This window comes from Natator depressus, chromosome 3 (assembly GCF_965152275.1).
Source record: "Natator depressus isolate rNatDep1 chromosome 3, rNatDep2.hap1, whole genome shotgun sequence".
Lineage (NCBI taxonomy): Eukaryota > Metazoa > Chordata > Testudines > Cheloniidae > Natator > Natator depressus.
In genome coordinates, this window is record NC_134236.1 from 39,782,981 (window position 1) to 39,855,069 (window position 72,089).

The 72,089-nt window shown below is 42.9% G+C and overlaps 1 protein-coding gene across 1 annotated transcript; it reads right to left on the reverse strand.

Annotated features, from left to right (window-relative positions):
- Positions 1-3,819: 3,819 nt before the first annotated feature.
- LOC141984298 (uncharacterized) lies at positions 3,820-34,888 on the reverse strand. Its single transcript, XM_074947231.1, has 4 exons — positions 34,483-34,888; positions 33,574-33,903; positions 7,182-7,219; positions 3,820-3,849 (listed from the first exon to the last, which is right to left on the reverse strand). Exons 1-4 carry the CDS (start codon positions 34,886-34,888, stop codon positions 3,820-3,822), a joined length of 804 nt encoding a protein of 267 aa, XP_074803332.1.
- Between the last annotated feature and the right edge of the window lie 37,201 nt (positions 34,889-72,089).

Below are 72,089 nucleotides of genomic sequence, written 5' to 3' on the forward strand. Positions count from 1 at the left end.
ATATTCCTTTCCCTCCTGATCAGGAATTTAGGCTACAGCCCACTTGTACTTCACTGTGATTATCCCAGCAGGTCTGACCTAGCTCAGCACCTATGGTTTCAGTCTCTCCAGGGATGACAGCAGTTTACCAGTGACTAGACAGCATTCACAGAGCACAGTACATTTATTACAGGAAAAAAGTGTTACAGAGAAAACACACAATAAAAGTTCTAAACACATATTTAAAATTTACCAGAAGTCCCTCATCTTTTCTATGGAGATCCAGGCAGGTTCCAGTCCTTTGAGCCTTCTGCGTACCGTTTTGCCCCCTGCATTAAAAGCTGCTCAGGTGAGTTTGTTGGTTCAAAATTAGAGTCCCTGAGTCCATTGAAACTCAGCCTTTCTTTATTTTCCAGGCCTCTTAAAACAGGTACCTCTTTCCCCAAAGGGTGAAGCTTCAAAGGCTGGGGATCTGCATAACCCTCACTGGGATTTTGCATTAATAGCCCCCCTAGTGATTCTAGATTTCACAAGAAACCCACCCAGCAAGCCAGGAACACACAAATACATACAACACTTAGTAATGCAAAGGACATGAGTATTCCATGGGCCCATATCATTGGGCACATCTCAGTATAATGGCCTTTGAAGTTTTCATGATTCTGAGCTATGGCTCTCAAAAATGCAGATAACATTTACAAAGTTGATACAACAGCCTCAAGATAGGCTTGTGCTAGTCATATCTGTCATGCTGTGCACATGTCTAGATGCTATTAGTGATTAGTATTGTTGGTTTTCTTTTACTTGTGTAACCCTTCTGCCAGGCCAAGTTGATAGCAGCAAGGGCCGGGTTCAGTACACAGGGGTTCCCTCTCATCAAAGCAAATACAAAACTGGCTCGAGCCCCCACCCAGTGACCTGGGAAAATCTTACACACCCCCTGGGCGCCTCGAAGAGGCAATACTTCCCCTCTCGCAAGCACGGAGTCTCGGTGTAGTAGAGAATCTTTAATAACATGAGGTAAACGACATCAGCATTAAATTGGGAAAACACCACAACTAGTGTTCATTAACCAAACCATGAGCAAAGACCCACCCCAGAAAATTGGGCCACATCCTTTCCCTCGGGTTCTTGAGTCCCAGAACCCAAATGTCTCTTGAGTCCAGCAATCCTCAAATCACCCAAAATCCAAAAAGTCCAGCCCCAGAGTTCAAAAGTTCATCTGCAGAGTGTTACTCCCCAGTCTGGCTAAAATGTGCCTGTGTGGGGGGGGAAAGAGGTAAGGGGTACCTTACGTGTCCTGAAGCTGACTGCCCCACAGGGCTCTGCTCTGCTACTCTGTCTCACGAACGGCTCCGCTCCACCACGACCGGCTCCACTCTGCACAGCTCGCCGTCTCACGAACAGCTCTGCTCAGCTTGCCGTCTCACGAACGGCTCCGCTCCACCACGACCGGCTCCGCTCGGCACAGCTCGCTGTCTCACGAACAGCTCGGCTCAGCTCGCCGTCTCACGAACACACCGCTGTCTCACGAACGGCTCCGCTCCACCACGACCGGCTCCCTCTGCACAGCTCGCCGTCTCACGAACAGCTCGGCTCAGCGCGCCGTCTCACGATCACACCGCTGTCTCACGAACGGCTCCACTCTGCACAGCTCGCCGTCCCACGAACAGCTCTGCTCAGCTCGGCGTCTCGCGAACACACCGCTGTCCCACAAACAGCTCTGCTCAGCTAGCCGTCTCGCGAACGGCTCCGCTCTGCACAGCTCGCCGTCTCACGAACAGCACCACTGCACTCTAGATCTTCCGGCTCCCCACTACTTGACACAGTGCTCAGTGATTTCAGCTCTTAGTGATTTCAGCTCTCAGTGATTTCAGCTCATAGTAGTGGGGGCCTTAGTGCTGGTGCACCATAAGGCCAAAGTGAATGCAGCACAGTACCTGTAGCAAGACTCTTAATAGACCCAACATTAGCTCTGACATTCCACAGTGGAGAGAGACAGAGGTGCAATTGGTGCTTCAGGCCCTCACAAAGGGGCCTACACCACCAGGTACTAATACCTGTCTCAAGTCTCTCTCCCTTCACAGAGTTTTGGAACCCATGTCCCTTGCCTAGCGAGTGCTACTCAGTTGATGGTGAGTCCCTCCATCATAACAAAAGGCCAAGTACAGTTCCAAGCACAGTTCCCATAATCAGGGTAATAACAATTTACTCTTCCCGCCCCAATAACAAAGGCACTGGGGATCCCACAACAGCCAAAGTGACCATTTGGGCAGTTATGGCCTCATTCTAGGCGGGGTGGGTGTGCCTATGCAAATTGAGATCAGCCCCTGAAGTTCTTTTCCACTACTTGCCACACCTCACCACCAGATGTCAGGGTGGAGCCCATCCTGACTCTGCTTACACTTGTATTGCACCAGTACCTAAAAGCCTCCATCAGAATTGAGACCCCCATAAGCTGGTCACAGTATGAATACATAGGGGACATAGGACCAGACACAAAGAGCTTTGTTATGTTTCACAGCATACAAACAAAGAAACAGATGAAAACTCTTACTGGAAGGTTGCAAAGTAACAATGCTTTATTTCTGAGAACACAGAACAATAACACAAGAGCTAAAAGCAGAGCAAAACAAAGCAGGCTGGTCCATGAAAACAGAGAGGCACAATTCCACACTCCTTACTGTAGTCTGTTTGCAAATGGGCTCTGCTGGTATGCATTGCTACAGAGCCCTCTAGCCTGCAAGTAAGACCCAGAACACCCACCTCCCCTACTCTTAAATGAATATCTCGCAATTCCAGCACAGTCCTCGCTGCACCACAAGCTAAAATGTAATGTCAGATAAGATGCCATAATAGTAGGTGGTTAGAGGGGAGAGAGAATGAGAGTAGCAGCTCTAAGAACACACATAGTCTAGCTCTGGGCCAGATGCTGCCCCACCCTGCTTTTCAATGGGGCTACTTGGAGTAAGGAGCTGCTCAGTGTGAATCAGAGTGGAAGAGTCTGGCCCCACGTGGACAACCTGTTTGCACATAAATAATAATGTTATATCAAGTACCCGTCATGGAGCTGGGAGGTAAAGATGAAGTTGCCTATAATATTCCCCTGTGAGTGAAGAACAGAGAGGTCTCAGCATGCTGTCGTTTACCTTCCCTCACTTTCCTTGTCCTCTCCCTCAGCCCATTGGTCAATCTTCTTTCCTGTGACCTCAGAAACATCTATTAACCTACTGTTCACCTCTCACAACTTACCTTCCTAGATGCTAATTAACATCAGGAGGGATCATCAAAAGCATTACTGCCTTCTGAGGAGATTGTAGAAAGGGCAGAGTTGTCCATGGGCCTTGTTGAAAGTTCATTGTAAAAGAGAATACTGATGCTGAGAGAGTATAGAGCTGGGTCATTACTTAACCAGTTTATGCATTCCTGACATGAGCTGGATTGGTTTCATAGTTTGGAGTGAAAGAAATGTCAATGATCTCACACTTCTGCTCCAGGGACCCTAAAAGCTGCTGTGTTTATAGTCTCTGCCACTAGTTTAATTCAGACTCAAACATGGCGGGCTCTGAGGCACACTAGGGATTATCACACTAAGGCCATCGCGATATGCAAAATGCTAAGAGGAGGAAAATCTATTTCAATTAGAGATAAGCCAGCTGGCAATTTAATGCTTGTTTACTGTAGGTATCCCCAGAACACCTGCCCTACTCATAGTTACTATGAACAGCTGTGTTTTCATGTTTATCAGCATTCTCCCTGCCTCTTGTACTTGGGAATCTCCAGCGCTTACCTGATTGTATTACAACTAGCCCATGTTAATGAAGTCCAACTTCAACTATGTTACACAAAGAATTCATATTTCACAGGTTTCTTAAGAACACAAAAAATTATACAAAAAACTTACATTATGGGAATATATTGTAAAAACTAAAATACTTGACAATGGCTAGGCTGCTGGTATGTTGAAATCACTGCTTGTCATGCTGATCACTATTGTGTCATTGCTCCTTGTACTCTCCAATCTGTCTGTATTCATTCTTTGTCTCGTCTTATATTTAGATTCTAAGATCTTTGGGAGAGAGACCATCTTTTTTGTTCTAAATTTGTACAGAGCCTAGCACAATGGGGTCCTGGTCCATGACTAGGTGTTGTGGTAATACAAATAATAATTGTATAATATTGGCCATAGTATTTATGAGATATTATACCAGCTTTTTAAAGTCTTCATTGTTAAGGTTAGTATGCAATATGAGGACATTAGTGACTAGGGTAATTAATATTTTCTTCCCTTGATTCATATCACAAATGTTTACTGTGGAGAGGCAGTAAGGCTGCAACTAGCTTCCTTTACAAAGCCCTCTTTTTGCCTCTTGATGATGGTGGCTTAGAAAATTGATAACCTGAAAATGTCTACATTTAGCTTGAAGGCAAAGGAAACTGTTTATGAAAAGTTTGAGGGAAATTTGTCAGACTGATTTTGATTTAAGAACAATTATTTTCTTTTGAAATGTATGTTTTTGCCTCCTTTTAGCTCAAAAACACATTGTTACCCCTTCAAATTTCCACATAGGATAGTTTCATTTTTCTTGAAATAATTCTGGCCCCAGATATAACTGAAGATGTAATTAAACAAAATATGTGTGTGTGTGTGTGTCTGTGAGAGAGAGAGAGACTGCGCACAAATTGCCCCATATTCACTTGTTGCAGGTTGGATAGAACATAACTAAGGGTACTTTCATAGTTGGAAGGTAACAGATCGCCATATGTAGCTCAGGTGAATATGTAGCTCATGAGAATGACCATATTGGTCAGACCAGTAGCCCATTATCCTGTCTTCTGACAGTGAGGTGTGACAGACGGTTCAGAGGAAGTGAACACAATAGGACAATTATTGAGTGATCCATTCCCTGTCATCCAGTCCCAGCTTCTGTCCAGAGGAAGTTTAGGGATATCTGGAGCATTGGGTGTTCCCCTGACCATCTGGCTAATAGCCACTGATGGACCTATCCTCCATTAACGTATATAAGTGATCAAGGAATAGAGGTCTCTGATTTTGAAGATATGGGACCACAATTATAGTGCTGGCTCTGCAAGTGCATGAAATTTATGATGTGATAAGACATTGCATAGTTAAGTTTGCAACCATGGTCCCATTAAAAGACTGACTGTGATTACTCTGTAACTCCAAATAAAGAGAGAGAAATCCTCCTGCTTTGACATGTTTGGGGATTCGGGGATAAGTGTCTAATATGTGTTCTGAAAATTTAGAGTACAACGACTAAGTATTTTTAAGATTACAAAAATTTACAGTGGCTCCTTTCTTATGTTTTTATAGTGTCTCATTTATTTCTGTTCCTCAACACTCCCAAAGAAATCACATGACACCACATAATCTGAAACAGACAGATTTTTATATTGAGTCCAGCAAGAAGCAGTTTTCCAGGATAAGTATAATAAAATATTTAAGAAATTGTTGTTTACGTGAAAAGTGGACCATATTTCTCTACTAGCGCAGCTGATGGAGAATACAATGTGGTGACAGAATATTTTAATTGTCAACATATGAACCAGCCAGGCCTGCGTTTCAGAATTGAAAGGACACTTTTGGGAGCCCCACCATTCTCCCATCTACAGCTTTGCCTCTAGCTCATCCCCTGAAGCTGGCAGCAGCTGCTGTTGTTCCTACAGCAGCCACAGACTAGATACCTCTCTTCCCCTGTTCAGCCTCCTGGAGTGCATCCCACAATGTGGTCCCACCACTCGCTTACTAATAGTTATGACAGTGCCAACAATGTGCTTAGTGTTATAAACAAAAAAATAAAGACCACGGCTGCACCAAAGAATTTGCAGTTGAAAAGAAACAAACAAAAGACAGGTTGCATTGGATAACCCAGAGTAAGGAATATGTTGGAGTGTTTGTTTCTTTTTAATGTTCCACACTTCACTGTAATACAGTGGTTCAATCACAACCACTGCACCTATTGGGAATCCAGGGATGGGCAGGCACAATCCTGTCCACAGCTAAAGGCCCCTCCCCTCAGCCAAAGGGGAGGAGCTACTGGACCCAGATCCCAAGTAATTTGCGGGGGACAACTAATGTAAAACAGGGACAGGAGTGAAGGTCACAGGGTTAAAAGCAGGAAGCCAGAGGGGGACTCTGAGCAGAGAACCCTAGAGAGCACCCACTGCTCCTTGAAAGATTCTAGAGAGCCAGTGGATACGGCCCAGAAGAACTCTGCCCGGATACATGAGTGAAGGGAGGAGTGGAAATAGGCCCCACAGTCACAGGGCACCTCCCCATCCAACATCTTCCTCTTGGTATGGTGGATGGCCAGTGCCTTGGCCAGTCCCAGGAGGAGGTTGACGAGGACGTCTTATGACTTCATGGGACACAGATGGAGAGTGTATATATCAGAAGATATGGGGAGAAGTGCAGCCAGAACCTAAGGAGAAGGGTCTGGAGGAGCTGGAAAAAGGGTTGCAAACTGGTGCGCTCAAAGTAAATGTATGCCAGGGTCTCCCTCACACTACAAAGGGGCAAGAGTTGGAGAGGGAGGTGAACCACAACAAATACATGCCCGTGCTTATGGCTCCATGAAGGAGCCACCAACTGATATCCTTGGTGGGCCGAGGAACCAGGGTGGACTAAAAACTAGCCCATGCGGGCTCCTCACCCTCCACAGATGGTAGGTGGTCCTGCCACTTAATGTCAGTGCGGGATATGAGGGTGAGGAAGTGAAAGGCATGGAGCATGAGTATGTACAGCTGTGTCCTAGGCATGGTTTGGAAATGAACCGGCTGCAGGTCATGCAGCTGGCTCGGATTTTGCAGGGGGGGTGGCTGGGGGTGGGGAAGGGGCTTGAGGGGTAAGGGTCCGATGACAAGATCTGGCAGGCCAGGAGTGAGGGACACCCTCCTGCAGGACCTGCTCAAGGAAAGCCTGAGCGGTGAGCGGCAAGGCTGCCTTCACCTCCTGGAGTATGAGCCGGGAGCATGTAAGGGGTGCAGAGCCATGTGTGTTGGCAGAGTTCCAGGGGATCTACCCAGTCCCCCGGTCATAGTCCAGGAGGTCTCTGATCCTGTTGGTACCTTCCAGGACCAACCTCCAGTGCACCGAGGGAGACTTCGCCACCTGCACGCCAAGTTGGGTGTTGTGTAGCATGGGGTCCGTGAGGAGATCTTCCCCATCAGCTGCCACTGACCTGATGGCCGACACCAGCTTCCAGGTCCGGAGGAGGTCCTAGAAGAACACCGGAAACTCAGAGAGATCTCACTGAAGACCCCTCAGAAGAAGAGGAAAGAGCTGCCAGTCGTATCGGAGCCTTTGGAGGTGGCAGAGGAAGACATGCGCCAGCATGCTCCTTGCCACTCTACCTGAACTGTAGAGGAGTCTCTTCAGAGCCTGGAGGCAGAAGACATGGACCTGAGTGCGGAGGCAGAGCAGGCCTTGTCCCCCCGCTTCTTCAAGGGAGACTCAAACCCCCCAAAGAGACCCAGTGCAGCCCCAGCCAAAAGAACTCCAGAGTTAGCCTCTGGAGGTGGGCCAGGATTCCCAGGCCTGGGCTCAGGGTTTTGGGACAGTGCCAGAGCACGGACAGGACCAGCTGCTTAAGCACCAGTGTCCTCCCCCACAGAGAAAGGCATTGGAGCAATCCCATTCATCTCCATAGCCACCCAACCAGCCTGCTCTCCAAGTCGTGCCAGTTCTCTAGCGGGGAGAGATGCGTGGTAGAAAGGTATATGGCCAGATGGAGCAGCAGACCCGTGCTCCACCTGCTGGTCTGGAGCATGAGTGGGGAAGGAGATCGCCTGCCACCTGTCCCTGACCACCCAAAACTCTGGCTCATGGAGCACCAACTCCATCAACCTCTTGCAGAGGAGAGGGAAGAAGGGCTTGATGACCAGAGTGTACAGTTGGCCTGACAGTGGGCAGCCTTGATGCACCCCTCAACCAAAGATGGTGGGTTCATTCAGGGTCCAGTTGAGCTTGACTAAACACTCCATAGAAGCGAACAGCACCTGGAGAAAGCCCACAAAGTGGGGCCGAAAGCCAAATGCCTGCAGAATGCCTAGGAGCTACCCATGGTCCACCCTGTTGAACACATTCTCCTGGTCCAGGGACAGGAGGACAAATGACAGACCATCCTTACACCGAAGCTGGAGGAGGTCCCAGACCAGATAAAGATGATCAAAGATGGTACAGCCCGGGATAGTGTAGGTCTGGTTGGGATGGACCATGTCCGCTTGCACGGACCCCAGTGGCAGCAAGATTGCCTTTGCTATGACTTTGTAGTCCATTACTAAGGAGCGACCACTTCAACGTGGACCAGTTCAAAGAAGCAGTTTTAATTGTACATGTAAAGAGAAATAAACTAAATTAAGGAGTATTAAGTAATGTCTACAGGATAATTTTCTGTTGTGTCAAGTCTCTTGCATTCATGCTTCAAACACTTATGCTAATGGTCACAGGGAAGTGTCTATGTGAACTACACTATATGAACTATATTTTTGGACTCCATTTGGTAAAATCAGATGAATGTGTTTAACTATATTAATTTGAAACAAGATATTTTATTTTTTTCTTGTTGAAAAAGAAAAAAGATAATTACTAATCACTGCCATAATTAAGAGCCACTGATGTCCTTTGTTACTTTTTTCCTAAACAGAAATTGCTCTTATAAAAATTGTTCATGAAACAAAGAACAACAAAATGACTGGCACTATACAACCAAAATATTAACATATTGCCTGGGAAACTCATATTGTAGGGTAGGTAAACTAAAATCTCAGGTTTTAGGACAGAATTTAATTAACCATTCCAGCAAGCACTTCAGTGATTAGAATCTGCCTGAAATGGGACTCAGTTAACATCTGTGTGTTTCAAATGTCAGCAGAATTAATTCCAAATGATATGTATTGGTGTTTTCATTCTCATGATCCATCTTGCCATTTTATTTCAGACAAGAAATAAGATACTGGGATTCAGTCTCCGTCATACTCTTGTACACTTTCTGCACTCATTTATGCTGGTGCAATATCCTGAGTTACACAGGAGTCACCGAGGGTAGCAGTGGGCTGTAATATAGAATAATCCTGGTATAGGGTAGAACTACAATTTAAAGCTTATCTGATCCTTCCCCATTCCCTGCTTCTCTGAAAGATATTTGCTGAAATACCTAGAAATACATGCTCATTTCACTTTGTCTGTCACTGCAGAACTGTTTTACATATTTTTAATAAACATTATTCATTCCACTTATAAAAAATTTTCCAAGCCAAGATCAAAAAGCACTTTGCTAATATTTAATTATGCATCTCACTGTCCCATAGTCTACAGAAAATATTATCATTCCCATTTTACAAACGGGAAACTGGAACCCAAAGAGGTTAAGGGTATGGAGTGCTTTTGAAGGCAATGGGCATTTTGTCACTGACTTCAAGAAAGCCAAGATTTGTCCCTAGATATCTTGCCTCCAGTCACCCAGAGTCTATAGCAGGGCCAAGAACAGGATGAATATCTTCTGATGCTTGTGTCCTATGTTTTATCCACTTGCCCATCATTTCCTCTACAGTCAGAGGAATCACTCTATGTATTGTACATGAAACTGCTGCATAATCAGAGCACAGAAGAATACATTCTGACGTGATTTACCTTGGTGTACATGAGATCAGAATTTGGCCCAGATTAAAGTTCTCTTAAAGTATACGGATATATTTCTGTCCCATTTTCACAGGCATGCAGTGTGTTCAACTTTTAAATGTACAGTAATTATATGTTAGAATGTTTGTGAACAAAAGCTAAATATTCTGTGAAAATTGGCACTCTTGTAAGCCTTTTTAAAGAGGCCTGAATATGGGTCTGTTGACTGAATCTTGTGGAATGCTGATAAAGAAACATCCTCCTCTGTTCACTGCCATGTTAACTTTTGCTGCTTATTGATTAAGAATTCATGATGTTACCTTAGAAACCCATTTTCTCTGTAACCTCCTGTCACTGAAACAGTCTTTATGTCTGCTAAGGATATGTCAGGAACCAAGGTCTTCGGTAGAGCTAATCCTCATCAGTACAGCTGGCCTGCTGCAGGCTGCCTGATTGGCCAGGCCACCTGATTGGCTTCAGGGACCAGTAGGCCCACTCTTAAGCCAGCATTAGTGTCTTGCTGCCTGTTCAGTGCTTACGTCCGTCACTGTGCCTACCCCTCTCCATCCCCATTCCTTGAACCCCTTCTGCCTACTACTCTGTTCGCTCCAGTTCCTGAGCTCAGGCTAGACCCGTGGCTTCCGACTACCAACTGCAGCTTGACCTTTGGTTCTAGCATCTAGTTCCTGGCCTCTGGTTTGAACCTTGGCTCTGACTTCTGATTGCCAACTCTGGCTCTGACCCTAGTCCCTGATTGCTGATGCCTGCTCCAACCACTAGACAAGACTGCCCTCATCCCAATCGGCTGACAGAGGATGAGTTTGTTACCAAACTTATTTAGCCAATTTTATATTTTTTAAGTGAACCATTTCCCCATCATCCTCTATACTGAAATACTTTAAAAACTGTTAGCTTTTGTGCTTGGCACACACAGGGAGGAAGTAGTATTTTGCTGAGGTTTGTGAAAATAAGCAACTGATATAATTGTTGCTAGAAACTAGGTATGAAAACAACCTTGGTAGGAAGTACAGACTGCATGGGAATGGAAATATTCAAGTAAGAATGATGCAAACTAATCTGGAGGATTTTGTGCCCATGGTAACAACCTAAAGTGTGTACATATACTCCTCAGCAGTGAGTTTTATTCCCAGAACAGTCCATGCTGTGGTCATATTCCCAGACTGATGAAGTGGGAAAGTATTTAACCATTATCTTTCTGTATTTGTGCTGACTGATCTTTGACTACTACTCATGGGTTAATAAACTTGGTTAATCAATAACATGTCAAATAATCACAGTTAAAAGGACCAAACCTTTAACCAAGTCTATATCCTAAATGTGAAATTCTAGGACAAGTGTTTCTAGTTAAAATGGGCTATTATGTTGCTTCATTCGTTCTTTAAAAAGTCAGTCAAGAGGAAGTTCTATTGGACTCTTCAGCTTAAAATAAGAACCAACCTCCCTGTCTGAGATTCAAAAAAGTGTGTGTGTGTGTGTGTGAGAGAGAGAGAGAGAGAGAGAGAGAGAGAGAGAGATGATTTTTAGAAAGACTGAATTAAAATATGGAAATATTTTTTGCCTCTGATTGGGGTATTTTCAACCCATCTGGAAGCTGATAGTAAAATTCTGTATCAAGTCAGTTCTTCTAAGATCACCAGCCTCATTTCTGGTCTAAACAGGTTCAGGTAAAGCTGGATAACCTTCAGTAAGCAAAGCATCTAAATACTGCATTTATGTTGAATCAAATCACAGAACTCTTTGAGATGTACCAATTAATATAATGAAGAAAAGTAATTAGCTATTCTATTTAATTGATTAACTCATATTTTAAAAATAAATTCTCAAACTTTATTTCTACTAGAAAAACATCACAATTTTTACTGATATCTTACAAAACAGAAAAATGGAGAAAATAGCTGATAATTGAAAATTAATTATTCTTTAGTCAGAGCACTTCTGCAGTCATTTTATTAATTAGTATCAGACCAATAAAACTGGTGGTTGATTGCAGTATGCTTAATTTGTCTAATTAAGACTCTGATTTGAATCCCATTTTGCATATTCAGAGAACAATGAGCTTAGCCAGTAAAATCTGGAGAAGGTGATTGGGACATTATTCTAAAGAAATTTATACAATAAAAATGGAGTTTTGTGATTACATGGCATGGATTCAAAGCATGATCATGCAATCCATGAGGTGTCAGATTTTCTAAGATATTTAAGTGCCTAAAGCTTTTAAAGACCCCACTAGGCACCTTTTGCATCTTTAGGTACCTAAATATATTTGACAATCTAGCCCATAACGCCTATTAGAGTTTACAAATGTGGCAAGTACTTAGGCAAAAATCCCACGAGTTTTGTGAGGCCCTTTATAAGCCATTTCCTCAACCCCTGAATTATTATCCTCACTACCAGCCCAATAGACAGTAAGGAATTATTCTAAGAAAATAATAGTCACCTCCAGTGGAAAATAAGAAGAACGTGGACAGATATGACAAGCAGCTGTAAAAAGCTGAGTTTTGTAACTTCTTCAAAATTTTTCAAACTAATTTTTTCTGCAGTAATCAAGTTTAAAAAAATCTTTCTTCTGGACCAAATTTTGTCCTCAATGTTGGCCAGGCTAGTTGCTCCATGGGTGTTGGGAGGGGGTTGAATTGAAAAGTAATTATTATCTGCATCTATAAAGCAAAATTGGAAGCTCTCTGGAGCCACTAATGCTGTCCCGCATGTGTCTGCACCCTTCCTGACATTCATGGTGAGAATAATGTATGTTGATATACATAACAGTAGCTCCCACTCTCCCATCCCCACTCATGCCTTAGGTTGGTCCCACCATTCCCCTGTTCAGTGCATGCAGAGAGAGCTTTCCTATACAATAGACACACTCTTCCCCCACCACACGCAGATGGTGGGATGAAACACCAGTAGGGAGGGTGAACAGAATTTATCCCTCTGTGATTAGCTCATTCTGAACCTTCATTTCTAGTACAGCAACTGTGTTGCAATCCTGTCTGAGTCCCCCTTGTGGGTGGTCATCAGTCTACTGTATTGGACTCTAGTCTATTGTATAAAGAAAAGGAGTACTAGTGGCACCTTAGAGACTAACCAATTTATTTGATCATAAGCTTTCGTGAGCTACAGCTCACTTCATGGATGCATTCAGTGGAAAATACAGTGAGGAGATTTATATACATACAGAACATGAAAAAATGGGTGTTATCATACACATTGTAAGGAGAGTGATCACTTAAAATGAGCTGCTACTCTGTAGTCTATTGTATATAGACCTAGTCAAGTTTACACTCAAAATAAAGGATGAAATACTACATGGTTTTCACAAAACCAGACTGGAGACACTGATATAACCCCCAAACTTGCACAACACAGTCCATTAAAGACAGATTTGCATGGGAAGTAGGTCCTTTTCAAAGCCATTCAATTTCTACTGACTGCAGAGAGCTCAGCGGATAGCATTAGAACAAGTATTAAACATTGCCCTATAATTGATGTTATTTCCCTTGCTACTGCACAAACTGCCAGCATTGCTTTATTCCACTAACTCCTTTGTTCCCCTTCTGCTTCCGAAATTGCAGTATGAATACAATGCAATGCATAATCTACTTAAAATGAACTGCTTTTCTTGACCTGGAACATGCATTTTTCATCTTCTTTCAGTGCCATCCTACATTATTAAATTTTGGACATATTTTTCTTATCAAGATAGCAAAATAGCTAGAATATCTTCAACTAGAATCACAACTGAGCAGATTTCTATAAAAGAACACAAACATTTTCCTTTCTTGGAAAATAGTTTTGTATCTGACAAAATAGAAAGAACAAATTCTGTGTTATGTGAAGTGGAAGAAAACAAATTACAAAACAAACTGAATCTATTTTACCACTGAGCAATCTGAAAATCCATAAGGTAAAACATTTCTCACTCTGAAACAATAATGAGAAGTATAATTGATAATAGAATTTTAATGGCAATTGACATTTCTCAGCCTCTCACTGGTGGCAGCAATTTGCTAAAACCCTGACATAATTTGTGACACTAGTACAGTGGGAGTTTCAGCTGAAGAGACTAAACCATGTTCCAACCCGCTGTAACCCTGATTTAACAATTGGAAAAAAATGTCCCTGTTTAATATTTAAACAAAATGTTTAATTTTTAAACACTGAAGGTATTTTTGTGATCATTAAACCAGCATTGGATCAGAATGGAGACTCTTCTGTATACTGTACAACTTTCATCCTGGCCATGTCTCCATTTAGTTGTGGGATAGAGGTGTTTTGACAAAAAAACTCAGTCGTTGTGTTTTGGTTTTGCAAGCCAAAAACCAAAAGCAACACTGATTCTGGTTTCAATTCGGTATTCACGGCCTACTTAAAATAGCAAAAGATCAAAATCCTTCTATACAGATGTTATATGGAATGGCATTTAACATATAAGCGTCTGTAGGTACAGAGTTGTGAATAAGGAAGAGTGTAGATTCAAAAGTGTAAATTAGTTGCTGTCAGGGGGAAAAAAGAAGGAACATTTGGAGAAGTGCTTGCCAAGATGCTACTGAGCAACAGGGGTCCACAATGAGGTAGAGGCCCAGAGAGCAGCAAGAGGGGCATCAGCAACATTTAGCTTACTCATCCCCATTACATCTGAATTTAGCCGTATGGAGTGGAAATCTATCAACTTCATGAAAAAACTCGTACAGATACAGACAGACATCATCTTCCTTTCCAAATGCAAACAGATGGCCATCATACCAAAGGACTGAAGGTAAAAAATCCATTACAATCTACATACCACACAGACTATCATAGAATCATAGAATATCAGGGTTGGAAGGGACCTCAGGAGGTCATCTAGTCCAACCCCCTGCTCAAAGCAGGACCAATCCCCAATTAAATCATCCCAGCCAGGGCTTTGTCAAGCCTGACCTTAAAAACTTCTAAGGAAGGAGATTCTACCACCTCCCTAGGTAACACATTCCAGTGTTTCACCACCCTCTTGGTGAAAAAGTTTTTCCTAATATCCAACCTAAACCTCCCCCACTGCAACTTGAGACCATTACGCCTTGTCCTGTCCTCTTCTACCACTGAGAATAGTCTAGAACCATCCTCTCTGGAACCACCTCTCAGGTAGTTGAAAGTAGCTATCAAATCCCCCCTCATTCTTCTCTTCTGCAGACTAAACAATCCCAGTTCCCTCAGCCTCTCCTCATAAGTCATGTGTTCCAGAACCCTAATCATTTTTGTTGCCCTTCGCTGGACTCTCTCCAATTTATCCACATCCTTCTTGTAGTGTGGGGCCCAAAACTGGACACAGTACTCCAGATGAGGCCTCACCAATGTCGAATAGAGGGGAACGATCACGTCCCTCGATCTGCTCGCTATGCCCCTACTTATACATCCCAAAATGCCATTGGCCTTCTTGGCAACAAGGGCACACTGCTGACTCATATCCAGCTTCTCGTCCACTGTCACCCCTAGGTCCTTTTCTGCAGAACTGCTGCCTAGCCATTCGGTCCCTAGTCTGTAGCTGTGCATTGGGTTCTTCCGTCCTAAGTGCAGGACTCTGCACTTATTCTTATTGAACCTCATCAGGTTTCTTTTGGCCCAATCCTCCAATTTGTCTCGGGCCCTCTGTATCCTATCCCTACCCTCCAGCGTATCTACCACTCCTCCTAGTTTAGTATCATCCGCAAATTTGCTGAGGGTGCAATCCACACCATCCTCCAGATCATTTATGAAGATATTGAACAAAACCGGCCCCAGGACCAACCCCTGGGACACTCCACTTGACACCGGCTGCCAACTAGACATGGAGCCATTGATCACTACCCGTTGAGCCCGACAATCTAGCCAACTTTCTACCCACCTTATAGTGCATTCATCCAGCCCATACTTCTTTAACTTGCTGACAAGAATACTGTGGGAGACCGTGTCAAAAGCTTTGCTAAAGTCAAGAAACAATACATCCACTGCTTTCCCTTCATCCACAGAACCAGTAATCTCATCATAGAAGGCGATTAGATTAGTCAGGCATGACCTTCCCTTGGTGAATCCATGCTGACTGTTCCTGATCACTTTCCTCTCATGTAAGTGCTTCAGGATTGATTCTTTGAGGACCTGCTCCATGATTTTTCCGGGGACTGAGGTGAGGCTGACTGGCCTGTAGTTCCCAGGATCCTCCTTCTTCCCTTTTTTAAACATTGGCACTACATTAGCCTTTTTCCAGTCATCCGGGACTTCCCCCGTTCGCCACGAATTTTCAAAGATAATGGCCAATGGCTCTGCAATCACAGCCGCCAATTCCTTTAGCACTCTCGGATGCAACTCGTCCGGCCCCATGGACTTGTGCACGTCCAGCTTTTCTAAATAGTCCCTAACCACCTCTTTCTCCACTGAGGGCTGGCCACCTACTCCCCATGCTGTGTTGCCCAGCGCAGCAGTCTGGGAGCTGACCTTGTTCGTGAAGACAGAGGTAAAAAAAGCATTGAGTACATTAGCTTTTTCCACATCCTCTGTCACTAGGTTGCCTCCCTCATTCAGTAAGGGGCCCACACTTTCCTTGGCTTTCTTCTTTTTGCCAACATACCTGAAGAACCCTTCTTGTTACTCTTGACATCTCTTGCTAGCTGCAGCTCCAGGTGCGATTTGGCCCTCCTGATTTCATTCCTACATGCCCGAGCAATATTTTTATACTCATCCCTGGTCATATGTCCAACCTTCCACTTCTTGTAAGCTTCTTTTTTACGTTTAAGATCCGCTAGGATTTCACTGTTAATCCAAGCTGGTCACCTGCCATATTTACTATTCTTTCGACTCATCGGGATGGTTTGTCCCTGTAACCTCAATAGGGATTCCTTGAAATACAGCCAGCTCTCCTGGACTCCTCTCACCTTCATGTTAGTCCCCCAGGGGATCCTACCCATCCGTTCCCTGAGGGAGTCGAAGTCTGCTTTCCTGAAGTCCAGGGTCCGTATCCTGCTGCTTACCTTTCTTCCCTGTGTCAGGATCCTGAACTCAACCAACTTATGGTCACTGCCCCCCAGATTCCCATCCACTTTTGCTTCCCCCACTAATTCTTCCCTGTTTGTGAGCAGCAGGTCAAGAAAAGCTCCTCCCCTAGTTGGCTCCTCTAGCACTTGCACCAGGAAATTGTCCCCTACGCTTTCCAAAAACTTCCTGGATTGTCTATGCACCACTGTATTGCTCTCCCAGCAGATATCAGGAAAATTAAAGTCACCCATGAGAACCAGGGCGTGCGATCTAGTAGCTTCTGCGAGTTGCCGGAAGAAAGCCTCATCCACCTCATCCCCCTGGTCCGGTGGTCTGTAGCAGACTCCCACCACTACATCACTCTTGTTGCTCACACTTCTAAACTTAATCCATAGACAGGTTTTTCTGCAGTTTCGTACCAGAGCTCTGAGCATTCATACTGCTCCCTTACATACAGTGCTACTCCCCCACCTTTTCTGCCCTGCCTGTCCTTCCTGAACAGTTTATAACCATCCATGACAGTTCTCCAGTCATGTGAGTTATCCCACCAAGTCTCTGTTATTCCAATCACGTCATAATTCCTTGACATCACCAGGACCTCCAGTTCTCCCTGCTTGTTTCCAAGGCTTTGTGCATTCATATATAAGCACTTGAGATAACCTGCTGATTGCCCCTCATTCTCAGTATGAGGCAGGAGCCCTCCCCTCACAGATGTTCCTGCCTGTGTTTCCTCCCGGTATCCCGCTTTCCCACTTACCTCAGGGCTTTGGTCTCCTTCCCCCGGTGAACCTAGTTTAAAGCCCTCCTTACTAGGTTAGCCAGCCTGCTCGCAAAGATGCTCTTCCCTCTCTTCGTAAGGTGGAGCCCGTCTCTGCCCAGCACTCCTCCTTCATGGAACACCATCCCATGGTCAAAGAATCCAAAGCCTTCTCTCTGACACCACCTGCGTAGCCATTCATTGACTTCCACGATTCGACGATCCCTGCCCTGGCCTTTTCCTTCCACGGGGAGGATGGACGAGAACACCACTTGCGCCTCAAACTCCTTTATCCTTCTTCCCAGAGCCACGTAGTCCGCAGTGATCCGCTCAAGGTCATTCTTGGCAGTATCATTGGTGCCCACGTGGAGAAGCAGGAAGGGGTAGCGATCCGAGGGCTTGATGAGTCTCGGCAGTCTCTCCGTCACATCGCGAATCTTAGCCCCTGGCAAGGAGCAGACTTCTCGGTTTTCCCGGTCAGGGCGGCAGATAGATGACTCAGTCCCCCGGAGGAGAGAGTCCCCGACCACCACCACCCGCCTCCTTCTCTTGGGAGTGGTGGTCGTGGAACCCCCAACCTCAGGACATCGCATCTCATGCCTTCCAACCAGCGGAGTCTCCTTCTGCTTTCTCCCCCCAGACGTATCATCTGGTCCACTCTCCGCAATGGTACCTGTGGAGAGAACATGAAAGCGGTTAGTTACCTGTGTCTGCGTTGTTGGAACCCGGACATTCCCCTTCTTCTTCTGGAGGTCACATGTTGCCAAGCTTCTTCACTGGCCTCTTGGCTCCACTGTGCAACCTGCTCTAAATCTTTAGAGCTTTGTGCCCGTAGAAGCATATCCTGACTTTTGTCCAGAAAATCCTCAGATTCTTGTATGCAACGCAGGGTCGTTATCTGTTGCTCCAGACCTTCAATCTTCTCTTCCAATATGGAGACCAGCTTGCACTTTGTACAGACAAAGTCGCTTCTGTCCTGTGGAAGAAAGACAAACATTGCACATCCAGTGCAGGTCACAACAGCTGAACTTCCCCCTTCCATATCACCTTCCTACTATGAGCTTCCTCAGAGAAGTTGGCAAGATGTAAGCTGGGCTCACTCCAGGCGAACTCCCAGGCAAACTCCTGCTGTGTGCTGCTCTGCTGTTCCCCGCTGCTCAGCTGGTTTGCCGCCGCTCAGCTGGTTCGCGAAGCTCTGGCTATTTTTAAACAGCCAGGCTCCCTGAAACAAACAAACAGACAGCCCCAATGCCCACCCCCTGCAGGCTACCAGCCAATCAGGCACTTGCTCAGCGTTCACACTGCCCTCCCAGCAAATACACACTCGGATACTTACTCAGCAAACACGCACTCGGATACTCACCAATCCCAGGCAAACTCCTGCTGTGCTGACAGCTTGTGCCACACACTCTCAAAAAAAAAAGGAGTACTTGTGGCACCTTAGAGACCAACAAATTTATTTGAGCATAAGCTTTCGTGAGCTACAGCTCACTTCATCGGATGCATACTCTCAAAGAAACTGCGGAACCACCTGATCAACATCCTCTACAGCAAACAGGGAAAGATTAAGAATGAGCTCTCAAAACTGGATACTCTCATAAAAAACCAACCTTCCACACTAACTTCCTCGTGGTTGGACTTCACAAAAACTAGATAAGCCATTTACAACACACACTTTGCTTCTCTACAATAGAAAAAGGACGCTAAACTATCTAAACTACTACATGCCACAAGGGGCCACAACAGTGGTTCCCTCAACCCACCCAGCAATATTGTTAATCTATCCAACTATACTCTTAGCCCAGCAGAAGAATCTGTCCTATCTCGGGGCCTCTCCTTCTGCCCCTCCACCCTCATGAACATGACACAGTTCTGTGGTGACCTAGAATCCTATTTTCGACGTCTCCGACTCAAGGAATATTTCCAACACACCTCTGAACAACATACTAACCCACAGAGACCTTCCTATCAACACAACAAAAAGAAGGATTCTGGGTGGACTCCTCCTGAAGGTTGAAACAACAGACTGGACTTCTACATAGAGTGCTTCCGCCAACGTGCAGGGGCTGAAATTGTGGAAAAGCAGCATTACTTGCCCCATAACCTCAGCCGTGCAGAACATAATGCCATCCACAGCCTCAGAAACAACTCTGACATCATAATCAAAAAGGCTGACAAAGGAGGTGCTGTAGTCATCATGAATAGGTCAGAATATGAACAAGAGGCTACTCGGCAGCTCTCCAACACCACTTTCTACAAGCCATTACCCTCTGATCCCACGGAGGGTTACCAAAAGAAACTACACCATCTGCTCAAGAAACTCCCTGAAAAAGCACAAGAACAAATCCACACACACACACCCCTCCCCCAGAACCCCGACCAGGGGTATTCTATCGGCTACCCAAGATCCATAAACGTGGAAATCCTGGATGCCCCATCATCTCAGGCATTGGCACTCTGAGAGCAGGATTGTCTGGCTTTGTAGACTCCCTCCTCAGGCCCTACGTTACCAGAACTCCCAGCTATCTTCAAGACACCACTGACTTCCTGAGGAAACTACAATCCATCTGTGAGCTTCCTGAAAACACCATCCTGGCCACCATGGATGTAGAAGCCCTCTACACCAACATTCCACACAAAGATGGACTACAAGCCGTCAGGAACAGTATCCCCGATAATGTCATGGCAAACCTGGTGGCTGAACTTTGTGACTTTGTCCTCACCCATAACTATTCCACATTTGGGGACTGTGTCCGCAAGGGCTGGGGGGAAGATACCAGTGAAAGGAGGACACTCAGGCCTAAGAATAGTAAACTATGCTTTATTGAAGGAAGAACTTACGCTCCAATCTGCGAGGGGAGCCCCTAGGATGCGCGGAGGGGCTGCAGGGGACTCTGCCTGTTCAGGACAGCTGACCAGGCAGGACTCCACAGGGGGGAGTCCTCTGCAGCAATATATTCTCCGCGCTTATCTCGGGGTTACATGGGATCAACAGCCGGTTACATTCTTACATGTATGATTTATGCTTATTACATAAACTGACTTGTTTACAGGCAAAAATATGCTGAGCTAGGCTACAATATCTCTTGGCAGGGTCTGTCGGACAAACTTCATGGAAACTGCCTGCATCCTCCGCCTACATCCAGTCACATACTCACTCCATCACTTAGCTCATCACCAATCTTCCGCAATCTTGCCCCTACAGGGACAATGTATACCTTCAAATCAGCGGCACTGCTATGGGTACCAGCATGGCCCCACAGTATGCCAACATTTTTATGGCTGACTTAGAACAACGCTTCCTCAGCTCTCATCCCCTAATGCCCCTACTCTACTTGCGCTACATTGATGGCATCTTCATTATCTGGACCCATGGAAAAGAAGTCCTTGAGGAATTCCATCATGATTTCAACAATTTCCATCCCACCATCAACCTCAGCCTGGACCAGTCCACACAAGAGATCCACATCCTGGACACTACAGTGCTAATAAGCGATGGTCACATAAACACCACCCTATACCGGAAACCTACTGACCGCTATTCCTACCTACATGCCTCCAGCTTTCATCCAGACCACACCACACGATCCTTTGTCTACAGCCAAGCTCTACAATACAACCGCATTTGCTCCAACCCCTCAGACAGAGAAAAACGCCTACAAGATCTCTATCAAGCGTTCTTACAACTACAATACCCACCTGCTGAAGTGAAGAAACAGATTGACAGAGCCAGAAGAGTACCCAGAAGTTACCTACTACAAGACAGGCCCAACAAAGAAAATAACAGAACGCCACTAGCCGTCACCTTCAGCCCCCAACTAAAACGTCTCCAACGCATCATCAAGGATCTACAACCTATCCTGAAGGACAACCCATCACTCTCACAGATCTTGGGAGACAGGCCAGTCCTTGCTTACAGACAGCCCCCCAACCTGAAGCAAATACTCACCAGCAACCACACGCCACACAACAAAAACACTAACTCAGGAACCGATCCTTGCAACAAAGCCCGATGCCAACTGTGTCCACATATCTATTCCGGGGACACCATCATAGGGCCTAATCACATCAGCCACACTATCAGAGGCTCGTTCACCTGCACATCCACCAATGTGATATATGCCATCATGTGCCAGCAATGCCCCTCTGCCATGTACATTGGCCAACCTGGACAGTCTCTACATAAAAGAATAAATGGACACAAATCAGACATCAAGAATGATAACATTCAAAAACCAGTCAGCGAACACTTCAGTCTCTTTGGTCACTCAATTACAGACCTAAAAGTGGCAATTCTTCAACAAAAAAACTTCAAAAACAGACTCCAACAAGAGACTGCTGAATTGGAATTAATTTGCAATTAATTGGATACAATTAACTTAGGCTTGAATAAAGACTGGGAGTAGATGTGTCATTACACAAAGTAAAACTATTTCCCCATGTTTATTCCCCCCCCCCCACACACTGTTCCTCACACATTCTTGTCAACTACTGGAAATGGCCCACCTTGATTATTACTACAAAAGGTTCCCCTCCACCCCCCACTCTCCTGCTGGTAATAGCTCACCTTACCTGACCACTCTTGTTACAGTGTATATGGTAACACCCTTGTTTCATGTTCTCTGTGTATATAAAATCTCTCCACTGTAGTTTCCACTACATGTATCTGATGAAGTGAGCTGTAGCTTGTTAGGATATAGATATTCAGGCCTGTCTGTAAAGGCCTGTACTTTAAGAATTTAGGTGTGGTCTTATCACTTGGCTAGTTAGAGGTATAAAAGAAAGAATCAAAATCACTGTCTGCCAGTGTAAGGGCCTTCTCTTACTGTGACAGTCTGAGGCCCTGTTCTTAGGCTAAGGCCTTTGGCTAAGTGACAGAGGCAGCCATAAGCTGGGAAGCGACCGGTCACATCCTCACATTCCAAAGTAGTCACATTGAAAGAAGGTGCTATTGGGCTGTTAGGAATACAATCCTGTCCTGATAGTGCCTATCACCTCCAGAGAAAGGGAAGTGCCTAGAAGATGTAAAAGGAAATTGAGGTTGATAGTTTTCTGTCTGGTAAGAACTCACTTATCAATAGACACAGCTGGGAAACTCTTATGTCTTCATAGATGTAGTTGTGAAATCCTCACTTCTGTATTGTTTTGTCATTATAGTTCCCACTTTGCTATTGTTTATTGGCATGGTCTCTGTCTGGTTCTGTGATTGTTTCTGTCTGCTGTATAATTAATTTTGCTGGGTGTAAACTAATTAAGGTGGTGGGATATAATTGGTTAGCTAATCATGTTACAATATGTTAGGATTGGTTAGTTAAATTTCAATAGAATGATTGGTTAAGGTATAGCTAAGAATATTACTATATAAATTAGGGGCAAACAGGAAGTAAGTGGGGATTCGAAAATAAGGAAAAAGGAACTTGTATTTAAGCTTGCTGGAAGTTCACCCAATAAACATCGAATTGTTTGCACCTTCGGACTTCGGATATTGTTGCTCTCTGTTCATGCGAGAAGGACCAGGGAAGTGGGAGAGTGAAGGAATAAGCTCTCTAACATAGCTCACGAAAGCTTATGCTCAAATAAATTTGTTAGTCTCTAAGGTGCCACAAGTACTCCTTTTCTACTTTCAGGAGCTATTTCCTAGCTACAAAAGCTGCAGCCACTGCTCCCACACAGAAGGCTGAATACACAGGATGGATAACAAATTTTGTATCCCACTTAATATTCCATGCCCTGAAAAGACCTGAAATGGACCTGCTTTCATTGTGAAAAATCCCAGTACACAGGGAAGGAACAATAGAAGAAACAGTGATACATCAACATCGTAAATTAAGCCAGCCTGCTCGTCTCTAGATTTCCACCATCACAACCACCTCTCAAACATACCCAGCTGTTGAAATACATTACTGTGGTTATATAATGAGAAGACTAATTAATATCATGAAATAATTTAAAAGAAAATAATGGTCCATTCCCCTCCCTTCCATTCACCCATTCAAAAATAGATTGTACATGTTTGAAAAGCACGTGGATATACATCAAATACAGTGTGAGTGATAGTGAAGAATGCTAAATGAATAACTGGCACTGGAGCTGGAAGACATACCAATAGCTTCTCTTTCTGGCCCCCTAGTGAGGACAGACTATGCTGGCCACTTCATATGTATGCAAGGTAGAAGACCACAGAGAAACTCCCATAGAAAGAGTAAAGATCCCAGGTAGTAACCAGACCCCAAGTCTTTAAAGGTATTGTGGGAGGTTAACACATTTATTTTGTCTAGCAGTTGAAGCTCAGTGGTTCCTTTGTATTGCAACACAGCTGCACAAAAGAAGAGACACTGACAAGTGCACTAACAGGCAAAGTGTTATTTGAAATTGCATAGGAGTAGGTAGGCAAACACAAAGGAGCTGATGAGCATTTTCCACCTAATATTTTTGGAAAGCACCACTAAGTTTCCATAAACTTTTCAAACTTTGAATTTCCTTGCATACAATCATGGACATAAGACCCTCTCTCCCATTGACTTCAGTGGTGGACGATCAGGCCGTAAAAGAATCAGACATGTTCACGCCTGAATGCCCTTGATCTACATTATGTGTATCCTATTTTGAATATTTTCCATACATTGTTTAATCCTTTTCAAATCATCCTATCATTCTGTTGCTGGGATAATAAATCTGTTGTATACATCAAAAATGCATATAAGTAGTAATTATATTCATTTTATGTGTATATGTTGTCCTGAGGGAGAAAGGGAAGTAGACTCTGTGAAACATTGGGCTTCTATGCTTTTTGGAACTGGCAAATATAATTATACTAGCATTTGGAAGCTGCTATGTCATCTATTGCAGGGAATGTAGTGATGAAGCTATCTGAATCTGCAACTGTTTTGCTCTGGAGCACCTCAGATGCTGGTGGGGCTCCCTCTATGCTGTCACGTGGCAGGAGGGCAATTGGGAGTGGGTAAGGGGTAGGCCAGGTGGAGTCAACCATTATGTTGACCACATGTCATAGGAGCTTCTGCAACCTCAAGTATGTAGCAGTCAATGGGGATTCCTCACCCCACTGCCTCCATGGATCTCGAAAATCCAACCCTCATGCCATAAAACTGCACTGAGCTTTATGTGGGCACAGTCCTGTGTCTAAACAGATTTCAGTGCTAGAATGGGCTTGTAACAAGAGAGTGATATGAATCGGCCTAGGAAAGGGAAACATGAGAAAGTAGTGGATGTTTTGTATTGTTCAAGAATTCATTGTCCCAAATTTACTCAAGTTCTATGACTCATTCATGATTGAAGAATTTTATCTACATAAATACCCAATTCTTATTGATTTTAGCAAAGCTCACTGAGTAATGAAATACTTAAAGCTTGCACAAAGAGGATAGTTAGAACTGCTGCCTTTAAACAATGCAACGTACAAAATATCACATTATAAAGAATATATTTTGTCTCAAAAGAAATTGTCATTTTTAGCTAGATTATACATCACATTAGGACATAAAGTTAGCATGAGTACATTATTACCATGCAGTTTATTAGGTGCAATCAACTGTACAAGCAGAAGGGACATCCTGATGAGAAGTCAGAAGTCTTGAGAAATTACTATCATTGTGCTTATAACTGAGGTCGTGCCTCCAGAGAGGCTTGGATTAATGATCTGTCACTTTCTGTAAACACACATTTCAAACCCCATGAACCCTCTACGACTGCATGAAAATTACATTAAATAGCGACTGCATTTAATGTTTGTTGGCATTATGGCTAAAAATACCAATGGGTTTGTTAAAAAAAAAACTGCCACTGAAATATTGACCTTTTTATGTAAAATATATAGCCTCTGTTAAATGGTTAATTTACTTTTGTCCAGAAAGAAAACATCAGTATAATATAAACTAACAAAAGCAATTAATAAGATGTTTCTTAATGGGAGATATGCTTGTAAAGTCATTATACATCCAAAGCTGTTACAATCCTTATTCTGCACTCAATCCAGCACACCATAAAGCCACACTGGTACTTTTTTTCATAGACTTCCCTGGATGCTGAACTGGGCCCCAGACCTTCCAAGAGATGTCCAAAATCCTCTTTGCAAACCACTTCCTGATTACATCATAATTCTCTGCTTTCGTTAAAGATACTGTGACCAAACATTACACGGAAGCACTGAGGTCCTGATTAAGCCGAGTATTTGAGCATGTGTTTAACATTTATATAAATGTTGGGTGGCAAATCTTGTAATCTGTTTATCAATAACCTAACTCAATGTAATCTATTTTTGGCACAGTCATGAAAATTTGGCCTTAATCTGTGTCAGTTTTCTCATCTGTAAAGTGGGGATATTAAAATCTACTCATCTTTTGAAGAGTTCTTTTAGATCTTTGTACAAAAAGCATTGTATTTAGAACTGATGGAAAATGGGCTATTTTTCCATGGAAAACTTAGAAATGAAAAAAAAAGGTTTGCAACTATGTTGTCCACAGAGATGTTCAATACCTCAGAGAAATATTAAAAACTAAAACATTCTGATTCAGAAATACTACTGTAGTGCATCATGGGAGTTACAGTTTTGCTGCCTCATGCTCCCATTCTTCTCTGGAGACCAAGCTCCCCGGTTGGACTACATCTTCCATGATGCACCATGGTCTTTCTTCATGATTAGGGGAGGCTATGATGGAATGCACCTCTGTATTCACACCCTACACACCTTTGTAATAATTTTTGTACAAAATATGTCTAGTATCATTTGAAATCGAATAACTTGCTGGTCAATATCATCATGATGAAATGTATATAGCAGCATTATATGTAAAGTTATGAATTCCCCCTGAATGTTGTTGGTGGCACATATTCACACCCACATAGTCTCTATTAGACAGAACTAGTCAAGCAGATCTAAAACAAAAGAGTGTGTGTGTTTACCTCGATTTACATATAAATACTAAACAAGCCCCTTGTGACAGCAAGAGGGAGACAAGGCAAATCTGCATTTTAGGAAATAATATGGAATCTCTTTCGCCACCCGATTCCTTGTCTCCATACTCACAGCAAGAATAAACTTTGTCTGGGGTAACCCTCAGGAAAATGCATTTTAAAGGGGGAGTGTACTATAAAAGTGAAGTGCAAAAACACCCCAAGGTATCTCTCCCTGTCCATCTCTCTCCTTTTCACCCAACAAGACAAAAGAAACAGCCGTTGAACTTCAGGGGCAGATCCTGGCCTGAGAATTTGGTCAGCGGTGTTAGAGGAAATGTGTGGTAAGGAATCTCACCTTGAACCAAGTCTAATTTGTTAAGTTTAGTACTAGAAAGCATTTTATCTTTATTTCTCTTGTAACCATTTCTGACTTTAATACCTTATACTTGTATTCACTTAAAAGCTATCTCCTTGTAATTCAATAAACTTGTTTTATGCTTCAGTTGAAACCAATCCAGTGTTGTGAACTGCCCGAGTAATTCCATTTAGGGTAGCAGACTGTTGTATATTGCTCTCCTTAGAGGGACAACAGACCAACTGTATCTGGACTGTCCAGGAGAGGGCTGGATAGTGCAGAACATGTTTTTTGGGGAAAATCCAGGACTGGGAGTGTGTTAGGGACACCCTGCAAGTAACCAAGGCTGCTGGAAACCAGAGTGTGGGTAGTGTTTGCTAACAGGCTACGGTGGTCAGAGTTGCTGGACCAGGGCTATGGCTATACACAGACACTCAGGGTGTGAACTGCATGCTGCTTGGCTGTTTGTGAGGAGCCCCAGTTGAGGAGCAGCAAAGCAGGTTGCAGGTCAGGGGGGACACAGCATTCATTGGTCTGGATTGCACCCTGGAATGTTATAGAGGCATTTGCATCATGGGAGTCCCTGGCGATGGTGCATCATGGGAGAGGTAGACCATCTGGGGACTCCAATTTAGAAAGGAGAATAAGGAGATGAGGAAATTGTTACCCAGGGAGCCCTTAGTGTCAACTGGCAGAAGGCATCTGAGGGTGCATAGGGGTTTACAGGGATCTCCTGTATATGATGTCTACATAATAAGATGGTGAAGGGTAGCACGGAGGTTCTCTACCAAAAGCCATTGACAGACTGGTCATCATAGTCAGTGCAATATGTATGTATGTATGGATAATATTTAAGAAGTGATAGATTTATACCAGAAATTGTGCTTAGAAATCCTTGAAGTTAAAGGCAAGTACCCAGGAGATGACAGGCCTTGGACAAATTCTGTTCAGGAAGGGAGTAGGAGACACTTATCTCTCTTTGTCTGGTCAGGTGTATATTATGCATTGTGTGTCTCACAGAGTAAGACTAGCTGCATGCAGAGCCAGATGCTGATTAAAATATTTCAAAGTCAATAAGAGAAAGAGGTCAAAAAGAAGAACAGTTAGCATGGGGTGGCCTGTTTATGAAAAAAGAACAGAGGACTGACCTGATGGATCTAAGGGGACCGAGTTATATTCTTGATCCTTCACTGAGGAGATGAACTGCCGGAATGTTATGTCTTACAAAAGAAGGATCACAGCCTACCTTGCTGGAAAATGCTGTGAAGACTCTGGGTGATCTAAACTTCATTAAACAGAAAACTGTCTTAAGTCCGGGCTCTAAATGGTATATTATGATTTTGTTACATGTAACAAATATTTCCAATACTTCTACCTACTTGCTATTACTTGAATCTCTGTTCTTCATTAAATATACTTATACTTGTTTTCTCTACAAACAAATTGAATGCTGTGAGTTGAGAGGAGCGGTGATCCTAAGGTGAAACTGGTAAGCTGATGTGTACGGCTCCTTTGGGAACAGTGCATCTGTGAATTCTGTGAGTGTCCAGCAGAACAAGACTGGACACTCCAAGGATGCTCAGAGGGTTTAGGAGTTGGAGTGTGCCTATCACTAACCTGCAAAGGGACAGCAGACCCTCTGAAAGCTGAGAGGGCTGTGCTTGTGAGCCCATGGCCAGTGGAGTCAGGGTTCCCCCGGCAGGCACAGACAAGGTTTCCCCATGCTGAGGGCAGGTTGTAGAAAGGTGCCTCACAACCTTGGGTACCCCTGGGAAGCATCCCAAAACAAAACTGTGATTCCCATGAGGCACCATAGCAGGATATCTGTATCTAAAATCTCTCTATTTTGGGAAATTTGGTTTTTTGACCCCTCTCCCCCCCCCCCCCCCCGCAAAAAAAGCATGCAAAAAGCTGTCACTTTTTGTGGAAACAAATCATTTAGGTGAAAACTCAAATTTCCAACAGCAAAACAGTTTTGATGGAATAATTTTGACCAGTCAAATTTAATTTTGACCAGAGAGTCCTAGTTATATTATGTTTAAAAACAGATTAAATTATTAATACCAGAAATGTGATATGTCACTGATAGGGGAACCTGGGGTAGAGATAACAAGGAGATGAGAACAGTAATGGCAGTGGAATCTGTTATGACTGATGACTAGGTTTCGAAGGATTCGATTTTTATTGGTAAATGTCAGCAAACATCAATTTCACTGTAAACACAAAATCCAACAAAAACATTGGAATTAAGAATCGTCAAAATTTATAGATAGGCAAAGTAAGAAAAATACTGCTTGAGAATTTTTTAGAGTTTGATTTAAGGATATTTACGTGGTATATTTTGACTTGTGATGTTGACAATTTGTGTTTTAATGGTTATAAAACTTTAACTTTTTGAATCTCACAATCTACTGTCTTTATTATCTGAACCCTGATATACTCTAATCCTCTCATAATTTCATGCAATGGTGAAAACTTAAAATAAATAAAAATCTTTAAAAAATGCTTAAAATAAATAATCTATATTAGCTGTCAAATTATTTTAAAAAATTGAATTCTACCAAACCTACTCACAACTCACCCCATCCATATCATAAAGCACAATATAGTGATTATGCATATGAAGCTTAAATGGTCATTTATGCTTCATATTACTAGCCAAAATGTTGTGTCTTGCACCCTTAATTTAATGATCCCCACTGAATACGTTCCCATCTGTAATCTAGCCAAAAATCAATATTCGCCACCAAAAATACTTTTAGCCTGCTAATGACAATAAAAAACAGTCTTACCTAACAGGTGAATAGACTATACCTAGTCAGTGATAATTAGATATATATATATATTTAGCACCTTGGATGCCTTTCACTCTACATTTACAGCGTACAGACTTCCTTGTCAGTTTGCAGCAATATTCCCTGCTGCACTGAAATGTGCTCAGAATAAACTGTAGCGGAATAGCAGTTTAGTTGTTTTTTTGAGTTGTTTGTGATTTTGCTGATGATGCTATACACTCCCTGCTCTCCTCGCTCTGAGGGTATGTCTACACTACGGAATAAGGTCGAATTTATAGAAGTCGGTTTTTTAGAAATTGGTTTTATATATTCGAGTGTGTGTGTCCCCACAGAAGTGCATTAAGTGCATTAACTCGGCGGAGTGCTTCCACAGTACCGAGGCTAGAGTCGACTTCCGGAGCGTTGCACTGTGGGTAGCTATCCCACAGTTCCCGCAGTCTCCGCTGCCCATTGGAATTCTGGGTTGAGATCCCAATGCCTGATGGGGCTGAAACATTGTCGCGGGTGGTTCTGGGTACATATCGTCAGTCCCCCCCTTCCCTCCCTCCCTCCGTGAAAGCAAGGGCAGACAATTGTTTCGCGCCTTTTTTCCTGAGTTACCTGTGCGGACGCCATACCACCGCAAGCATGGAGCCCGCTCAGGTAACCGTCACCGTATGTCTCCTGGGTGCTGGCAGACGCGGCACGGCATTGCTACACAGTAGCAGCAACCCATTGCCTTGTGGCAGCAGACGGTACAATACGACTGGTAGCCGTCCTCGTCATGTCCGAGGTACTCCTGGTCGCCTGTGTGAGGTCGATCAGGAGCGCCTGGGCAGACATGGGCGCAGGGACTAAATTTTTAGTGACTTGACCAGGTCATTCTCTTTAGTCCGGCAGTCAGTCCTATTGAACCGTCTTATGGTGAGCAGGCAGGCAATATGTCCTTCTGCACCGTCTGCTGCCAGCCAAAGATGTAAAAGATAGATGGAGTGGATCAAAACAAGAAATAGACCAGATTTGTTTTGTACTCATTTGCCTCCTCCCCTGTCTAGGGGAATCATTCCTCTAGGTCACACTGCAGTCACTCACAGAGAAGGTGCAGCGAGGTAGATCTAGCCATGTATCAATCAGAGGCCAGGCTAACCTCCTTGTTCCAATAAGAACAATAACTTAGGTGCACCATTTCTTATTGGAACCCTCCGTGAAGTCAACCCTGTAAGCCGTGTCCTCAGTCGCCCCTCCCTGCGTCAGAGCAACGGCAAACAATCGTGCATCTGAGTTGAGAGTGCTGTCCAGAGCAGCCCAATGGAGCACTCTGATTGGGCTAAAACATTGTCGCGGGTGGTTCTGGGTACATATTGTCCGGCCCCCATTCCCTCCCTCCCTCTGTGAAGGCAAGGGCAGACAATCGTTTCGCGCCTTTTTTCCTGAGTTACCTGTGCGGACGCCATACCACCGCAAGCATGGAGCCCGCTCAGGTAACCGTCACCGTATGTCTCCTGGGTGCTGGCAGACGCGGTACGGCATTGCTACACAGTAGCAGCAACCCATTCCCTTCTGGCAGCAGACGGTGCAGTATGACTGGTAGCCGTCCTCATCATGTCCGAGGTGCTCCTGGCCACGTCGGCTGGGAGCGCCTGGGCAGACATGGGCGCAGGGAGTAAATTTTTGGTGACTTGACCAGGTCATTCTCTTTAGTCCTGCAGTCAGTCGTATTGAACCGTCTAATGGTGAGCAGGCAGGCAATACGGATTGCTAGCAGTCATATTGTACCATCTTCTGCCGGGCAGGCAAGAGATGACGATGGCTAGCAATCGTATTGTACCATCTTCTGCCGGGCAGGCAAGAGATGACGATGGCTAGCAATCGTACTGTGCCATCTTCTGCCAGGCAGGCAAGAGATGAGGATGGCTAGCAGTCGTACTGTGCCATCTTCTGCCGAGCAGCCATGAGATGTGGATGGCTTGCAGTCCTTCTGCACCGTCTGCTGCCAGCCAAAGATGTAAAAGATAGATGGAGTGGATCAAAACAAGAAATAGACCAGATTTGTTTTGTACTCATTTGCCTCCTCCCCTGTCTAGGGGACTCATTCCTCTAGGTCACACTGCAGTCACTCACAGAGAAGGTGCTGCGAGGTAGATCTAGCCATGTATCAATCAGAGGCCAGGCTAACCTCCTTGTTCCAATAAGAACAATAACTTAGGTGCACCATTTCTTATTGGAACCCTCCGTGAAGTCCTGCCTGAACTACTCCTTGATGTAAAGCCACCCCTTTGTGGATTTTAGCCTCCTGAAGCCAACCCTGTAAGCCGTGTCGTCAGTCGCCCCTCCCTCCGTCAGAGCAACGGCAGACAATCATTCCGCGCCTTTTTTCTGTGCGGACGCCATACCAAGGCAAGCATGGAGTCCGCTCAGCTCACTTTGGCAATTAGGAGCACATTAAACACCACACGCATTATCCAGCAGTATATGCAGCACCAGAACCTGGCAAAGCGCTACCGGGCGAGGAGGCGACGTCAGCGCGGTCACGTGAGTGATCAGGACATGGACACAGATTTCTCTGAAAGCATGGGCCCTGCCAATGCATGCATAATGGTGCTAATGGGGCAGGTTCATGCTGTGGAACGCCGATTCTGGGCTCGGGAAACAAGCACAGACTGGTGGGACCGCATAGTGTTGCAGGTCTGGGACGATTCCCAGTGGCTGCGAAACTTTTGCATGCGTAAGGGCACTTTCATGGAACTTTGTGACTTGCTTTCCCCTGCCCTGAAGCGCATGAATACCAAGATGAGAGCAGCCCTCACAGTTGAGAAGCGAGTGGCGATAGCCCTGTGGAAGCTTGCAACGCCAGACAGCTACCGGTCAGTTGGGAATCAATTTGGAGTGGGCAAATCTACTGTGGGGGCTGCTGTGATGCAAGTAGCCCACGCAATCAAAGATCTGCTGATATCAAGGGTAGTGACCTTGGGAAATGTGCAGGTCATAGTGGATGGCTTTGCTGCAATGGGATTCCCTAACTGTGGTGGGGCCATAGACAGAACACATATCCCTATCTTGGCACCGGAGCACCAAGCCGGCGAGTACATAAACCGCAAGGGGTACTTTTCAATAGTGCTGCAAGCTCTGGTGGATCACAAGGGACGTTTCACCAACATCAACGTGGGATGGCCGGGAAAGGTACATGACGCTCGCATCTTCAGGAACTCTGGTCTGTTTCAAAAGCTTCAAGAAGGGACTTTATTCCCAGACCAGAAAATAACTGTTGGTGATGTTGAAATGCCTATATGTATCCTTGGGGACCCAGCCTACCCCTTAATGCCATGGCTCATGAAGCCGTACACAGGCAGCCTGGACAGCAGTCAGGAGCTGTTCAACTACAGGCTGAGCAAGTGCAGAATGGTGGTAGAATTTGCATTTGGACGTTTAAAGGCGCACTGGCGCAGTTTACTGACTCGCTTAGACCTCAGTGAAACCAATATTCCCACTGTTATTACTGCTTGCTGTGTGCTCCACAATATCTGTGAGAGTAAGGGGGAGATGTTTATGGCGGGATGGGAGGTTGAGGCAAATCGCCTGGCTGCTGGTTATGCGCAGCCAGACACCAGGGTGGTTAGAAGAGCACAGGAGGGTGCGGTACGCATCAGAGAGGCTTTGAAAACCAGTTTCATGACTGGCCAGGCTACGGTGTGAAAGTTCTGTTTGTTTCTCCTTGATGAAACCCCCCGCCCCTTGGTTCACTCTACTTCCCTGTAAGCTAACCACCCTCCCCTCCTCCCTTTGATCACCTCTTGCAGAGGCAATAAAGTCATTGTTGCTTCACATTCATGCATTCTTTATTCATTCATCACACAAATAGGGGGATGACTACCAAGGTAGCCCAGGAGGGGTGGTGGAGGAGGGAAGGAAAATGCCACACAGCACTTTAAAAGTTTACAACTTTAAAATTTATTGAATGACAGCCTTCTTTTTTTGGGGCAATCCTCTGTGGTGGAGTGGCTGGTTGGCCGGTGGCCACCCCACCGCGTTCTTGGGCATCTGCGTGTGGAGGCTATGGAACTTGGGGAGGAGGGCGGTTGGTTACACAGGGGCTGTAGTTGCAGTCTGTGCTCCAGCTGCCTTTGTTGCAGCTCAACCATACACTGGAGCATACTGGTTTGGTCCTCCAGCAGCCTCAGCATTGAATCCTGCCTCCTCTCATCACGCTGTCGCCACATTCGAGCTTCAGCCCTCTCTTCAGCCCGCCACTTACTCTCTTCAGCCCGCCACTTACTCTCTTCAGCCCACCACCTCTCCTCCTGGTCATTTTGTGCTTTCCTGCAGTCTGACATTATTTGCCTCCACGCATTCGTCTGTGCTCTGTCAGTGTGGGAGGACAGCATGAGCTCGGAGAACATTTCATCTCGAGTGCGTTTTTTTTTCTTTCTAATCTTCACTAGCCTCTGGGAAGGAGAAGATCCTGTGATCATTGAAACACATGCAGCTGGTGGAGAAAAGAAAAGGGACAGCGGTATTTAAAAAGACACATTTTATAAAACACTGGCTACACTCTTTCAGGGTAAACCTTGCTGTTAACATTACATACATAGCACATGTGCTTTCGTTACAAGGTCGCATTTTGCCTCCCCCCACCGCGTGGCTACCCCCTCAACCCTCCCCCCTCCCTGTGGCTAACAGCGGGGAACATTTCTGTTCAGCCGCAGGCAAACAGCCCAGCAGGAATGGGCTCCTCTGAGTGTCCCCTGAAGAAAAGCACCCTATTTCAACCAGGTGACCATGGATTATATCTCACTCTCCTGAGGATAACACACGAACGGATGTTGCTTGAACGCCAGCAAACATACACTGCAATGCTTTGTTGTACAATGATTCCCGAGTACGTGTTACTGGCCTGGAGTGGTATAGTGTCCTACCATGAAGGACGCAATAAGTCTGCCCTCCCCAGAAACCTTTTGCAAAGGCTTTGGGAGTATATCCAGGAGAGCCGCGAATGCCAGGGCAAAGTAATCCTTTCACATGCTTGCTTTTAAACCATGTATAGTATTTTAAAAGGTACACTCACTGGAGGTCCCTTCTCCGCCTGCTGGGTCCAGGAGGCAGCCTTGGGTGGGTTCAGGGGGTACTGGCTCCAGGTCCAGGGTGAGAAACAGTTCCTGGCTGTCGGGAAAACCGGTTTCTCCGCTTGCTTGCTGTGAGCTATCTACAACCTCGTCATCATCATCATCTTCTTCGTCCCCAAAACCTGCTTCCGTATTGCCTCCATCTCCATTGAAGGAGTCAAACAACACGGCTGGGGTAGTGGTGGCTGAACCCCCTAAAATGGCATGCAGCTCATCATAGAAGCGGCATGTTTGGGGCTCTGACCCGGAGCGGCCGTTCGCCTCTCTGGTTTTCTGGTAGGCTTGCCTCAGCTCCTTCAGTTTCACGCGGCACTGCTTCGGGTCCCTGTTATGGCCTCTGTCCTTCATGCCCTGGGAGATCTTGACAAAGGTTTTGGCATTTCGAAAACTGGAACGGAGTTCTGATAGCACGGATTCCTCTCCCCATACAGTGATCAGATCCCGTACCTCCCGTTCGGTCCATGCTGGAGCTCTTTTGCGATTCTGAGACTCCATCATGGTCACCTCTGCTGATGAGCTCTGCATGGTCACCTGCAGCTTGCCATGCTGGCCAAACAGGAAATGAGATTCAAAAGTTCGCGGTTCTTTTCCTGTCTACCTGGCCAGTGCATCTGAGTTGAGAGTGCTGTCCAGAGTGGTCAAAATGGAGCACTCTGGGATAGCTCCCGGAGGCCAATACCGTCGAATTGTGTCCACAGTACCCCAAATTCGACCCGGCAAGGCCGATTTAAGCGCTAATCCACTTGTCAGGGGTGGAGTAAGGAAATCGATTTTAAGAGCCCTTTAAGTCGAAATAAAGGGCTTCATCGTGTGGACGGGTGCAGGTTTACATCGATTTAATGCTGCTAAATTCGACCTAAAGTCCTAGTGTAGACCAGGGCTGAGACTCTGATACAATTGTCAGCCTAACTTCAGGCTCCTGCCTTTCTTTCTGTATGGGACTATGTTCTCAATGGGCCAACCCTGTAGCAGGGTCTTAAAAGTATGGTAAGCTGTGACAAGAGGCACAACATAGTTATTTTTAATATCATTAAGAGAAGTTAGTATTCTGCAATAGCAGACCAATTAAGGGATAAATCATTTATAAAACCCAGGTTTGGCTGGTATGCCAGGTGGAAAAATAGGTCTGACTGGTTAGGTATAGTCTCCAGTTAATCTAGAAGTAGTAATCAGTACAATAGCAGCACACAGCAATTGTGACAGGCAAGCAACAAACCAAAAGCAACTAAAACAAAAACAAACAAAAAAAGCAAACCTCACATTTACTCAGACCACCAGTGAAATCATCCAGAGGATGTCACATATAAGATAGGCTTGCAATATGCTGTAAATGGCATAAACATATTTGTTATTATATTGTCAACATTAAAAGTATATTTTAATAGTATAATGGTAAAATCAGGGCCTTTTAATAACACTTAAAATAGAATACATTATATCAACATAATATTTTTCATATTTTTAGAGCTATAGCTTGTATTTTATATGTGTGTGTATTTGGGTATACACATGCGCATTTTGATTTTTACTATATATATGGATGTCAAGGCTACATAAATAGCATATATATTATATATTAAATTCATGGGATCATAAAGATGTGTTATCCGGCACTTTATCAACTGGAAATTTCTATTAACCGGCATTTCTGGTATCTCACAATGCAAATCTTCAATCTATTAACCAGGAATAGTATACTGCCCAGGAGGTTATGCAATTGAACATTCTGGACTCTACTTTTATGCAAAAGAGGCAGAAGACAAATAAGCAAGCTGATATCAGGGATTTATTCAAAAAAGCAGCTTCCAGGGTGTGTCATAGGGTCGTTACAGATTCAGCCCAATCTCCTACACCTTCTACATCTACAGTGATAACTGATGTTGATAATGATGACCCTGAGATGTTGCAAGCTCCTGAAGTGCCTTGTGAATCATCAAAAAAGATTAAATTACGTTCAGTACAGTTTTAGTGTTAAATGTATTTTTAGTGATCTGGGTGTACGCTTTAATTGGGGATCGGTCCTGCTTTGAGCAGGGGGTTGGACTAGGTGACCTCCTGAGGTACCTTCCAACCCTGATATTCTATGATTCTATGATATGCCGTGTGCTGCCATAGTGATACTGTATGTAGTGTCATAAGACAACCTACTGTATAGAAAACTTTACCTGTATACACCTAAGTGCTTCAAGAAACCAACCACTTTGCAGTGCAGTACTACTACTGGATTGGTGAGTACCTGTATAATATTTTATACTTTATTCATTTTATTGTATTCCAATTCTTTGAAAATTGGTATTCCATTAGTAAGTATAACTCTTAGTTAATCGGAATTTTTTATGAACCAGCAGCCCCCATTTCCCCAATACGCTGGATAACAAAGCTTTTACTGTATTATAAAGCATGCACATATTTAACACTCTCTTGCAGGAGTACATGGCATCTGCAAAGCCATTCAACATTCTATAGATGCAGGCTTATTTTGTTGCTCTTTTGACCCGGAGGTTGACAGTCAACGTTCAGTCACTGGTTTGATTACGTTAGTCGTGGTTTCACAGTTTATAGGGTGGGCCACATGAAAGTTGTCCTCTTCCACCCTATATTTAACACTGTGATACTATTCATCCATCCCTGATATAATCTAGGTACAATAAAACTGATAGATGGGCAATACACTGTCAGCAAATTCAAGTAAAGGAAAATAAGCAGTAACATATTATAGTATCAGTATATGGTTAAAATATACAAATCAGACATTTATAATATACACCGTATCATTTATTTAATTACTATGAAAAGGTACCATTTTCCTGATATATGCAATATTTCCAAAACTCTATTCTCCCTTCAAGCAGGCATTCCAATTTACACTAGAAATTAAGTGAGCCTTTCATGATGGCACCAGTGATGAGTGCTTGTGACGCGTAGGACCTGGTATAGTATTCCCTCCATTTAAGATGTGTTTAGCAGTTTAATATGAATACTTGTTTCTTTATATAGGACTTCTCATTCATGGATCTTAAAGTGTGTACACCAGATCACAAATGCATTAGTGATATTTTTTCTTGACACGCCCCTGGAATGGTCTCTTCACCGCATCCCATCTCCCCTTTTTGTAGCCACCCTCTCTTTTCCAGTTATAAAACCTCCTGCAGCCTTGGGATATCTACATCATTTTTGTCCTATTACATAGCACTGCAGGGTTCTAAATGAATTAGGCTGTTTTCACATTCAGAATTTTCCATCCCCCTCTTAACAAACCAACAACTTAAATTATACTAGGGGCCCAGTCTTGCTCCAAATCGAGTCAGTAGCCAACTCCAACTGAATTCAATGGAACACAGGGGTTACCTACAAAACTACAGCATTTGCCCCATTATGACTATTATTTTACTTGGTTCATTAATTACATGCATTCAATTTTGCATGCTCTTCCTGGCTAGGTATGATCGTCCACCTTTACCTTTGTTTATGGGCTCACTCTTCATGGCAAGCTAAAGGGATGCATCTAAATTCAACAGTGCTAAATGCAAAAATTAGAGTTTATTCACATGTCAAGGACTATTTAATTTTTTTCTTTCACATACAGAATTGAAATGTTGGAACAAGAAGTTTCCTGGCCAACTGAGAAGGCATTTATGTGAGTTGCTACTACAGCAGGCAGTAAGAGTATAACTGGAAAACTCAGTCAGTCTGGGAGCAGCATACTGTAAAAGTGCTAATAAATATTTTTTCTATTTATTTGTGTCTGTGAGAGAGATTGTTCTAACCTACTGTGTCTCCAGAGAATCAGGCAAGAGAGATGCAAACAAACTTGAAGAATAAGGTTGCCACCTGAATGGCAGAAAATTCATGGACTTTGAATGTCATGTTTGTCTGGGTTTGTTAGCTAGGAGTGAGTAAATTACAACTGCTCCAATTACTAACTGGTGTGAAAGTGGTTCACTGAAAATATAAAGAGGAAACTTAATACCCTTTGCAAAGAGGTGTTTAGGGCATGAACTGAAAAGAACAGGTTTCAATACCAAAATGTGTGATAACTATTTAACAAGCTACAATGCATTATTGAGAGGGGAACAATCTTGAGGAAAAATATGGGGGAGAGCTGGAATACAATTGAATGCAAAGAGAACTAATTTACTCCGAGAACCTGGAAATCCATACTAAATACCCTGGGAAGCTAGCAGCCAGACAGTAAAAACAAACGTGATAACAAGAGGATAGAGGAAATGAGGACAACATTTTTAACTGAATATCCCAAACTGGTGGTGATGTTAATGGGTTTTTCAGGATCTAGCTTAATGAGCCAGAGTCAGGCCTGGAATAAGTGACTGCCACCAAAAAAAGAGGTTGGGCCAAAAAATTTTGCTCAGCTACATTCATGATACGGACACAACATGATTAGACATTCTAACTACAGCCTTCATCAGTCTCCTAGCTGCAGTTGCTCCCATTCCTCTTTGGTATGCGTGCCACCATGCCTTGCTGTCCCTTGGCTTCTACTGGAGGTTATCCTGATGCTGACTCTCCTTCGAGATACTAATCCTACAAACCATCTGAGAAATCCTTTATTTCTTTCTGACTACTCCTCTGGGCATCTGACTCCCACTTGATGGGCACCCAAATAGCTATTTGTTTGTGAGTTATCTTTTGTGTAGCCAATGATTTTAGTTTATTTATTGTGTGATGTTATGATTAATCAATATGTTATACATATTCATTGTATGTTAATTAGAATGAATTTGTAGGATTTTAAAAGTATATGACTGAGCAGTATTTAGAGGAAACAAGTATTAGACATGAGACATGCTGAAACCCAAGAACCTGTAGGTTGAGGCCCGCAAGATTTTAACTTAGCTATTTTAGGCCTTGGAGAAAAGAAATTATGACATAAGTGACCGGAAAATAACCCGATACCCAAAGATTATGGGAGAAGAGGCAACAACTAGTAAGATTGTGAAAAATTACCCAGAAGATTAATATTAGTTCATAAAAATACTGTAAAGGCGCATCTGTCTCTGACATGTGTCTTAACCACAGGGTACAGGTTGTGCATCAATATTAATGAAAATAAAGGGAACTTAGCCTATAGAAAATTGGAGTCCCCTAAGTTTCCTGGGGACACAGACCAATAAGAGAAAAGAGGGTTAACACTTTTATTTACTCCAGCAGGAACCATCCCTCTACTGATGATCAAGCCATGAGGGACCCATCAGACCCTAACACTGTTGTTAAGGATGTGAGTATAACTATATTTGTAACTTGTGCATAGGTCTGTACAGAATTTCTATATGCTTGGGTAATCATAACTTTCATTGTAACTTTAAGAAAACTTGTAAAACCTTGTACTTGTGAATGTCTTTGTGGTCGCTACCTTTGGTCTTTATGTGCTCCTAGAGACTCCAACTCTAAAGCAAATAGCAGAGGTGACTTTCATTCTGTTAAGCTTGAAACTGTAGCCACCAGAGCCAAACCCAGGGTGGTGTAATACCACATTACAAAATTCACTGTAAATAAACTAAAAGGCTACATTTGAAATAATGTTGACCTTAACATGTGCTTTAAATAAGCCAGCTGTGCTTTCTTTAACAAGACCAACATAGTTCAAGAGGATTCATAGATTTTAAAGCCAGAAGGGACCTTTAGATCACCTACTCTAATCTCCTGTATAACATAACATTGTCACATCTTCCAGTTACTCATGAGCCTAATGACTTGTGTCTAGCTAAAGATATCCTTCAGAAAGGCATTCAGTCTTGATCTGAAGACATTACAAGGTGGAGAATCCACCACTTCTCTTGATAGTTTGTTCTAATCAACTTTACTGTTAAATATGTGTGTCTTATTTCTAATTTGAATTTGTCTGATTTATATAAGGATATATGTATAGACTTTAAAAAATAGACCTGCATTTTAGGTCCTGTCTTTTTTCTTCAATTGGCTAATGATATGAGTAAGACCACTTAATTACATACACTTTAAGGCAAGCTACTTAATGCTTGCTACTCTTTTTAAAGTTATCTATAAGGCCCTACTTAATTTGTGATATTGCAGAAATTGCAGATCCTGCAATATTAGGCTTACACCACAGTTTTGGCAGCCAAGCGGCTGATTGTGGGAGCCCCAGCCACCAGCTGCCCGGACGCCCACCATCCGCCCCACCCTTTAATAACTGTAATGTAGTTGCAGCAAAATGTCTGGTTACCAAAAACTTAGCAGGCATAGCATAATGCTTGAGTGTTTACATTGTTTCTGAGTAGCAGTCGTGTTAGTCTGTATCCGTAAAAAGAACAGGAGTACTTGTGGCACCTTAGAGACTAACAAATTTATTTGAGCATAAGCTTTCGTGAGCTACAGCATCCGCTGAAGTGAGCTATAGCTCACGAAAGCTTATGCTCTTTGTTAGTCTCTAAGGTGCCACAAGTCCTCCTTTTCTTTTTACATTGTTTCCGCAATTTTTTTAAACAAATAGGTCTTCTCTTGCATTTCCAAATTACCACAATTAATAAAAGTTATTATTTTTCCACAATTTTTCATGTCTTGTCCACAACTCATCTGCAGTTATTTGGCAATCATCCCACAATTCAAGTAGAGCCTGAGTTATGTACTACAAAGAAAAGCCAGAACCCAGGTTTTGAAAGGGAAATGAAGGAAGTTTGATTTTAAAATATTTTGTCTTAAAGGGCGTTTATCATTTTAAGCCCACAAATAAATTCACTTAGTAATTTAGTGATTTGGCATCTTATTTTTTTTTCTTTCCCCCTTCCCCCCCCCACCAAATGTACTGCCATCAACCTTTAAGATACAATAGAGCCAGCTGTCTCACTCACGGTTGGATCCACCACTATGTCATTAAAATAGGTTTCTAGCTGTGCAATTGTTCAGATTACTCATGTGTTTCATCTGTTCCTAACTAACACTGAATCAGTTCTAAAAGACTATTGCATATTTTGCTAAAAGAAAAAAAATCTTTACATTGTGGTTACTTCCTTTCAAATTGTTCAATTAACAAATACATAGAATAATGGATTTAGCTATAAATTGGGTCCATCATAATTAATGCATTAACAAACAGCATTTTTTAATTCTACATATATTTCATTACTTTTCCCCCCTCAAGTATTTCTTTTCATTTGGTTCAGATTGTGATGGCGATAATCAGCTCTGTAATGCTAACAGGCCAGTCCAGGTCAGCTCAGGTCAGAGTCTCAGAACAATTCACTTGGACAGGAATCTCAAAGAAGTGTTAAGCGTACCAATTCACTCAAATGTTAGAATAGTTCAAAGGAATGTAAAGATATTGTTCTTCCTATCTGTTTGCTATGATTGATATCCTTGTATTTAGTTAGCCTTAGATCCAAAGTATGTATTAGTACTAAGATGAGGAGGTGTTTGATGTGTAAACTGCATGAAAACTAATCAAGGATTGTTTCTGGCTCTCCCATTGTTCAAATGATTGTCTGTAACTAAATGCAATATGTATAATTGCCCATCAAATGGCATCTGAGCTTTGGAACTGTAAATGAAGAAGCATGTTAACTTCAAAGCATGGATCATTGTGTTCAACAACGGAAAATCCACAAACTTTGTCTGTGTTTAGTCACAGATGGAGGGCTCATGTGTGGTGGGAACACTTGCCAGATTGCCTTTCAGGAAAAGCAGCTATAAGAAGAAAACCTGGTTGCGATCTGGTATCTCTGGAGTGATGGATTCTGACAGGGGGAATCCTGAGCGATTGGACAGAGGTCCCCAAAGTCCACCCTGAGAGACTGGTGGAAAACTAGCAGATACTACATCTCTGCGATTATTTGGACTACACACTTGGACTCACCTGTAATGTATTTTACCTTCTTTAACCTCTCAGTAACTCATTTATTTTTATTAGTTAATAAATCTTTAGTTAATTTACTAGAGAAATTGGCTTCAGTGTTGTCTTTGGTGTGAGATCAAGAGTACTGATCCAAGCTGGGGTAAGTAACTGCCCCTTTGGAGTCGGGAGTGACCTAATAGGTGGTGATTTTGGGTTTTAACAACCTTTCATCACTTAGCCCAATTTGTCTGGGTGAAAAGATGCACTGGAGAGCCTGAGGGAGACGGTCTGTGACCCCATGGTAAAACTAATATAGTAATCCAGGAGTGCACAGCTATTCCTGGTTTGGGGAAAGATTCAGGAAAGGAAGTTCTATGAGGCATTGACTGATATTACTACAACCTCCAAATGCATGCCTGCCTCCTACCAGCCCATGGGTAGGAATATCTGGTTTTGATGGAAGAGGAAAAATATCTTTCTACTATACCCCTAGCTTATGAATATCCCAAAGAGTAATTTCAATGCAGGACCTAGGTTTTAGGGTTTAAGGTTTCTACTCACCACTATTGATCTCAGCCAGAGATTAGGCGGTTAAATGGTTTAACAAAGATCAGAAAATATATATATTAATAGACAGTTGATTTTAGAAGTGTAGGTGGGTGAAGGAAACATAATAGGAAAGTGAGCATCCTGCAGGAGACTTACCCAGTATTTAGAAACTGATTTTACCATGCCTCTAAATTAAATTGTATAGGGAAAGGGATGGAGCAAGTCAGAGAGGCGGGGGAGAGAGAGAAGAGTTACCTTGTCAAATATTTAACACAATTTTTCAGTCTTTTGATTTAATCTTTTTCTGTCACACACTGAGCAAGATGCCTTAGGAGAGAGAGAGAAAGATGAATAAAGTGAAGATTAATATTTTAAGAAAACATGATTTCTTTAATATTTGCAAACAGATTGATCTTCAGGCAGAAGATCAAGTCATTTGATATGACTGAGAAATGTCACTGGAAGTTTGGATTTGGTGATCTGCCTTGGACAGCTATCAGAAAATTGTCTCAATCTAGTCCACACTGCAGCTGCTGTCAAAACTCCCATTGACAACATGGGTGTAAGACTGGGCCCTTAGAAAGGAAGTGGGAAATATTTAGACATTCAAAACTATATCATTAAGTTTTTTCTATATATCACATGCCATCATATTTCACCCAAATACCCCTATGTTGAGCCCTATGACTTCAGTTAAACTAAAGGTTTTCAGTTCTCAAGAGACTACACTGTTACATGACACAGGCAGAGAACAAGACATAACCAAGGCTCCACCAATGCCTGAGGCCCTTGCCATGGCAGGGAAATGATTAGGTGAGACATGACCTGGAGATTCTAGACGACGATCCACCCCACATGCTGCAGAGGAGGGCAACCCTCACTCCAATATCCCAGATAATCTGACCTGGGGGAAATTTCCTTCCCAATTCCAAATCTGGCACTTAGTTATATCCTGAGCATGTGAGTAGGACACATCAGCCAGGCATCTAAAACTGGGGTGGTAAAGAATCCTTTGAGCATTGGTCCATTACAGCCAGGAGCCCAGCTCCAGCAGTGGCCAATCCCTAATGCTTCAGAGCAAAACAATAAAAATCCCCAAGAATACATGTAATCAATTGTGCATCAGGGAAAAAACAAAACTGCTGAGCCAAGCAGGCAACCAGCCATCCTGAAGCACGAGATTCCCCATTCATTCATCTCCATCATGATATGGAAATGATTGACAATGCCATATGGAAACCTCCTGTAGGTTTTGGAGGGCAACACTGCAGCCATTCTACAGAGTGTAAAATCCTGATCTAGAGAAGACACCATGAGGGCACAGTCTTGTTCTTAATTATTATGGCCCCAATTTAGTAAAGCATTCCTATTGATGAAGGTTTCAGAGTAGCAGCCGTGTTAGTCTGTATCTGCAAAAAGAATAGGAGTACTTGTGGCACCTTAGAGACTAACAAATTTATTTGAGCATAAGCTTTCGTGAAGTACAGCTCACTTCATCAGATGCATGCAGCGGAAAATACAGTGGGGAGATTTATATACACAGAGAATATGAAATAATGGTTGTTACCATACACACTGTAACAAGAGTGGTCAGGTAAGGTGAGATATTACCAGCAGGAGAGCCGGGGGCAGGAAACCTTTTGTAGTGATAATCAAGGTGGACCATTTCCAGCAGTTGACAAGAACATGTGAGGAACGGGGGGGGGGGGGGAATAAACATGGGGAAATAGTTTTACTTTGTGTAATGACCCATCCACTCCCAGTCTTTATTCAAGCCTAAGTTAATTGTGTCCAGTTTGCAAATTAATTCTAATTCAGCAGTCTCTCATTGGAGTCTGTTTTTGAAGTTTTTTTGTTGAAGAATTGCCACTTTTAGGTCTGTAATCGAGTGACCGAAGAGATTGAAGTGTTCTCCGACTGGTTTTTGAATGTTATAATTCTTGATGTCTGATTTGTGTCCATCTATTCTTTTATGTAGAGACTGTCCAGTTTGGCCAATGTACAATAAATGTGTTAGTCTCTAAGGTGCCACAAGTACTCCTTTTCTTTTTTCTATTGATGCAGGGAGCTTAAGCACCTTTCAGGCTTTTCCTGAACAGAGATGTATTTAAGCCTGAGGTTATGTGTTTTCCTGAATCTGAGCCTCTATCTTTTTAAATATAACTGGATTTGGTAGAAATTAAGGGTTCTGCTTTTAATAAACTGCATTTTGGAATAAAGCAAAAATTGCAAATTGTTGCCCATGAAAGTAATTGTTTCAATGCATTTTTTATAAATCCAGTTTAATTTGATGTGCAAAACTTAGAATCATATGGTTAGAAGGGACCGCAAGGGTCATCTAGTCTAATCCCCTGCCAAAATGCAGTATTTGTTGTGTCTAAAACATCCAAGACAGATGGTTATCCAGCCTCGTTTTGAAAACCTCCAGTGAAGGAGCTTCCACAACCTCCCTAGGCAGTCTGTTCCATTGCCCTACTGTTCTTACAGTTAAGAAGTTTTTCCAGAAATTTAATCTAAATTTGCTATGCTGCAGTTTGAACCCACTGCCTCTTGTTCTGCCCTCTGTGGCATGAGAGAACAACTTTTCTCCATTTTTTTATGGCAGCTTTTCAAGTATTTGATGACCGTTATCATGTCCCCCTTTAATCTCCTCTTTTCCAAATTAAATATACCCAGTTCCTTCAACCTTTGCTCATATGGTTTGCATTCCATCCCTTTGATCATCTGTGTCGCTCATTCTAGATCATTCCCACTTCTCTACATCCTTTCTATACACTGGTGACCAAAATTGGATACAGTACTGCAGCTGAGGCCTAACGAGTGCTGAATAAAGCAGTACTATCCCTCCCTTGATTTTCATGCTATGCCTTTGTTAATGCAACCTAAAACTGCATTTGCTTTTTTGCAACAGCATCACATTGCTGACTCATGTTGAGGTTGTGATCCACCATAACTCCCAGATCCTTCTGAGCAGTGCAGCTGCCAAGCTAGTTATCCCCCATTCTGTATTTGTAGCAGCTTACATTTGTCTTTGTTGAATTCCATTTTGTTGTCTATAGCCCAGTTCCTCCATTTATCAAGATCCCTCTGAATCTTAGTTCTAACCTCCGAAGTGTTGTCAATCCCCGCTCCCTCTCAGCTTTGTGTCATCTGCAAATTTGATCAGCATGCTCTCTATACCTACATCCAGGTTATTAATAAAGATGTTAAACAATACCAGACCCAGAACAGATCCCTGTGGAACCCCACTTGAGACCTCTCTCCAATTCAACATCATTCCATTACTAGTTACTCTTTGTTTGCAGTTGTGTCACTCATAGTTCCACCAAGCCTCCATTTCTCCAGCTTACTTATCAGAATGTCATGTGGGACTGTGTCAAAAGCCTTGCTGAAGTCCTGGTATTTTATGTCTACCGCATTTCCCCTATGCTCCAAACAAGTTACCCGGTCAAAGAAGGAAATCAAGTTGGTTTGGCATGATTTCTTCTTAGTAAATCCATCCTGGCTGCTAGTGATTACCCCTTCATCCTCCCAGTATTTTCAAATTGAATGTTTTATATATTGCTCTTGTACATAATACAATTTTTCACACTGCTGTAGAAAATAAGCACTACACACCATTTGGCCAACAGAAAACATTTCTTTCCTACCATCTGAGTATCTGGCACAACTCCATGTGCAAATATGCTTCAGTTATATTCAGAATCTAACTGTTTCCAGTTGTAAGGGATTTGCTGAGTCTCTGAGATATGTCTTGTGCCTCCAGCAGTGCTCCTTTATCAGCTTACATTTCCAGCAGTTTTAAGTAGCAGTAAATAAAACAAAACAATAAGTTCCAATACAGATACTATGGCTGAAGAAAGGTTAGAAAATAAAAAGGGTAAATTGCATGAAGTGCTTTATGGACAAAAGAAAAAAAAGAGCCCAGTTTCTCTTTACTGTATATTAAAAAGAGGAAGTCCTAAAAATTTGGGTTTCCAAATTTTAAATGAGAGTAGAATTTTTCTCAAATACTTTAAAAATATTACCTGATTCAGCTCAGGAGATGTTGGCAATGAAATATGGAGCATTTCACTCCGGGTCACTGGATCAAACACAGATCAAACTTAGCAGTAGACACCACCAAGTGTTAGCATCTGACAGATGTGTGATCTGCATGAAATGAGTCAGCAGCCTTAGTCCAATCCTAGAGCAGTGGTTCTTAATCAGGGGTCCGGGACCCCCTGGGAGGTCACAATCAGGATTCAGGGGGTCTGCCATGAGACTCGCTAGGTCCAGGGCAGAAAGACGAAGCCCCACCATACAGAACTTCAGCCCAGGCCCCCAAACCCCACCACCCAGGGCTGAAGCCAAAGCCTGAGACACTTAGCTTCGCGGTGCCCCCTGTGGTAAAAAAATTGCCCTCCTTGCCACCCCCTGGTGCCGGTCCTGGCTTTTATATGCAGAAAAACAGTAGTTGTGCCACAGCTGTGCCATGGAGTTTTTAATAGCATGTTGGGGGGGGGGGGCTTGGAAAGAAAAAGGTTGAGAACCCCTGTCCTAGAGGACATCTGACCATGTAACAAAACTTGTCATTAACAATGGAACCCTTATTGGCATACGCAGCAAACACCAGTGTCTGAGGTACTGTGTAGAATGAACAACCTTCTCATCTCTAGACACGGTCTGTCCAACAAGGTTGAGGAATGTTTGTGTAGTGGAGGAGAAACCGACACTGCTGTTACAGTGCCCATGCTGTACTGTCCCAGTTCTCTGAATAAGGGATTTTGTTTCCATGGGTCTCATTCTGGGTCCTTGCTCAAAAATGCATTCCTTATTAAAAAGAGTCCTCTGACCCTACACCAATGTTGGCTCTTAGGTTGTTTCTTCTATCACGTTAACATTTAAATGCTCTCAAATGAGGATCTGTAATTAATACCACTCTGGGTTCCATTAAAAGAGGAACAAGAGTTTCTACAAATAAATATAGATGTGGCAATTTTATCCTGAAAAACTGAGGGTCTGCGTGCAGAGAAATTAACACATACTTATATGTCAACTAAAAGTATTGCAGAATGTTAGTGAGGTCTTAGGGAGAAATTAATCTCTATGCATTAGGTGAGCACAAAGCTCATGTCCCACCTAAGTTTTCAAAATAGAGCCTAAGTGGTGTTTGTACTAGGGTAAGTTTCTCCCTTACTGCATAAGAAATCTGAACTGGACAATGAAGATGGAAACTTTAATGACAAGTTATTTTACATTGATTTTCCCCTCTTCTTCATGGCAGTATGTATTTTCCTGTGAAAGTAGCAATAGGCATCTATGTTTATTCAATAGCTTCCCAAACAGCAGCTCAAACTTTGTGAACATTTAAGCACTGAAACAAGCCTTTCTTGGTCAGGAATTGATGACTACTTTAATATATTGCATGTTTGTTTATGTTTTTAAAAGTCTTCCGCTTTAGTGAAGTAATGAAAAACATCAAACTTTCTAACTTGTAAAAGTCAAAATAAGTAATAAAAATAGTGAGCGACTAGGCGAATGCATGTACCCGTGTAAAGTTCACAAGCTTACTGATGTTACGGTGATAAGAGAAAGTTTTCTGCAAGAATGGCTTTTCATGAAACAAGACAGCAGCGCTTTAGTTTACAATTTGGAGGTTATTTGCACAAAGAAAAACACCAGTGTCACAACATTTTCTCTTCCTTAACATGAAGATTTTAGATTCTTTGGAAAGCATCAATGTTGCAGAAAATTTATCAAATTAGAGAATCTAAAATCGTCCACTCTCTCACTCATAAGTCAAAATACTTACCCAACCCTTGTAAACATAAATAATGAGGAGTCCTTATGGCACCTTAGAGACTAAGAAATTTATTTGGGCATAAGCTTTATGCCCAAATAAATGTGTTAGTCTCTCAGTTGCCACAAGGACTCCTCATTATCTTTGCTGATACAGACTAACAGAGCTACCACTCTGAAACTTATAAACATAGGCGCCGACTCCGTGGGTGCTCTGGGGCTCAAGCACCCATGGAAAAAAACGAGTGGGTACTCAGCACCCAGGATTCAGAGCTTGAGTGTGGAGTGTGATGAGTTCTGTGCTGCTAATACCTTCTGCCCTTGGGGCATGGGTTTTGTTTATAAACAGAGACAGGGTGATTAAGATAACAAAAGGCTTGTCATTAAATTAAAATAAGGATCATTAGATTTGAATGCTTTCAATTCCCAGGCACTCCAGTCAAAAGACTGGAAACAAAGGATAGGAATAAATGGTCCATTTTCAGAACAGAGAGAAGTAAACAGAGGTGTCCCCCCACAAGGGGCTTGTACTGGTCTGGAATCAGTGCTGTTAGACATATTCGTAAATGATCTGCAAAAAGGGGTAAACAGTGAGGTGGCAAAGTTTGCAGATGATACAAAATTATTCAAGATAGTTAAGTCCACAACAGACTGCAAAGAGTTACAAAAGGGTCTCAGAAAACTGGGTGACTTGGCAACAAGATGGCAGATGAAATTCAATGTTCAATGCAAAGTCATGCACATGGCAAAATATAATCCCAACAATACATACAAAATGATGGTGCCTAAATCAAGAAAGAGATCTTAGAGTCATCTGCAGTACTGTGGAAGCACTGTGTTTCCAGGGTACTGCAAATTCATAAGAATCCTTCACACTGTGCCTGTATCATCCTGAACTGTGGAATGCTCATTCTCCTGCTTCAGAAGGCTTAAAAATTATCTCCAATCATCAATGGGACAGATGCAACTGAATAATGTAGCTGTCCATAATGTGCACCAAAATAATACCAGGGAACTTAGATGTAAAGAAGACTGTTGATAGTTTCATCCAGAAAGATACAGTGAGACACAATGTCTCAACTGGGATGTTAGTGAAGACAGCTTGTAGGTGATTGCAATGACCTTAATATACTGTAATTCATGATAATGTAATTATTTATTTCATAACAATTGAATCATTAATTGGTAAAGATAACAATGACAAACACATGCAATTACTAAAATATGAAAGAAAATGTATAAATATGCTGAAAATAGCCTCCCCCCAAAACTGGCAGAATGCCCCTTCAAAAACACATCTACCTCTTCAAAAGCACCCACCAGCAAAACCAAAAGTTAATGCCTGTGCTTATGACTTCTTTGGAGTCAGAGATTACTCTGCTGCTAAGAGACACAGAGGGTGGCAATTTGGCTTTTTCTTGAACTCAAGGCTAGAAATACACTTATCAACTATTTAACTATTATACTTGCACTTTGGATTTTAAAAGCTGTGTGTTGTGGCACTGTATTTTCCACACTCAGGTTTGATGGAGGCGTACCCCACCTCTTCGTCTCTGCAGTTTGTTTGCTTTTCATTTCTTTGAACCACTGAAATAGCACTCCTCAAAAAACGAGGAGGACTTGTGGCACCTTAGAGACAAACACATTTATTTGAGCATAAGCTTTCGTGGGCATTTGAGCATAAGCTTTTTGATGCATCTGATGAAGTGGGCTTTAGCCCACGAAAGCTTATCCTCAAATAAATTTGTTCGTCTAAGGTGCCACAAGGATTCCTTGTTCTTTTTGCTGATACAGACTAACACGACTACCACTCTGAAACTCCTGAAAGAGTCACTCATGAGAACCAACTGCAAATATTGCATTGACAACAGCTGTTACTACAGAGAAAGTGACTGACGTGCACCTCTGGATCACAAAATATGGCATTCTGGTGTTTTTAGTGTGCACCAGTACAACACTGAGGACTGCATTAGAAGATTTCTCATGGGCAACCATATGCCATGTCCAAAAGGTAGCAGAGGAGTGTGTAATGGTTTTTGTTTTTTGGTTTTTTTTTTCGCCCCGAGTCTGTGGTAAGCCAGACAAGAAAAGGGCATCAAAAACAAAAATGGGAAAAAACAGAGAGCAAAATAGTGTGGGATGACCATCTAAATGGGTAGACAAGAAAAGAGCCATCAACTAGAAACACTGAAATGCATCACCTAGAAATTATTGGAGCCCATACACTGATGTTTTAGCCTCCAGATGAGCACAAAACCTTTTTTAAAAGGGAAAAGTCTATAATGAGTATAAAATTTGACTGAATTTAATAGAAATAAACATGAAATTAAAACATGAGCAAGACAACCTTAGACCAAAATAATGAATTGAGTTCAAATGCACCATACTTATTCTTTTTAATGAGCATAAGGATTACTATTTCAGAATTGATTCCACCATGAATAGTTTGCAACCTCAGTAGAACATAAAGAAATGATTTACATTTAAAATTTAGCTAAATACCTATATACATGACATTCTGCTGAGTAACTTTATTTTGTTTAATTTTAGAAGGGGAAAGGCTAACTTACACAAATAAACTGAAAGATTATTAAATTTGCACACAATATTTTAAAAGTAAGTTTTGACAGCAATTATAAAACAAAACTGGTATGCAAAACAAGATAAGAACATTCCTGTAGAAGTAGAATTTAGGACTTTTTGAAAGATGGTAGAAGATATTGATCAGGATGTAGTAGTTGTGTGCTGGTCCTACAATTAGCTGTACTTGAATGGACCAGAGTGCTATTGTGCTGCACCGTTTATTTTAGTGGGACCTCATGCAAGGGAAGGAATCCACCCAGCTGGAAGTCATTGCAGGACTGGGGCCTTTGAAAATACTGTAAACTGTCTACTTCTATTCATGACATGCCTGTATTTCTAACATTCTATGGTTACAAAATGAACTGCAAGTATTTTGCGTTGCCATCCGTCTACAGGGAGGGGAAATGTAGATGTCACGCAGCCTTTTCAGAAAGGAGATATTTATCCATCCACAGACACACAACATAATATACATTCATATTACGATCCACTGACAAAAACTAGAAGCATGCCTCAAAAAGGTGACAGTTTCAGTACAATCCCAAATCCTCCAATTTGGCTGACACCAAGCTACAGAATTATCGGGCTACTCACTGGTTACTCACAAGGATGTCAAGCTGCCTAAATATAAAACAGGAGTTTATTTATGATTGTAAGAAGATGTGTTCTTAATTTCTCATCATGCTGCCTTTTAGCCTCCCAAGATGCAACTTTAAAATATCTATAAGATGTTTATATGTTTGAATTCTGACCCACTGACATTTATATAGCACATTCCAGGGAAAGATTTCAATGCACTTTACAAACTGGTTACAACTTACATTTGTAGGGATCACTTCACTCATCACTGAATTTCTTACAACTCTGGGATGTGAAGCAGTAGCTTTTAAAACAATTGTGCACAGAAAAAATACAAAACAGATCAAGACAGAAAGTGATGACTACCAGAAACCAGGGGAAATGTATATAGCCAAAATGTAAAAACCTTAGTGAAATTTAGCCAGGACACCAAGGTGAATACTGAAAAGAAAGGCCACAGCTGTTGCTATTCAAGCCATATGATGACAATAAATCTAAAAGAATCATCATGGATTTCTGATTTTCATCCATTGCTAGGAATTCAATGATCAATAAAACCACTACGGTCTCTGTACCATCATATCTTGACTTATAGTTGTATTGTCCAGAGGAAAGGGAGTGTGACGCCTCCTGGTATTCTCAGAATTGCTTCAAAGCACCAGGACTCAGTGGAGTGTTTTTACGTCCCATAGCTTGTGCAGAATATCTTTCCCCATCCCTTCTTCCCTGAAGATCCCAGCCCCAGGGATTTTAGGGAAAGTAGCCTTATTGGTTGTTGTACTAGGATGTTGTAGAACACAGTGTTGATGTTTAGGATGTCAAGACAAAGTCTTTTAGCTGCCCTCTGAAGGTGGTTATCATCTTGGTTAGTTCCAAAAAACCCAGAAGCAGATGCATGTGTGGCATGTAGTAGCCGGACTATACTTTATCTTTTCAAGTTCCCAGAAGTGAGACCAAGCCTTCAAGTCCTTTCCTTGTAGGGGCTGGTCCAGACCAGTTGACAGCAGTGGGGGAAGGAAATAGAGGAGGCCTTCAACAAACACATTTAAACCTCAAAAACTGTTCCATTCAGTTTAGGGATGAAGAAATATGCAGCAGGAAGACTGGGATTCCCCCAATGAGACAATCTTTGTCTATCCCTATTTATGAACATAATTTCTGAAGTCTTTCAGACTGTACCCTTGAATACATTGCACATAATGGCTCAGAGAAGATTATTAGTCCATTTAGCTGACCTGTGTGAATACTGACTTTTCTAAAAATTAATATAATTTCTAAATAGTATTTATTTATAGTGTATATATTTAATTTAGGGCTTCAGTAAATTCTCAATATGAGACTGTAATTTCCTAAATACAATTTTAATTTCATTTAAGCCTAATTTAGATCCTTCCTTTTAGTCTCTTTAAAAACAACTTTATCATGTTCCCTTGTCATCATGTCAGTAATTTCCTCTACTGCTTGACTTTACAAAATGGTATTCAGGAGGGCAATGGAGGATGAATGTGTTAAGATACAATAATTGTGTTTATTGGATTACAAATTACATGGAGTAAATTGCTTTATGCAGCAGGGTAAGAGAAAACAAACTATTTTGGAAATTAAAAGTCTGACAATGTGTTGCACAATTCTTCTGTGTATTATAAGATTAATTAAATGAATTTAAAAAAAAGTAAAGTAAATGTCACAGCACAATTGCTGAAAGGAAAGAATATAGAATAAGTCTATTACAACTGTGGCAAAGAGCGAGACAAAATCATTTAAAGTCTTATGTTATATGATGCATAATAGTGCATATAAACATATCCCTCTTCCTTTCAGGTCCCAGCAGCAGGCACATATTGATGACTTGTAATAGGTAATGAATTATCCAAAGGTTACAACTGGGGACAATGCTTTCATATTATATATAGTAACCATTTGAAATCTGCAAATAAAATGCAGGACCTTATTTATATAAAGGTTTCCAGCTGATGACATTGTTGTAGATTTTCTTTTCTAAATAAAGTTGTAATAGTCATGAATTATTTAAAAGTGGAATGCTGTTGGGTGAAATCCTAGCCTCAGCAAAGTCAACAGGAGTTTTGCCATTGTCTTCAGTGGAGTTAGGATTTCACTCATCACTTTTTCGAAATACATGTTACTGTAGTGTAGGTTAGTGCCATAATTCTGAAATGTTAACTTACGAGGACCCTCCTTGGACTTTGCTCCCATCCAGCCAGGATCAAGCTGAGGTCCCAGTCCCATTTAGAAACATGAGAAGAGCAAGATAGTAGTGACCCTCAGAAATCTGCTCCAGTCCTATCCACTGTAGAGAATTCCTGGGGTAGTATAAACAAATGAAAATGGTTTGCGTAAAAGTTAGACATTATAAATGAGCATTTTCCTGCCAGATAATTAGCCACAGGGGTGGGCTATTGACTACAAAGGAATTTCTGCAGCTACAGTTAACAGCTACAAGGCCAGGCAAGATATTGCTAAAAAACTCATTTGAGTTTTGGTAGATGAGTGACATTTCCTAAGAGAGTGGAATGATAATATGTAAAAAGAATGTGAAAGGAGGTATGACCATTTACAGAGAACACTGAAAAAAAGAAGGAAAGAAGAGGGATCCGTGGTCTGCTTCTATTCTTTTTACCACCAGCTTTTCTCTCTCCATCTTTTAGTCTGCTCTCCATTCATTCTTTTCCTCCTTCTTGTTACTCCCCAATGCATTTCTTCATGCCCCATCTCCTCTTTCTTCTTTTCTCCCCCTCTTCCCCCATGCCTGAAGAGATACGTTTGTGCAAGATTATAATTTAGAGAAGCTCCTTCATATGGGACAGGGTGATGTAAATAGGAATTCTGAGAGCTGCCCTAGAAGCAGGGATGGAGAATACAGTGTAGCTGTGTACAGCAGTTGACTACAGATGCTCTAGTTTGTTTTATTAAAAGTTTTGTTCCTTTTTCAGTCACTCACTCAGGAATATCTTGATCTATTTCAAGGGATCGGTTGTTTGCAGGATGAACATACAGTCCAGATAAACAAACAGCTCCAGTTATCCATCTATGTAGAAAGGTGTCATTTGCACTCTGTGATAAACTCAAGGCTGAGCTTGCAAGAATGGAAGCAATGCAAGTAACACAAAACACTGAGGAGCCAACAGAACGGGTGAGTTTCCTTGTCATTGTGGAGAAAAGTAGCGGCAAGCTACAACAACTGATACAAGAGCCAGTGTTAAAGGTCTATGCAACAGGAAGACCTATTCAAAATCTCAGCAGATGCCTCGCAGTCTGGATTAGGCACAGTGATTTTAAAGAAACAAAGATTTTTGGCAATCAGTGGTGCCTACATCCAAATCACTGACTGAGGCATAAACCAGATATGCACAGACTGAGAAGAAGCGTTTAGGAATATTGTTTGCCTGTGAGAGATTCAATCCGTATATTCATAGCCAGACAGTGGATGTTGAAACAGACCACAAGCCCCTGATGGCATTATTTGGGAAACAGTCAAATGACAGTACCTTAAGGATTCAATGAATGATGACAGAGCTGCGATAGTATGATTTGGCTGTGACCTACACGCCCAGTAAATTCATGTTCACTGCAGATGCAGTTTCCAGGGCAATGACTTCCATTACAAAACCAGAAAAGCCCTTAGAGCTAGAGATGCAAGCTTATGTAGATCTGATTGTAAAGTCAATTTCCATAGCTAACAGGAAACTGAAACAAATAATAGAGGAAACAGAGAAAGATGAATCGTTGGGAATCTTTTAAAAAAGTGATGATTAAAGGATGGCTTGAGGAAATAAGCAATTGCTATCTAAGTATAAGAGACTATTGGACCTGCAGACATGAACTTACTGTGGTAGATAAGGTGATTTTAAAGGGCAGTAAGATTGTAATACCAATGAACCTCTGGAAAGAAATGCTAAAGCAGATCTATGAGGGTCATTTAGGAATTGAGAAATGCAAACAATGAGCATGAGAGGTGCTGTGTTGGCTGAGGTCAATCACAACATTACTCACGTGGCAGGAAACTGGTTTTCATGCTTGAAATACAAGCCATGTCAATAGGCAGAACCACTGAGACCTCACCCAGTTCCACAAAGGCATTATGAGAAGGTAGGCACTGACCTATTTACATGGCAATGAAAGGATTATTTAATAGTCACAGATTATTATTCTCTGTAACCAGAAATTTGCACACTGCACAGTACTAATAGTAAGTCAGTGATAGTCAGCATGAATGGAATCGTCTCCTGACACGGAATTTCAGATGAAGTCTGAATATAGAATAAGTATATAGCTTTAATAGTCCACAATTTTTCCAGTACAGATTTTAGGCAATTTGCCATGGAGTAGGATTTTCATCACAAAACGTCAAGTCCAAATTACTCCCAATCAAATGCACTTGTGGAAAGGTCTATATAGATGGCAAAGAGCCTTACGAAAAAGCGTGTCTGATTTGTGTGAAGCTTTATTGGTTTACTGAAGTACACGTCTGAAGAACGGCTCTTGTCCAGCTCAGCTGTTAATGGAAGAAAGATCAGATCTAATTTACCAATCCCTGACAACTTGCTGAATTCTCATGACAATGAAACTATATAGAAGACGAAAGAAAATCAGAAGTTGAAGCAGAAAATATTATTTTGAAAAAAGGGCCCATAATCTCCCATACCTTAACCCAGGTGATAAAATAAGCCTGAGGAATCATGCCTCTAATACGTGTGGTCAAAGAGCTACCATTGAAGAACAGCTGTATCCAAGGTCTCATGTAGTCCAGACAGATCAGGGGGACATATTTCAGCATAAATCAAAGGGATCTAACAGTAATCCCAGAAAGTTTCAGAACATTGACAGTAGATGTGCTACTCTGAAACCTCCCAACCGACTGTTTGTTTATCATCAACAGACAAAGGACAAATTAACAAGGAACAAGAGAACAACTTAGACTCTAAGGAAAGGCTGATACTGAGAAGATCAGAGATGGACATTAACCACCCTGAAAGACTCAGACTTCTTTACCTGCCTGGTGAAGGGGTATTTGAGGAAAGTGAGTGGTAAGGACTTACTGGAGTGTGATATGCTGGTAACTTCTCCTTTCTATGTAGGTGACATGTTGGGTTTATAGAAATGTATGAGATGGATTGAAAATTTAAGGTATGTCTTATATAGTTGTTTATATATATATAAACAACTTATATATATATATATATGCTATTTTTTTTAGAGAAAAGATGTAAAAGGTATGTTTGTGCAAGATTATAATTTTGAGATACTGTCCCTTTATGAGGGAGTATTATGAAAATAATTATTTTGAGAGGTGCCCTGGAAGCAGGAGTGGAGAACACACTGTAGCTGTGTACAACTGTTCATCACAGAAGCTCTCTAGTTCGTTTTATGAAAAGTTTTATTCCATTCTCATTCACTGGTTTGTTGTTTAATGAACCCCAAGATTATTACAATGCCTTTGTATATCCCTAGCCCTTTTCCTACTCTCTGTAGCCCTTTAAGACCCCCTCTTTTTTCCCTTGACCAATATATCAAGTTTTTTGCTGATTTTCCAAGTCCTCTTTCCTTTAACCATACTTGAATTAAACTGATCCAGAAGACCACTTTGCATACATTTAACCCTTGCCCCTGTAGCTTCCCCCCCCCCCCCCGTTCATTCAAGTCTCCTACTTTTTTCTGTGATCACAAATATCACAGTCAGAGTGGTTAACATTGGAGAAAATATAACATGGTCAAAGTCCAGACTGTCCAAGTATGGTGGTGTCACAGTTACAGGGTGAGCTATGTTTTAAATCCCTTTGCAGTTGCTTTGAACTGAAGCCCTCAAATGACAGGCTTGGCTTCCTTCAGTTCTCTAAGGGTGGAATCCCACAAATCAATCACTCTTGGGCTGGATATCTGGCTTGCAGCCAGCCATTTCTCAACCATGGTAACACTGCAGGTTCGGCTGTATTTGCCACCTGCAAGTAAACTTGCCCCCCAGGAGCCTGCTACCAGAAGTAAATGCAAGTGCCCTTAGTATAGTGCTTCAAAACAAATGTATTGTTTATGCACCCAAAGATATATAGCAAGTAGAAAAAAGGGTTAAAACAATGATAGTATCTGAGCATCTGGTCTCACCTAAACTTCATCCTTTATTTTTGACTTTTGGTAAGCCCCACTTAGGCCCTGTCTACACTAGCAAGCTTCTGCACAGTAAAGCAGCTTTCTGCACTATTACTCGCAAGGTGTACACACTGCCAAGCCACTTAATGTGCAGAAACTGCGCAGCTGTAGCACTTTAAAAAAAACCACCCCAGCGAGAGGCATAGAGCTTTCTGAACTGGGGCTACAGTGCTGCAGTGCCAGTGTAGACACCATGGCTATTACAGTGCTGCGATTGGCCTCCAGGAGGAGTTCCACAATGCCTGTTCTCACCTCTCTGGTCATCGATTTGAACTCTACTGCCCTGCCCGCAGGTGACCAACTATCATCCCCCCCCCCCCATAAATTCCTTTGGAATTTTGGAAGTCCCCTTCCTGTTTTCTCGGTGACGCATGCAGTGGTCTCAGTGCATCTTTCCAGGTGGCCATGCCTGCTCCATGCAATCCCCTACTTGCAGTATTACCGAGCTGCTGGACCTCATCAGCATTTGGGGAGAGGAGGCTGTCCAGTCCCAGCTGCACTCCAGCCATAGGAATTATGATACCTATGGATAGATTTCACGATGCATGACAGAAAGGGGCCATGACTGGGATATGTTGCAATGCAGGGTCAAAGTGAAGGAGCTGCAGAATGCCGACCACACCCATGAGCTGCCAGTTCTACAAAGAGCTGGTTGCTGGGAGCTGTGGGAAGTGGTGGCCCAGCCCGCATTGGCCAGAAACAGCGAACTGCGGCTACTGGGAGTTGCAAGAGACTGTACCTGCGGACACTCAGGTAAACAAAGTGTCTCGTGGCCTGCCAGGGGCTTACCCTGAACAAGCTACGAACCAAGTTTGGGAACCCCAGACCTATGGTGATCTTCTGGTCCGGGAAGAAAGTCCCTGCTTGCAGCTTCCTGAATAGGCCACTGTTCCAAAAGGATGTGTGTCTCATGCACCTTTCCAGACCAGCCTGCGTTAATGTCTGTGAAATGCCCACGGTGATCCACAAGCGCCTAGAGAACCATTGAGAAATACCCCTTCCGATTAATATACTCGGTGGCTAGGTGGTCTGGTGCCAGAATTGGAATATGCGTGCCATCTATCGCCCCTTCGCAGTTAGGGAAGCCCATTTGTGTAAAGCCATCCAAAGTATCACACATTGCCCAGAGTCATGATCTTTCAGAGCGATTAATGGCCCTGCACACTTCCATCAAAACGATTCCAACAGTCGACTTTCCCACTCCGAACTGGTTAGCGACCAATCGGTAGTAGTCTGGAGTAGCCAGCTTCCACAATGCAATCGCCACACGCTTCTTCAATGGCAGGGCAGCCCTCATTCTCGTGTCCTTGCACCGCAGGGCTGGGGCTAGCTCATCACAGAGTCCATTGAATGTGGCTTTCCTCGTCCGAAAGTTCTGCAGCCAGACATGCACCACGATGTGATCCCACCACTCAGTGCTTGTTTCCCGAGCCCAAAAGCGGCGTTCCACTGTGGTCAGCACCTCCGTGAATGCCACAAGCAATCTCGTGTTATAGCTACTACATGTGATGAGATCAATGTCGCACTCCTCTTGCCTTTGTCATTTAAGGAATAACTCCACTGCCACTCGTGACATGTTAGTCAGAGTGAGCAGCACACTGGTCAGCAGTTCGGGATCCATTCCTGCAGCCCGAAGAGGCAGGGTGTGCAGTACATAAGCCATTGAAAGATGGCTCCAAATGCACATGAAAGCACAGGGACTGCTGGGATGCGAAGTCATGCATCATGGGGCATTGGAACAGCACCCAGGATGCCCTGCGACCCCCTCCACCTTCCCACAACTCTTAGTGGCAGAAGAGAAAGAGGTGCTCGGTGGGATAGCTGCCCAGAGTGCATAGCTCTGAATAGTGCTGCAAGTGCCCCAAGTGTGAACACGCTATTGTGCAGGCAGTTGACACAACAACAGTGTGAACACACAACAGCAGTTTCCCCTCAATGCTCTCTGAGCATTGCTGTAACTCCCAGCGCTGTAACTGTGCCAGTGTAGACGTGCCCTAAGTTTAGTTACCTCCATCTCTGAGCTGGGAGAGACAGAGTGCCTCTGCAGCATTCTTTGCCTCTTCTCAGGCCTTGTCTACACTGACTGTGGCACGTAGGATAACAGTCACTGGGGGTTATGTCTCATTGATGGTCCATTCATGCAGGAGGGAGTTATCAACTCTCTGTGTTTAGCCAGTTAGGTAATGCAAGGTTCAATTGTCTAACCTTGGTCCCTCCCAAGACTATCAATGGAAAACTGTCAGACAACTGCAAACAATCAAAACCACCTGGAGGTAAAAAAGGAACATTACAACAGATAGAGGTTCACTCTGTCTATGAACAATGACAAAAGAGCCCCAAAGTCCCTCTGCATTCTTTCTCTGAAGAAACATCTTGGGGTTCCGGGGGTGTTCAAGAAAAATTGTATTCCGATTCCTGTGAAGCCAGCCAGCTGTGCAACAGACTGAGCTTTGTGGGTAGAGGGGAACCTTCTTTATTAGATAGAAAAGGTAACTATTAATAAGTGTCAGAATGGCTCCTTCTTAATCAATAGATCCAGCATGAAGGCGTTTCACTTCCCTGACACCCACAGCCTTTCAGCCACTCAAACACTCTCCTCTGGGCTACGCCAGCCCTATCCTTGCCTTGGCGGTTAACAGTAGGTGCACTCCAGTCCTCAAGTCCCTTTGAAGAATTCTTCTGTGAAGTCCTGCCACTGACACGGCTTACTCTCAGAAATCCCAGATCTTCTGCCCTCAAAGGAGCAATCTATCCCAGTTTACTAATTTTATCTTAAATCACAGCTCCTGTAAAATCACACAGCATTTATGAGCACTTAACAATAATACAAAAGTAGATTTGTTTAAGAAACAATTAAGAGTTAACGAGAAACAGGACACAGTGGTAGAAATGAATGGTTACATGCCCTCATGAACCAACAGTGTGAAGTAGTTGCAAAGAGAGACTAATATTCTGAGGTGTATTAATAGGAGTGTTGTCTACACTCAGCCTAACCACCATCATCAGAACCAGGAGGCCTCTGCAAATTTTAACCTACTACCCCCACTTATAAATTAAGAACACTTTTTAATATATTTAACACCATTATAAATACTGGAGGCAAAGCGGGGTTTGGGGTGGAGGTTGACAGCTTGCGACCCCCCATGTAACAACCTTGTGATCCCTCTGAGGGGTCCTGACCCCCAGTTTGAGAACCCCTGTATAAGGATATAATTAGTACTGGAATAGGCTTCCAAGAGAGGTTGTAGAATAATTCCTGTTATTGGAATTCCTGTTATTCTTAAGAATAGAATCATAGAAGATTAGGGTTGGAAGAGACCTCAGCAGGTCATCTAGTCCAACCCCTTGCTCAAAGCAGGACCAACCCCAACTAGACCTACCCAATAGGCTAAACAATGACCTGTCATCAATGGTCTAAGTCAGCATTTCTCAAATGCGGCCACATGTGGCCACCAGCAGAGTTTTTTGCATCCATGACAGCCTCAAAAACATAGGTGGAGATTGGGGGGGGGGTAAAGGGGACAAAACATCAGCCCCCTGCCTGCAGTGCCCAGCTATAGCTCCTGAATAGCAGTTTCCAAGGGCAGCAAGAGGTTCCACCTTGGTGTTTGCCAGCAGGAATTGGTAGCCTTCACTGCAAAGCCTCCTCAGCGGCTCTGGGCAGCACCTCTGGAGACATGTGGGGCTGGTGTGCACTCTGCCTTCAAAGCTGGGCAGCTGGAGAGCAGCAGCTGCTGGTCGGGAGACCAGCTCTGAAGGCAGAGCCGTGCAGCAGTGCCGATGACATGCCAGTTTATGCAATTGCAATGATGGATTTTGTTAAGTGAATCTCCTCCCTCCCGCCACCCAGGAACTGGACAGAGACTGCCATCCCGTTTCACTTAGGCCATCATGTAGCAACTACTTTCTGCCATTATGACTGAGTTATCTGGGCCCGATTTTAACCAGTAACCAACATGTAGATAGATCTGTCTCATAATTTGCCCCCTAAAGTACAACATGGTGCTTTTTCCCCCCTTTTCAGTCTGTTCCTTAATATTGTGCTTTCTTCTCTATAATTTCCAGTTAAACTGTAACTTAAAAGAAGAGAGCTGTATGTTGGTACTGTGTAGCTGTGCACATACAGGGGAAAATTTTCAAAAGTGTCTAAGTCCCATTTTCAAAAGTGACTTTGGCACCTAAGTTCCACTGACTTCCCATGAGACTTGTGTTCTTAATTGCCTAAGTTACTTTTGAAAATGGGACTTATGCTATTCAGTCACTTAGATGCTTTTGAAAGTCCCACTGATTTGGGACTTAAGCTCGTAGGTGACTTAGCTGCTTTCAAAAATGGGATTCAGGAACTTTTTGAAAAATTTTATCAACAGATTCCCTTTCTAAAATATATGTTTTGTGCTTAACACAGTAAGGGGCACATATAAATACTACCACCTGGCTTGGACTTGGATATAAATATTTATTACAATTTAATCTTCTCTTGGACATCACTCACACAACTACAGATGAATAAAAGCCAAACTGACAGGAGACAGATGAACGAAAGTTTCCCTAGTAGTAGTCAGCTTTGACATTAACAAAATCCCTTCTTTTTGTCATGTTCACTGTACTGAAAAGCTATTTTAACTGTCTGAATCTGTTATAACATCAGCAGCCATAATGTATCCCAGAACATGGGGGGAAATGTTTGTCTATCTCCCCCTCCCTCACCAGTCAGGTTTTTTTTCATTATCCGCCTGGTCTCTCTCAAGAAGAAAAAAACATTAGTTACTGTAGATTTTATAAAATGTCAACACTATAACTGCCAAGTATCAAACATGTTGTTGATATTTATCTCTAAAAACTTAGCATGAAATTCATGCCACTCGTAAAAGAAAAAAAATCTACCATGACTGTTTTTGATGTGAGATGTGTTTTTCGCCAGACAATTAAAAACCTGGAATAAATTATTAAAAATTACTATTTTTACAATACTGAATGCATAGCCATTAGGCTGTATTCTGTATGTGCGTGAATGAGGAGGAAAGTAACACATTTGAGTGGGTTTGAGAACCATCTGATATTTGAACCTGCATCGCTGCTCCTACACCGCTCTGACCCATCCTTTTCCTCCCCCAGTACTACAGAGTGTTGGTGCCCAGCAGAACTCACTGTGCTTTCAGGGTTAACTACACTCCGCCTAACCACCATCATCAGAACCAGGAGGCCTCTGCAAATTTTAACCTACTACCCCCATCTTCTACAAATGGAATAGTTTTAACATGGACACATAGAAAATACAATCAGGCATTGTACTTTTTCTCCCTCCCCCACCACACCATCTCTCTCTCTCACACACACGAGTCCAACTAAGAACTTACACAATAATAATAAAATAAATTGTCTCCTATCCCTCTCCCCACTAATCAAATCCATTATTTCAGCTTCACTCTTTCAAGAAGCACCATGTTGAGTTTCTCAATGAAAGTACAACAGTCTCAGAACCTTGCAGTATGGATCTGTAGAAACCTGCTCCTTCAAGAGCTCTGGAAATATCCCCCAGCCGAGCCTCCTAAACCCTGAAGACACTGGCATGAGGAGATACCACTCAAGACAGCCTCAGAGAAGAAAAGATCATGGCACTAATACAAAAACAACAAAAATCTCTAAGATAAAAGGTAAATCATATTAGGTAAATAGAAGAAAAGAAACATTTACCATACAAAAGATTTGGGCAATGTTTCAACACAAGTGTCTTTCTCAGAGCTAGAAATATTGCTTATCTCAAGGAGGAAAAAAATTAGACACATGGGTAGGAAGTACAATCTTGTCATGATACCAACTAATGATCTCATTCAGGTAATCACTATAAACAAACAATTACCAAATAAGCCAGTTCAAAGTTTGGTGCTTTAAAAAGAACAAAACAGAGCCACAACCTTTGACTCAGCTACATAATGAATGCAGTTAAAACAACCCTTCAGCCAGCATCAAGATTAATCAGATAATTCTTGCAGAGGGGAAATACTGAGGAGTCATCATAATTGAGCAAAAAAATCCAAGGGAAGAACAATGGGAAATCTCTGCAGTGCTTTTAATGTAGCATTGAGGCAATAGCATTCCAGTGTAACTGAGGAGAGCAGATGTGTTTCCAAGACATAGAAAGATAGTCTACAAATTGACTAAATAGTCCAATAACTTGAAGAGTCAAAATAGCTGGGGGACAGGGGAACCAACACATGACCTTCACCTGGTTAAATATATACTGTGCCAGACTATTGCCATCTTGCTTATTTTATTTCAACAAGTTTAGTAATTTTTCCTTCAAAAGGGAACTCAAAACTAAATAAAAAAAACAGAAAAATCAACTTCCTTTGATGAAGGACGTTAAATCTATATCCTCTGTTTCATTTAAAGGTATGTTCAATCCCCATAAACTGTAGTATATTAGTAACAATTTAATCTACAAAACATGTAGCAAATATGAGGTGATATCACCCCTGCTAATTGCAGATTTATCATCAGTAGTTTGTAATTCCAAAGATTTACAGCTTCCACCTGCATATGGCGGTCCACAAGGACATTTTAGCATATCAATTATATGATCAGTGTCACATGATGTGTGCATATCAAGAGATATTTTCTATCATTTAATGGATGGTTACAGCTGATACCTGCACTTAGATTGTTACACTTACTATGTAATAAAGGAATACTTCCAGGTATAAAATTAGTTTTAAAAATGTTTTCTTTCTAGACAAATTCTGATTTTACCAATGATCAATAAGTTCTTATTTCTTCTGGAAGAAATCGCTGGCAATCGCTTATGATTTGGGGAATCTCTCTCTTATTCTTTAGGAATTCCAGTGTGAGATTATGAACTCTGTATATATCTTTAGCAAACTACAAACTCCATGTTGATTGTGAAGCTAGTCTGCCTTCTCTACTTTCCGTTAACCTCCATTTTGGGACAAATTCCAAGTGGTAATGGCACAGGGCTAACAATGGTGGTTCATTAAACTTTGATGGTCCTCTATTCACATGGAAGTACTTTGGTGTAAAGTGACCATCTATCACAAAGTCAAGCTTGCCTGGGTGGCAAGATCATAGAATCATAGAATATCAGGGTTGGAAGGGACCTCAGGAGGTCATCTAGTCCAACCCCCTGCTCAAAGCAGGACCAATCCCCAATCAAATCATCCCAGCCAAGGCTGTGTCAAGCCTGACCTTAAAAACTTCCAAGGAAGGAGATTCTACCACCTCCCTAGGTAACACATTCCAGTGTTTCACCACCCTCCTAGTGAAAAAGTTTTTCCTAATATCCAACCTAAACCTCCCCCACTGCAACTTGAGACCATTACTCCTTGTCCTGTCCTCTTCTACCACTGAGAATAGTCTAGAACCATCCTCTCTGGAACCACCTCTCAGGTAGTTGAAAGCAGCTATCAAATCCCCCCTCATTCTTCTCTTCTGCAGACTAAACAATCCCAGTTCCCTCAGCCTCTCCTCATAAGTCATGTGTTCCAGACCCCTAATCATTTTTGTTGCCCTTCGCTGGACTCTCTCCAATTTATCCACATCCTTCTTGTAGTGTGGGGCCCAAAACTGGACACAGTACTCCAGATGAGGCCTCACCAATGTCGAATAGAGGGGAACGATCACGTCCCTCGATCTGCTCGCTATGCCCCTACTTATACATCCCAAAATGCCATTGGCCTTCTTGGCTACAAGGGCACACTGCTGACTCATATCCAGCTTCTCATCCACTGTAACCCCTAGGTCCTTTTCCGCAGAACTGCTGCCTAGCCATTCGGTCCCTAGTCTGTAGCTGTGCATTGGGTTCTTCCGTCCTAAGTGCAGGACCCTGCACTTATCCTTATTGAACCTCATCAGGTTTCTTTTGGCCCAATCCTCCAATTTGTCTAGGTCCCTCTGTATCCTATCTCTGCCCTCCAACGTATCTACCACTCCTCCCAGTTTAGTATCATCTGCAAATTTGCTGAGAGTGCAATCCACACCATCCTCCAGATCATTTATGAAGATATTGAACAAAACCGGCCCCAGGACCGACCCCTGGGGCACTCCACTTGACACCGGCTGCCAACTAGACACGGAGCCATTGATCACTACCCATTGAGCCCGACAATCTAGCCAACTTTCTACCCACCTTATAGTACATTCATCCAGCCCATACTTCTTTAACTTGCTGACAAGAATACTGTGGGAGACTGTGTCAAAAGCTTTGCTAAAGTCAAGAAATACATCCACTGCTTTCCCTTCATCCACAGAATCAGTAATCTCATCATAGAAGGCGATTAGATTAGTCAGGCATGACCTTCCCTTGGTGAATCCATGCTGACTGTTCCTGATCACTTTCCTCTTGTGTAAGTGCTTCAGGATTGATTCCTTGAGGACCTGCTCCATGATTTTTCTGGGGACTGAGGTGAGGCTGACTGGCCTGTAGTTCCCAGGATCCTCCTTCTTCCCTTTTTTAAAAGATTGGCACTACGTTAGCCTTTTTCCAGTCATCTGGGACTTCCCCCGTTCGCCACGAGTTTTCAAAGACAATGGCCAATGGCTCTGCAATCACATCCGCCAATTCCTTTAGCACTCTCGGATGCAACTCGTCCGGCCCCATGGACTTGTGCACGTCCAGCTTTTCTAAATAGTCCCTAACCACCTCTTTCTCCACAGAGGGCTGGCCATCTACTCCCCATGTTGCGATGCCCAGCGCAGCAGTCTGGGAGCTGTCCTTGTTAGTGAAGACAGAGGCAAAAAAAGCATTGAGCACATTAGCTTTTTCCACATCCTCTGTCACTAGGTTGCCTCCCTCATTCAGTAAGGGGCCCACACTTTCCTTGGCTTTCTTCTTGTTGCCAACATACCTGAAGAAACCCTTCTTGTTACTCTTGACATCTCTTGCTAGCTGCAGCTCCAGGTGCGATTTGGCCCTCCTGATTTCATTCCTACATGCCCGAGCAATATTTTTATACTCTTCCCTGGTCATATGTCCAAATTTCCACTTCTTGTAAGCTTCTTTTTTATGTTTAAGATCCGCTAGGATTTCGCCATTAAGCCAAGCTGGTCGCCTGCCATATTTACTATTCTTTCGACTCATCGGGATGGTTTGTCCCTGTAACCTCAACAGGGATTCCTTGAAATACAGCCAGCTCCCCTGGACTCCTTTCCCCTTCATGTTAGTCCCCCAGGGGATTGTACCCATCCGCTCCCTGAGGGAGTCGAAGTCTGCTTTCCTGAAGTCCAGGGTCCGTATCCTGCTGCTTACCTTTCTTCCCTGTGTCAGGATCCTGAACTCGACCATCTCATGGTCACTGCCTCCCAGATTCCCATCCACTTTTGCTTCCCCCACTAATTCTTCCCGGTTTGTGAGCAGCAGGTCAAGAAAAGCTCCCCCCTTAGTTGGCTCGTCTAGCACTTGCACCAGGAAATTGTCCCCTACGCTTTCCAAAAACTTCCTGGATTGTCTATGCACCGTTGTATTGCTCTCTCAGAAAATATCAGGAAAATTAAAGTCACCCATGAGAACCAAGGCGTGCGATCTAGTAGCTTCTGCAAGTTGCCGGAAGAAAGCCTCATCCACCTCATCCCCCTGGTCCGGTGGTCTATAGCAGACTCCCACCACTACATCACTCTTGTTACTCACACTTCTAAACTTAATCCAGAGACACTCAGGTTTTTCTGCAGTTTCGTGCCGGAGCTCTGAGCAGTCATACTGCTCCCTTACATACAGTGCTACTCCCCCACCTTTTCTGCCCTGCATGTCCTTCCTGAACAATTTATAACCATCCATGACAGTACTCCAGTCATGTGAGTTATCCCACCAAGTCTCTGTTATTCTAATCACGTCATAATTCCCTGACATCACCAGGACCTCCAGTTCTCCCTGCTTGTTTCCAAGGCTTTGTGCATTCGTATATAAGCACTTGAGATAACCTGCTGATCACCCCTCATTCTCAGTATGAGGCAGGAGTCCTCCCCTCACAGACGTTCCTGCCTGTGCTTCCTCTCGGTATCCCGTTTTCCCACTTACCTCAGGGCTTTGGTCTCCTTCCCCCGGTGAACCTAGTTTAAAGCCCTCCTTACTAGGTTAGCCAGCCTGCTAGCAAAGATGCTCTTCCCTCTCTTCGTAAGATGGAGCCCGTCTCTGCCCAGCACTCCTCCTTCCTGGAACACCATCCCATGGTCAAAGAATCCAAAGCCTTCTCTCCGACACCACCTGTGTAGCCATTCGTTGACTTCCACGATTCGACGATCCCTGCCCTGGCCTTTTCCTTCCACGGGGAGGATGGACGAGAACACCACTTGCGCCTCAAACTCCTTTATCCTTCTTCCCAGAGCCACGTAGTCCGCAGTGATCCACTCAAGGTCATTCTTGGCAGTATCATTGGTGCCCACGTGGAGAAGCAGGAAGGGGTAGCGATCCGAGGGCTTGATGAGTCTCGGCAGTCTCTCCGTCACATCACGAATCTTAGCCCCTGGCAAGCAACAGTCTTCTCGGTTTTCCCGGTCAGGGCGGCAGATAGATGACTCAGTCCCCCGGAGGAGAGAGTCCCCGACCACCACCACCCGCCTCCTTCTCTTGGGAGTGGTGGTCGTGGAACCCCCCATCTCAGGACAGTGCATCTCATGCCTTCCAACCAGTGGAGTCTCCTTCTGCTCCCTTCCCTCAGACGTATCATCTGGTCCACTCTCCGCATTAGTACCTGTGGAGAGAACTTGAAAGTGGTTAGTTACCTGTGTCCGTGTTGCTGAAGCCCGGACATTCCCCCTTCTTCTTCTGGAGGTCACATGTTGCCAAGCTTCTTCACTGGCCTCTTGGCTCCTCTGTGCAACCTGCTCTAAATCTTTAGAGCTTTGTGCCCGTAGAAGCAATCCTGACTTTTGTCCAGGAAATCCTCAGTTTCTCGTATGCAACGCAGGGTCGTTATCTGTTGCTCCAGACCTTCAATCTTCTCTTCCAATATGGAGACCAGCTTGCACTGATAGATAGATAGATAGATAGATAGATAGATAGATAGATAGATAGATAGATAGATAGATAGATAGATAGTAATGCCTAAGGGGACTGTCTGTGACTCCATGGTAAGGATGTCTAGTGCCTGAGGAGTTTACACTTGTTACTTGGTTGATGATGGTTCTAAGCATAGAACTCACAATAAGTTTGGCGTTTGTGCCCGGCTTCTAAACAGTCTGTTCTGAGGTTGGTATTCTTGACCATGAGCCACTTCAGACATCATGATGCACACTAGCAGAGAGTATTTTCTGTTTGCAGTGGAGACTGAACAGAAGACATCATTTGCCAAGGGTAATGCTTCATTGTTGTGGGAGCACAGCCAGATTTTGGTAAATTTCTGGTACGAAGCCAGCAAAACTGTGGACTTTGGTAAGAGGATCACGAATCATCACGTACACTAGGAAATAGCTAGGAAGCTGGTGGAGTTGCAAATTTAGCGGACCAGAGCAAGAAGCAGATTTAGTGGCTCAAGACAGAGGACAGGAAAACCAGGGACCAGAAACACACCGTGGGCAACTTGTCAATGTCATGCCCATTTTATGAGGCATTTGGGTGCTGGGTACTGCATGGAGCATGGAGACAACAGTGGTGCATGATGACTGGTCAGCCAGGATGGTGACCTGTTGGCCCCAGAAACCAGCATGGGAGTCAGCAGCAGGCACTGAGTGGGTCCAGTAAAGTGACACGGTTGCGGAAACTGGTCCCAGACGAGGCTTTAGTGCAGGAGCAGCAGCAGCACCACCACGACATCTTAGGGATGTACTCAGCAGGGCTTTATGATACCCCTCCCTGAGGAACAGCCCACTGCAGAGTCTGCAGCAGACACAGAAAGGCCAGAAGCTGCCCCAAAACCTGGTAAGTTTCTGGTTCCATTTTAATGCTTAATATAGGAGTGGGAGGGATTTCTGTTCTATGAACAAATGCAAAAAAGTTATCAGAGGCCCCAATTAGCCCCATATATCAGCTAATGATTGATTTATGCCAGCGTCATGGCTCCACTTCCTCTCCCCCCCGCCACACACACATGGAGTTCAAAGTGACAACTGGCAAATGCAAACAGCAAAAATATGTCTTAAGTGAATTTTTACTGGAAAGGTGCAGATTCATGTTCCTTAAAAATAAATAACATTACATTACCATGCCAGTAAGTACGTTGTTATGTAACAACTCAGTGTAACAAACTGCATGGAAACTGAACTGGGGTTGGGGGTGGGGAGGCGGAAGCATCTTCCATTTTCAAATCTAGTCCATTTCAATTAAATTTGGTCGATAGGTGACAATCATCCAGGTATTCCTTTCACAAGCAAAAAATTCCTCTACCCTGGGTTCAGCCCTTCTCACCCAGTACAGTCCTTCTTTCTCAGGTGTTTCCAAGCATCTCCTTTGGGCAGGGAGTCACTGAAGAATGATCCACAAGGCCCTTGCCTTAAATAGCTTTTGCATATGGTGGGAACCCTTTGTATCCAACTTTTGTTTCCACGCCTTTCAGTGGAAAAACACTAGTATTCTATGATGGAGTCCAGTACCAGGTGACTTGGTCACATGTCTCTGTAGGGCCTGTGGGAGATTAGCATCTTCTAAAACCTATTGTTCTCCCTAAGGTTCCTTCCCAGCCAGCCATCTAGACTGATTGCATTCTAGTGGGCATTTCCAAGGTGTAAACACATTTGTAATAGATGCATAAACAATATTCCGAACTTCAGATACCAAAATGAAACATGCATATAAATAGGATAATCATATTCAGAGAACCATAACCTTTTCAGTGATATCTCACATGACCTATCTTGCGTAAAGTACATCATAGTTATGCCATACTATGATATTTCTATGAAAAAATATGAGGCATATTGTCACAGTTGGTTTGAATTTTAAAAGACTCCTACTTTTCTTCACTCTGCTGCCCAGCAGTGAAACACAATTACAATATAGATATAGGGTAACATTTTCAAAAGTTTGCTTAAATGACTTGGGCACTTTTGAAAATGGGATTTAGGCTCCTGTCATTTAAGGTATGTCTTCACTGCAATAAGACACCCACAGCTGGCCCAGGTCAGCTGATTCAGGCTTGAAGTGCTATAAAATTGCAGTAATGACGTTTGGGCTCAAGCTAAAACCCAGGCTCTGGGACCCCACAAGGGGGAAGGGTCCTAGAGTCCAGGCTCCAGCCAGAGTGTCTACATTGCAATTTTATAGCCCAGCGGTACAAGCCCAGGTCAGCTGATACAAGCCAGACAAGGGTGTTTGACTGCAATGTAGACATATCCAGAGGTATTTCTGAAAATGTTGATCCCATGGATAACATTTTCAAGCATGATTAGTGAATTTCAGTACTGCAGTTATGGGGTACTCAGCTTTAAGGAGCCCTGATTTTCAGAAAGCATTGAGCTTGCCCTCTGAAAACCAGGCCCATTCACAGTGTTTCAACTTCAGCACCCAAGAATTAAGACTCTCAAAATGGCTACTCCCTTTTTAAACCTTAGCCACCGACACATCTTCTTTTTCAAATGCTAGAGGAACTGAACGGTGAAAATGGAGGCTCTTTACGGTCTCTCAGAGCGATGTGTCAAAAAAGTGACAATATGATAAATCCATTATAACTTTTTCCTTACTTTTAAGCATATAGGAAATATTAAGTATCCTAAAACAAATAAAAAGAAAAATCAAATGTATAATAACTTGGCTTTAGAGAAGAGAAAAATATTGGACTGCATAGCCATTATACAGTGTAAGAAAAATAGCTCACCAATACCACAAATCTCAGCATTTTAAAACAGAGAGCAGACATCTTTAGAAAGTCAAATACATAATATACACCTCAAAATTTCAGCAGCACAGTTGAAATGTTAACAAGTCTCTGCTTTATGCCAAACACATCACCTCTGTTCCTTGCTTCAAGACTGACAGCAGTGAATTTGCTCTGACATACAAGACCTGAACTGAATGTCCAAAATGAAAGGCCAAGACCTGACAAACTACTGTACCTCTTAAGTCTCTTCCCATCATATCTGTAATGAAATGTCCATTATAAACTTACCATCCAAACTTTTAAAATTGTGTTTGGTTGATACAAATGA

Excerpts from the sequence above, each read along its gene's own strand:
- LOC141984298 (XM_074947231.1), bottom strand. The coding sequence starts at position 34,888 with ATGAAGGACAGAGGCCATAACAGGGACCCGAAGCAGTGCCGCGTGAAA. Across the intron at positions 7,220-33,573 it reads GCTGCTGGAGGACCAAACCA|GACCTCCTCCGGACCTGGAA; the intron begins GTATGCTCCAGT and ends GTGTTCTTCTAG. Across the intron at positions 3,850-7,181 it reads AAGCTGGTGTCGGCCATCAG|AAACCTGTGAAATATGAATT; the intron begins GTCAGTGGCAGC and ends TGTGTTCTTAAG.